Source organism: Vombatus ursinus, unplaced genomic scaffold (assembly GCF_900497805.2).
Source record: "Vombatus ursinus unplaced genomic scaffold, bare-nosed wombat genome assembly UNPS02014801.1, whole genome shotgun sequence".
Lineage (NCBI taxonomy): Eukaryota > Metazoa > Chordata > Mammalia > Diprotodontia > Vombatidae > Vombatus > Vombatus ursinus.
The window spans coordinates 27,519,032-27,591,120 of record NW_020954579.1 but is presented as its reverse complement, the minus strand read 5'-3'; the positions used below and the strand labels follow the sequence as shown (position 1 = coordinate 27,591,120).

The window sequence follows — 72,089 nt, the reverse complement described above, 5'->3', positions numbered from 1 at the left end:
GACTTGCCCAGGGTCGCATTGCTAGTAAGAGTCTGAGTCTGGATTTGAACTCAGGTCCTCCTGACTCCAGGGCCAGTGCTTTATCCACTGTGCCACCTAGCTGCCCCTAATGTTTCTTATTAGAACCTTGGGGGCCCATTTATCCTATAAATTTCTCTCTATTTGGTACCCCCTGCCATTTGTCTGGCAAATTCCTCTTTCCTGTTCCTCTCTAGGTCCTGTGATTCAGAACCACTGCCTGCCTCTATGAAAACGCTTTTCCTCTTCATGAAATTGATTAATGGCCCCACATATAAATATATATCTCATATTGTAGTATATGGAAGGGGATGAGAAACTATATATATATTATATATATATATATATATATATATACGGATTGTTTCTGTTTTGAGAGACAGTGAATTAAGTTATCCAGTTACAGAATATGTAACTTGACTTTTAAATAAAGTCAAATAGCATTTATAAGAACTCAGTAATATGATCAATAACACATAATAATCTACTACTACCTCACATTTCTATAGTGCCTTAAGGTTCACAAAACACTTTATAAATATTGTACCATTTGATCTTCACAACAATCCTGGGAGGGAGGTACTATTAATATTCCCCACTTTTACAGATGAGGAAACTGGAGGTCCAAGAAAGTAAGTGACTTATCCAGGGTCATATAAGGGAGAAGAGAACAGACACTTATTAAACATCTACTATGTGTGTTTCTGACTCCAGGAGCAGTGCTCTATCCACTATATCACGAGAGGAAGGAAGGAAGGAAGGTTAGAAAGGCAAGCAAAGGGGTTAAGTGACTTGTCCAGGAACACAAAGCAAGTAAGTGTCTGAGCTGGATTTGAACTCAGGTCTTCCTGACTCTAACCTCAGCACTCTATCCACTACACCATCTACTGAACATCTGAGGCAAGATTTGAACTCGAGTCTTCCTGACTCCAAGACCAACATCCAAGACCAATGTTTTATTCTATCCACTATTAAAAAAGACATGAAGATACCAGTACAAAAATTTAACATCTTTGACTTTTTAGTTTCTCAGAAAGTCTGTGAAATAACAGGGAGAATAAAATAAGTATTCACTACATTAAAATAGTAACTGACATTTATTTAGTACTTTAAAGTTTAAAAAACACTTTACTTTTATTTTGAGCCTCACAATAATCTTATAAGGTAGGAACTAAATAGGTAATATCATTCAAATTTTGCCAATGAGGAAACTGAGGCTCAAGGAGAAGTAATTTCATTTAATTAACAAGCATTTATTAAGTATTTCTTATATACCAGGCACTGTGCCAGGGAGGAGGATACAAAACCAAAAATGAAAGAAGACCTGCCTTCAATGAGCTTAAATTCTACTGGAGGAGACAACATATACAAATAAACATGTACAAAAAAAGAAAGGTAATTTTTGGGGGTGGGGGTGGAAATGGTTGTAGAGGCCCTAGCAACTTGGGGATCAGGAAAGACTTCACATAGAAGTTGTGCTTGAGCTGAATTTTGAAGGAATCAAGAAATTCTATGAGGTGGAGGAAAGGAAGGAATGCATTCCAGGCATGGGGAGATAGCCAGTGAAAAGAGACAGAAATGGGCTCAGATTCTTAATATCTGGCCTGCTTGCATTAGCAATACAAATGTTCAGATTCCTTCAGAGTCTGACCAATATGGAGGATTTCTGATAAACCTTGTCTTTGGCTGAAAGAAGGCTTGGGTTGAATTCATTTGGGCAGGACTCCTAAACCTCAACATAGGGTTTCCTGACCAAGAAAACTGCCTAACCTTGCTCTTCTTCAACCAAGACTGGAAGGTATGTAAGCTTCCTCTCTCTCCCTATCCTTTTCTTGACCAGCAGTTGGGTCAGTTTCCAAGCAGGAAGGAAGGCTTGGCTTGGAAGTGTTTTTTTGGGCCTGACTTCTCAGGTCCCATTAGGTCAGACAGCTACGAGGCTGATGCTCTCAGGTTCTCAGTTCAGTGGTTCTGTTTGAGGCCATGGACCTGGACACACCTTCCTCAGCATAGAGGATGAGGACAGATGCCCTATCTAGAAGCACAGGTCCAATTCTCTCAATTCTCTCAGTGCTAGGGAATTGGGAAAACTTCAGGTACTTTTTTGGGTTTTTGTTTGTTTGTTTCCCAAGGCTTACTCCCAGACCCTCCCTTATGGAAGGAAGGATTCCTAGCCCCCATGCCCATAATGGGTCAATCCTTTTCAATTCCCAAAAATGTGCCTTTGGGAAAAATTGGGAAAAAACTAATTTTTCTAAAGAACTTAAAAAGAAAAGACTTGCATTCTTTTGCAACACTGTTTGGCCTCAGTATCACCTGGAGGACCATGAAGCATGGCCCATTCTGGGACTTTACAACAGAATACTCTCTCACAGATTTATACTGTCACTGAGACAGAAAATGGACAGAAATTGCCTACATAATGGCCTTCGTTGAGCTCTCTTGGAACTCCATTCTCAGAAGAGATTGTAACCAAACAGTGATTCCAAGATGGATATGTCTAGTCCTGGAGATAGTCTTGTGAGTTTGGAAGGTCCAGAGATCCTAGGTTTTCATTAGTGTTGAAGAAAAAAATATACAAATACTGTACTCTGCATTTTTAGGTTCAAGTCTGCCAGAAACAATTTTGTTTAATTTATCATTAATCTAATATCTAAGCATTTCTAACTTGGAGAAATGTACGAATTGGCAGTCCTCCATTCCCTCTGACATGTCTCCATATTCTAAGATAATTCAGCACAACGTTTATATGCATCTTGAATAAGGAAAATATACTATGTCAAAATAAAACTTTGGATTAACATTTAAAAAAAAAAGAGACCAAGATGGAGGATGGAGAATTGTGGGTGAGGAACAACAAAAAGGCCAGTCTGGAAGAATCACAAAGTATGACAAGGAGAAAAGTACATTATCATAAGACTGGAAAAGTAGGTTGAGACCAGGTTGCAAAAGGCATTTAAAGCCAAAGGGGTGGGGATGGAGGGAATGTTGTATGTAATAGATATTAATAGTTTCACATACAAGCCTTTTTTTCCTGTTCTTTGTATATGGAAAGGTCATGTTTGCTGATGTATCTTTTGTTTTTCTAAATTTTGACAAACAGCAGCAATAATAATAACTAACATTTACATAGAATCCACTGTGTACCAGACACTTTACAGATATTATCTCATTTGATCTTCACAACAACTCTGGAGGTAGGTATTACTATTAACTCTGTTTCACAGTTGAAGAAACTAAGTCAAACAGAGGTTAACTGACTTGCCCAGGGTCACAAAGTTAGTGAGTATCTGAGGCTGGACTTGAACTCATGACTTCCTGATTCCTGTCTCAGTGCTCTATGCACTGTGCAATCTAGCTGCCACCTTCTGAATTTGTCTCCTAACATTTCTTACAATGCAACAAGAGTCTATTACAATGGCATGCCATGATTTGTTTAGCCTTTCCCCAGCTGATGGATATCACCTTAGTTTCCAGCCCTTTACAGTGACAAAAAAAAAAAAATGTTTCTATGAACATTTTTGTGGATATGTGTTTTGTTCCTACATGTTTTCTTTTTATTCTTTGGGGCAGAAGCCTGGTAGGATTATCACTGGATCAAGTGATTATTTGGAGGGTATAGTTCCAATGTCTTTTTCAGAGTAGCCACATCAGGTTCTACTTCTGGGAGCCAAGATGGCAGAGTAAGAAGTAAGTTGCCCTCACCTTCCCTTATTGACCTCTGAAAACCCAGAAAATATCACCCCTGGAAAAACCCTGGAACAGCAGAACCAGCAAAAAGACAGGGTGCAGCAAACCTGTAGCCCAGGAAACTTGAGGGATTAATGGGAAAGGCACCTCTTGCTCTGGGGGAGGGAGAGTAGTACAGAATAGGAGGCATCCCAGCAAGCTAGCAGAAAGCCCCATCTTAGTATACTAGGGGGAGATCCTGAACCCCAGGGTGGTGAGGTAGGCAAGCACCAACACCAGGACCCCCAAGTGCCTCAGTACAGACAGGGGAACTGGTGGAAACCACCATGTGCCACAGCTGCCAAGTTTCCTCGTGTCTCAGTAAAACTCTGGGAAGCACAACTCCAAGAGGGAAAATTCCAGGCAGGCAAACATCCTGCAGCAGCAAAACATCCCTTTGCAAGGCCTTGTTGAGCAGGAGCCAAAGAAAGAAGTGAAAGGCCTGGGTGAGCAGGCATCCTCTAGGGGCCAGACTCCCCATTCCTACTCCTAGAGCTCCAATATTACTGATTCTAGACTAGTACCAGGTAAGCTGCTAGAATCCTACAGCCTCCAACTGCTAGCATCTGAGGCCCCATCACACAAAGCCAGCGACCAGGCTCCAGGCTCCCAGCACAAGAAGCTTGGGTCAATGCCCCCTGCTCCCCAGCAGGAGAGCTCAATTTTTTTAAAGATCAAGAAATAAGCAAACACCATGAGCAAAAAGAAACATGCAATGACCATAGATTCTTATTGTGGGGATAAGGAAGATCAAGGGAGAAATTCAGAAGAGAACAACATTGTCCACAAACCCACGTCCAAAATCTCAAAAGGGAATATGAACTGGTTTGAAGCCCCAAAAGCCTTCTTGGAAGAGCTCAAGAAGCGTTTTAAAAGTCAAATAAGAGAGGTAGAAGAAAAATTGTGAAAAGAAATGAGAGGTATGCAAGAAAGAATCAATAGCTTGGAAAAGGAAGGACAAAAATTAACTGTAGAAAACAAGTCCTTAAAAAATACAATTAGCCAACTGGAAAAAAAAAGTACACTGAAGAAAACAAATCCCTAAAAAATACAATTGGGAGCAGTTAGGTGGCAAAGTGGATAGAGCACCAGCCCTGGAGTCAGGAGGACCTGAGTTCAAATCTGGCCTCAGACACATAACACTCACTAGCTGTGTGACTCTGGGCAAGTCACTTAACCCCAATTGCTTCACCACAAAAAAAAAAAAAAAAAATAAGAAAACAACTCCTTATAAAGTAGAATGAGCCAAATGGAAAAGGAGGTACAAAATCTAATAGAAGAAAAAAATTCATTAAAAATTACAATTGGGCAAGTGGAAGCTAATGACTCTATGAGAGAGTGAGAATCAGTCGAACAGAAACAAAAGAATGAAAAAATAGATGAAAACATAAAAGATCTCATTGATAAAACAACTGGCCTGGAAAATAGATCCAGGAGAGACTATTTAAAAATTATTGGTCTACCTGAAAACCACAATGAAAAGAAAGAGCCTGGACTCCATTTTTGAGGAAATCATCAAGGAAAACTGCCCTGAGGTCCTAGAACCAGAGGGTAAAATAGCCATAGAAAGAATCCACCAATCACCTCCTGAAAGAGATGCCAAATTGAAAATGCCACAGAATGTAATAGCCAAATTCCAAAATTACCAGGTCAAGAGAAAATACTACAAGCAGCCAGAAAGAAACAATTTAAATATCATGGATCCACAGTCAGGATTACGCAGGACCTTGCAGCTTCTACATTAAAAGATCAGAGGACATGGAATACAATATTCTGTAAGGCAAAGGAGCTTGGATTACAATGAAAGATCAACTACCCAGTGAAAATAAGCATAATTTTTCAGGGGAGGAGATGGACATTCAATGAAATAGTGGACTTCCAAACCTTCCTGATAAAGAGACTGGAGTTCAACAGAAAATTTGATCTTCAAATACAAGACACAAGAAAGACATTAAAAACGTAAACATGACAGAAAAAAAAACAACCCGTTATTAATAAGGGCAAACTATTTACATTCCTACAAGGGAAGATGACACTTGTAACTCTTGACAACTGTATTGTTATTACACCATTTCAAAGGGGTATACATAGACAGAGGGGGTGGGTATGAGTTCATTTGAGGTAATCATAAAAAAAATCTAATTCAGTGGGTTAAATGGATCTAAGTAAGTGGATTAAGAGGATCTAATTAAGGGATTGTACTGGGAGAAAAGGAAAGGAAAAGGCAGACAAGGGTAAATTATGTTACAGGAAAAGGCACAAAAAGCTATTACAGTAGGGAAGAGAGAGATGAGCGTTGTTTGAATCTTACTGTCATGGATTTGGCTCAAGGAGGGAATAACATAATCAGTTAGTCATAGAAATCTAACTTGCCCTGTAGGCAGTAGGAGAGAAAAGGGGAAAGAAAAGGGAGGGAGGATAGAAGAGAGGGAGGAAGCAGTAAGGGTAAAGGGGAAGAAAAGGGAGGGGGCTAATAGAAGGGAGGGCAGACTGAATGAGATGGAGGTCAAAAGCAAAACACTAGTGAAAGGGAGAAATGAGAAAGAAAAGTATAAATGGGTGAAATAGGATGGAGAGAAAGACACAAATAGTAATCATAACTGTGAATGTAAATGGGATGAACTCTCCCATAAAATGGAAGCAGATAACAGAATGGATTAAAAACCATAATCCTACAATGTGTTGTTTACAGGAAACACATTTGAAGCAGAGGGACACACACAGGGTAAAGGTAAAAGGCTGAGTAGATTATATTATGCTTCAGCTAAAGTATAAAAAGCAGGGATAGCAATCCTGATCTCAGATGAAGCAAAAGGAAATGAGATCTTATTAAAAGAGATAAGGAAGGAAACTACATCTTGCTAAAAGGTAACATAGACAATGAAGTAATGTCATTACTAAACATATATGCACCAAATGGTATAGCATCCATATTCTTAGAGGGGAAGTTCAGGGAGATACAGGAAGAAATAGACAGCAAACTATACTAGTGGGGGACCTAAATCTCCCCTTCTCTGAACTAGATAAATCTAACCACAAAATAAACAAGAAAGAAGTTAAGGAGATGAGTAGAATTTTACAAAAGTTAGATATGGTAGACTTCTAGAGAAAATTGAACAGGGATAGAAAGGAATATACTTTTTTCTCGGCAGTACATGACACTTACACAAAAATTGACTATGTACTAGGGCATAAAAACCTCACAATCCAATGCAGAAAGGCAGAAATATTAAATGCATCCTTTTCAGATCATGATGCAATAAAAATGATATGTAGCAAAGGGCCATGGGAAGATAGACTAAAAATTAATTGGAAACTAAATAATCCAATCCTAAAAAATGAATGGATTAAACAACAAATCTTAGAAACAACTAATAACTTCATTCTAGAGAATGACAATAATGAGACCAACATACCAAAACTTATGGGATTCAGTGAAAACAGTTCTTAGGGGAAGTTTTATATTTCTAAATGCTTACATGAATAAAATAGAGAAAGAGGAGATCAATGAATTGGGCATGCAACTAAAAAAACTAGAAAAAGAACAAATTAAAAATCCTTAATTAAATACCATATTAGAAATACTGAAAACCAAAGGAGGGATTAATAAAATTGAAATTAAGAAAACTATTGAGCAAATAAATAAAACTAAGAGCTGGTTTTATGAAAAAATGATAAAATAGATAAATCTTTGGTTAATTTAATTATGAAAAAGAAGAAAACCAAATTACCAGTATCAAAAAGGAAAAGGGTGAATCCATTACCAATGAAGAGGAAATTAAAACAATAATTAGGAACTATTTTGCCCAACTCTATGTTAATAAATTTGACAATCTTAGTGAAATGGATGAATGTTTACAAAAATATAAAATGCCCAGATTAACAGAAGAGGAAGTAAAATACTTCATCTCAGAAAAAGAAATTGAACAAGCCATCAATGAACTCCCTAAGAAAAAAATCTCCAGGGCCAAATGGATTCACAAGTGAATTCTATCAAACATTTAAAGAACAATTAATTCCAATACTATATAGACTATTTGGGAAAATAAGTGAAGAAGGAGTCTTAATAAATTCTTTTTACAATACAAATACAGTGCTGCTACCTAAACTGAGAAGGGCCAAAACAGGAAAGAAAATTATAGACCAATTTCCCTAATGCATATAGATGCAAACATTTTGAATAAAATATTACCAAATGGATGACAGCAACCTATCACAAGAATAATACACTACGACCAGGTAAGATTTATACCAGGAATGCAGGACTGGCTCAATATTAGGAAAACTATCAGCATAATTGATCATATCAACAACAAAACTAACAGAAACCACATGATCATCTCAATAGATGCAGAAAAAGTTTTTTGACAAAATACAACATCTATTCCTATTAAAAACACTATAGAGCATAGGAATAAATTGAGTCTTCCTTAAAATAATAAGTAGCATCTGCCTAAAATCTTCAGGAAGCATCACATGTAACAGGGACAAGATAGAAGCATTTCCAATAAGATTGGGGGTATAACAAGGGTATCCATTATCACCACTGTTATTCAATATGGTACTGGAAACATTAGCACTAGCAATAAGAGAAGAAAAAGAAATTGAAGTTATTAGAATAGGCAAAGAAAAAGCAAGACTATTTCTCTTTGCAGATGATATGATGATATACTTAGAGAATCCTAGAGAATCAAGTAAAAAACTACTCGAAATAATAAACTATTTAGCAAAGTTGCAGGTTATAAAATAAACTCCCATAAATCATTGGCATTTCTGTATATTACTAACAAAGCCCAACAGCAAGAGGCAGAAAGAGAGATTCCATTTAAAGTCATTGTCAACATTATAAAATATTTAGGAGTTTACCTACTGAAACAAACCCAGAAACTATAGGAACACAATTATAAAATACTTTTCACACAAATAAAGTGAAATCTAAATAATTGGAAAAACATCAGTTACTCATTGGTAGGCTAAGCTAATATAATAAAAATGACAATTTTACCTAAGCTAATTTACTTATTCAGTGCAATACCAATCAAACTACCAAAAATTACTTTATAGAGCTAGAAAAATAGTAAGAAGATTCATTTGGAAGAGCAAAAGGTCCAGAATATCAAGGGAACTAATGAAAAGAAATGCTAGGGAAGGTGGCCTATCTGTTCCAGATCTTAAATTGTATTATAAAGCAGCAATCATCAAAACTACTTGGTACTGCTAAGAAACAGAGTGGTGGATCAGTGGAATAGGTTAGGTATGCAAGACACAGTAGTCAATGATTATAGCAATCTACTGTTTGATAAACCCAAAGACTCAAGCTTCTGGGATAAGAACTCACTATTTGATAAAAATTACTGGGAAAACTGGAAAAGAGTATGGCAGAAACTAGGCATAGACCAAAATCTCACACCATATACCAAAATAAAGTCAAAATGGGCTCATGATTTAGATATAAAGGCTGATACTATAAGCAAACTGGGAGAGCAAGGAATAGTGTACCTGTCAGATTTATAGAGAACAGAAGAATTTATGACCAAACAAGAGATAGAGAACATCATGAAATGCAAAGTGGACAATTTTGATTACATTAAATTGAAAAGTTTGTGCACAAACAAAGCCAATGCAACCAAGATTAGGAGGGAAGCAGAAAATTGGGAAGGAATTTTTACAACCAGTATATCTGATAAGGGCTTAATTTCTAAAATATATAGAAAACTAAGTCAAATTTATAACAATACAAGTCATTCCCCAGTTGATAAATGGTCAAAGGATGTGAACAGGCAGTTTTCAGATGAAGAAATTAAAGCCATCTATAGACATATGAAAAAATGCTCTAAACCACTATTGATTAGACAAATACAAATCAAAACAACTCTGAGGTACCATATCACACCTATCAGATTGGCCAACATGACAAAACAGGAAAATGATAAATGTTGGAGATGTGGGAAAATTGGAACACTAATGCATTGTTGGTGGAGTTGTGAAATAATCCAACCATTCTGGAGAGCAATTTGGAACTATGCCCAAAGGGCTACAAAAATGTGCATACCCTTTGACCCAGCAATACCACTTCTAGGGCTGTACCTCAAAGAGATCATACAAATGGGAAAAGGACTCATATGTACAAAAATATTTATAGCAGCCCTTTTTTGTGGTGGCAAAGAATTGGAAATTGAGGGGATGCCCATCAATTGGGGGATGGCTAAACAAGTTGTGGTACATGAATGTAATGGAATATTTATTGTGCTACAAGAAATGATGAGCAGGTGAACTTCAGAAAAACCTGGAAAGACTTGTATGAACTGATGCTGAGTGAAGTGAACAGAACCAGGAGAATGTTGTACACAGTAACAGTCACATTTTGCAATGACTAACTTTGATAGACCTAGCCCTTCTCAGCAATGCAAGGATCTAAGACATCTCCAAAAGTCTCATGATATAAAATACTATCCATATCCAGAGAAAGAAATATGGAATCTGAATGCAGACCAAAGCATATCATTTGCTCTTTTTTTCCTTCTCTTTTGTTTCATTTCCTCTTTCTTGTGGTTCCTCCTATTGGTTCTAATTCTTTCTTACAACATGATTAATGTGGAAATATATTTAATAGAAATGTATATGTATAGCCTATATCAGATTGCACACCTTCTTGGGGTGGGGAGTGAAGAAATGGGAGGGGGAGAAAAATTTAAACTCAAAAGCATATGGAAGTGATTGTTGATAACTAAAAGTAAATTAATAAAAAAAAGCTCAGAGTAGTTGCACCAATTAACGGCTCTACCATCCATGCTTTGGTATTCCTCCCCTTTCATAGCCCCTCCCAACAATTGCTATTTTTCTTTTCTTGTCATCTGTGCTCATCTGAGTGGAACCTCCTAAATTACATTTTTTTTCCACTGTAAGTAATCTGGAGAACCTTTGTTTTTGTTTTTAGAACTGCCTATTCATATTCTTCTACCATTTACCTACTGGGGACTGACTCTTTATATATTGGAATCATTTCCCTATGTACCTGGGATCTCAGACTTTGGATATGCAGAGAAACTTTCCAAAAACTTTTTTTCCCATTTAACTATCAAATTCATAATTTTTAGTTCCTTGATTTGGTTTATCTAAAAGCTTTAACATTTTTATGTAAACAAAACTTTCCATTTTATCTCCTGTGAACCTCCTTTGTTTGGTCAAGAACTCTTCTCCTATCCATAGCTACATAAGGTAGCTTCCTTCCCTACTCCTGTAATTTGTTTGCATTGAGACCTTTTAAATCAAAATAATACGTCCTATTTGAGTTTACTGTGGTATATTATATGCAATGTTGGTTTAACAACTAATAAGTGACTTCTGCTAGATTACTTTCCAGTTCTCCCAGTAGATTTTGTCAAAGGGTCTTTCCTCAGTAGTTGGGGTCTTTGGGTTTGTCAAACACTATTCTACTATGTTTATTTGCTTCTGGGTCTTGTGTTCCTAATCCACCCCCCTGATCAACTTTTTTTTATTTTTTTCAATAACCATGTCATTTTGATGATTACTACTCTGTACTATGATTTGAGATCTGGTACTACTCTATCTTTTCCTTCCTACCTTTTATTATTTCCTTTTGAGAGAAATGATTATTAATAACCAAGGATTTGGGGAAGATCCAGAATTCCTCCATTCTTCTACAATTCTGATTTCAAAAGTTCAGTCTCTTGAAGGACATGACTAATAATGAAATTGGACTAACTTTCTTAACAGTTTTGTTCAGACCCCATCCGGGTGGGGAAGCCATTGTGCTTTACTCAGATTTAGGTGACGATAAATTCTTTGAATAGATTGCCCAAGGCTGGGGGTAACTTAGAAGTAAATGACATAATCAAAGTTCATTTGAATAGGTTCAGCACCTCATTATAATGCCCATTCTCTCATTGTTTTTTTTCAGCCAAAAACAAGGTTTATTAAAGATCTGCCATATTAGCCTGACTCTAAAGGAATCTGAGCACCTGTGAGCTATTGGCTAGATTGTAAAAATCTGAGCAGTGGCTAGATTATAAGAATCAGAGCTTTCTCATTAATTGTTAACCAATCAGAGTTGATTGCCACCCTAAGGAACACCCCTCTTCCAATGGGCATATAAGCCATGAACCCACCACAATGATTGTCTTTGGTCTAAGAGAGAGACAAAGAAATGACCATCCCTTTATTAATAAATATCCTGGCATTATTAATAAGATGATTAAATTACCCAGAAATTATGTCTCTCAAACCTTTTAAAGTGCCATGCTTTGAAATTCTTGACCTTTTGTTCCTCCAGATGAATTAATTTTTTTTCTTTTTCTATAATGTAAACTTTTGGTAGTTTTGTTTGGCACAGAATTAATTAAAATAGTATTGTCATTTTTATTATATTGGCACTGTCTAATCAAGATCAGTTAGGTGTAATCCAAAATATTTTGTGCATTCAATAGTGATTTTGAATGGAATTTTACAAATGTAAGCACTTCATAATCATATGTATCTTTCCATTTGCTCAAATGCTCAAAAAACCTTTCTAGGTCTCTTTTGACTCTTGTGTTTAAACTTCAAAGTTTATACTCAGCTATGGTCTTTGCAGTAGGAATACTAGAAAGTCCTTTATTCCATTAATGTCCATTTCCTCCACCATGTCAAATTATACTCAGTTTTGCCAAGTAAGTTATTCTTGGTTGTAAACCTTTATATTTTACTTTTTGGAATATTGTGATGTAAAAATTTTCTCTCCTTTGTGTCATTGCTGTCAAGTCTTATGTGATCTTTCTGTCTGCTTATTGCATTTTTTTCTTTGATCTCAAAGCTCTGAATTTTGGCTATAACAAACTTTGTTATTCAAGGATTTCTTCTGAGAAGTGATTGGTAGATTCTTTCAATTTTCTCTTTGCTCTCTGTTTCTGATGAAACCGGACAGTTTTCATAATTTTAAATAATTATTTAAAATAATTATAATATTTGCATAATTTTAAAAGTTTTATAATTACTAAAAATATAGCATACAGTTTTTAGGAGGGGGTCATGGTTTTCAGGTAGTACAATGATTCTTATTTGTCTTTCACCACCCTCTTTTTTGGATCAATTGTTTTCAGTAGTAGACACCTTCCATTTTCTTTCATCTTTCAGTCTCAATTTTTGTTTTGTAATATTTCTTATCTCATAAAGTAATTTAAGTTCTGCTTTGCCTATTCTAATTTTTCAGGAAGTCTGCTACTTGGATAAGATTTTCCACCATCTGTTCCAAAGTATTTGTTCTCCATCCAATTTTTCCCTCTGGGTACTTATTTCATTTTTTAATCTCTTTCTTCATGTCTTTCTGATACTCTCGTAGTCCTTATAGCTAAATCATTATTTCCTCTTACGCTCTGCTTATACTTTTTGTGTAGTTACTCTTTTTGTGTAGTTACTCTTCATCTGGGTTTTCCTCTTCAGTGATTTTTGACATGGTATTTTTTTTATAGTATTCAATGTTTTCTTTTGTTTCCTCATTATCTCAAGCCTGGGAGACTTTGTGACAGAATCAGGCTCTTTCCTTCTGGTATTTCTTGTTTTGGGGTCTGGATTTTTGTTTGTTTTTTTTAGTGAGGCAATTGGGGTTAAGTGACTTGCCCAGAGTCACACAGCTAGTAAGTATTATGTGTCTGAGGATTTGAACTCAGGTCCTCTTGACTCCAGGGCTGGTGTTCTATCCACTGCACCACCTAGCTGCCCCTCCTTCTGGTACTTCTTAAATGGGGTGGTCATATCCTATTTGGTGCTGATCTCATTTTCCTGGGTTCCTTCTGCTAGTTTTCACTTCCCTTGAAGTGCCTGCACTCAAAGCCCTTACATTCTTCAGTGTCCTGGTCAGAACTCTACATCCCTGATCAGGGTACTGCTGTAGCACAATGGATAAAGTTCTGGGGCTAGAGACAGAAAGACCTGAGTTCAAGTCTGGTCTCAAACAAACACTTATTAGTTTGTGTGACTCTGGCTCAGTCACTTAACCTCAGTTTCCTCAACTGTAAAATGGAGATAATAATCAAATCTGCTCCACTGGATTGTTGTAAAGATCAAATGACACATAAGTAGACTCTTAATAAATGCTTGTTTCCCTCCTTCCTTCCCTTCCCTTTGCATTTCCCTGATCAGAGAGCTAGGTAATTCTCTGTTGTCTCTAGTGTTTCTCCATTCAGGATGCTGCTGTGGAGTTCCAGTCTATTTACCTCTCTTTCAGCTGCAGCTTCTGATTTTGGGCAGTCCTGAGTTGGTTGAAGGAACTTAGTGATGTTCATCTCTAGTTTTCTTAGTCATTGTTCAATCCAATGCACTTTCTATATCATGGAATGGCCTGCCTTGAGTGGTGGTGGTGGTAGGTTCCTGCTCCTCATAGGTTTCCAAATAGAAACTGGATGATAATTCATTGGGCATTTTATGTGGTTTTGTGATTGGAATGGGGAAAGTATCATGGCATGAAGACCAGTTAGGACGAAATTGTAACAGGCCAGTTAAAAGGAGAAAGGATAGTTAAAAGGATAAAAGTTGAAATGAGATATTACAGCAAGTGCCCTGAATGAGGGCAGCAGACTCATAAATCAAAAGAAAGGGACAGATGCAAGAGACATTGTGGAAGGAGAAATGTTTTGACTACTGATCAGCTATTTGAAGCAACTGAGAGTAAAGAGCTGAGGATAACACCAAGGTTTTAGAATCTGGGTGGCTAAAATGACAGTGGTGCCCTCAATAGAAAAAAGGAAGTTTGGGAAAGGGGTGGATTTGGGAAGGAAAGATGAGTTCTGATTGAAGGTGTTAAATTTGAGACACCTTTATTGTTGTTCAATTGTTTCAATCAGTCATGTATGACTCTTTGTTGGAGTTTTCTTGGCAAAGATATCAGAGAGATTTGCTATTTCCTTCTCCAGCTCATTTTAGGGATGAGGAAACTGAGGCAAATAGGGTTAAGTGACTTGCCCAGGATCACACAGCTAGTAAGTGTCTGAGTCCGGATTTGAACTTAGGTCTTCCTGAGCCTCCCAGTACTCTATCCACTGCCCCACCTAAGCTGCCCTTGAGATGCCTAGGGGACATCTAGTTTAAAATGTCCAATAGTTGCGGAAGATGTGCAACTGAACCTTTAAAGAAGGTTGGATACTATTGAATTGATCTGGGAGTCATCTACATAGAGATGATAATTACACCCATGGGAGCCAACTTGCCCATAGTCACACTGCTATTTAATGGCAAAGGGAAGAATTGCCTCCTGAGCTTCCTTACTCCAAGCCTAGCTTGCTATCCACCCCACCCCTCACCTTTTATAAGCATGTTACGGTTATTCATGAAAATATATGGGCAGAGTCCTTGCGAATGGAATTTTACTTTCATAAATGTTTCTACTGCTCAAATCTACTACTTCCCCAGTAATGAGAATAATCACTCATACCTACATAGCATTTTATAGTTTGCGTCATTAACCCTATTTTATGGTACAGAATCTTCACAGGGGATTAACTGTGGAAAAAAAGAGAAAGAATAGATAGCCTGTTCTGCACAGATCTTACTATGAAAATGCATAGAGGTTAGTTGGTATTTATTGAGGAGTGGAAACCTAGAGGAAGAAAAATTCCTCGGATTTTTTTTTTTAATAAGTAAAATACCTTACTGTAATGACTATGTCTGTACATGGAAAGCAAAATGGAGAATTGAGGTAATTGTCTTGAGAAATCTGTCCAGAATAAATCACTTTTCTCTGAAGTGTAATGATGAATTGCCAAAATGTGTTTGGGTCTGACATTTTGATAATAATATTAGTTTTCCATTTTCCTTCAGAGAGGCAAGCAGAACTTCTATCTCCAACAAAAACAAAAACCCATCACAGAAGCATCTTAGGAGTGGGTTCAGTGGGACAAGTGATTAACTTGGAGCCAAACGACCTGAATTTGAATTCTGACTGTCACTTATTATCTCTAAGTTAGATGAACAAGTCACTTAAACCTCTCTGGGCCTCAGTTTCCTCATCTGTAAAGTGAGATGGCTGAAGTAGATGGTACCTGAGATTCCTTCCAGCTCTATAGCTGTGATTCTATGGCCTAAAGCCAGAAAATTTATATGACAAAGAGAGAAAGCTATCTATATTCTCTCTTATTTTTTCTCTTTGTTCTGAACTTCCTTCCCATCCCCCACCATTGCCTTTTTGATGTTGGATATTTTAATGTTGCATAGAAATGGAGTGTGATTGAACGGGGGAGAGGCTGGCTTAAGTGGGTGTGGAAAGGAGAATCACTCCATTCAAGACTAGTGCTGGGCACCAGTCCAGGACTGGGTGTCACTGGAGTTCTGGAATTCTATTTCCATCATTCACTGCACATTCCTTTCAATTGCCCTAGCTGGGAATTCCAACAAATGAGATAATAGGTGTCAAGGAATCTGTCATATGTGTGATTCACTATAAGCGTGTTAGCAAGTTATTAATACAATTATTTTGGCTGCTTAACTGAAGTATGAGTATGCAGAACATGTATATGGAGAGAAGTGCTTCTGTTTATCACTTTTCTGCTCTTTGGGACCAAGCTCAAGATAATTTTTTTTTTTTGGTAAAGCTTTTCCAGACCAATGCAGCCCACAATAACTTCATCATCTTAATTTACTGAATTATAGAACCTTGGAATTTGAAGGGATTTAAAAAAATTATTTAGTATAACTCTTCCATTTTGCAGAAGAGGAGATTGAGGCCCCTACACAAAAGGAAATGCCTCTCCCCTCTGAGTTGTGAGTGTTCCCCCACCTCATGGGATTATTTCATATTTACTTTGAATATACTTTTTATTTATTTATCAGTGGCATGTTGTATTCACTTAGTGAGGTAGTCACCTACTCATTAAATTGTAAGCTCTTTGAGAGCAGGGACTGTCTTTTGCCTCTTTCTGTATCCCCAGTGCTTAGCACAGTAGCTGGAACATAGGCTTAATTAATGTTGACTGATTGACCTAGTAGAAGGTAAGCTCCTTGAGAGCAGGTACTCGGTTCTCTTTTGTCTTTGTAGTCCCAGAGCATTACAAAATCCCTTGCTTATTACTTTCAAGTACTTATAAATGCTTATTGAATAACTATTTTGAATGAATGACCTCTTGTCCAAGGTCACAAAGCAAGTTAGTAGCTCAGTCAATCAATCAATCAACTAGCATTTCTTAAGTATTTACTGTGGGCCAGGCACTGTGCTAAGAGGTTAGGGATACAAAGAAAACAAAAGACCTGACCTAAGTGAGCTCCAATCTCACAGTGGAAGACAACACTTAAAAAGGTGAATAGCAGGAGAGGAATGAGGGAAGGGCACCTGGTTCTTTCTGGGCATGATGAGGCATCTGGAAAGAGCTCTCTGCTCCACACCCTCCACCCGCTCCTATCAGAGGGAGGAAGGGTCTCCAGGGCCAGGGAAAACAGAGGTATGAGTTCCAGGGTTGATGTGACCTTTCAGAATGATGAGGTTCTAAGAGGCAGGATGAATTCCAGAGAAGTGCGGATAGGTGGGAAATGGAGTGAGCCAGGATTAGAACTCAGGTCTCCTGATACCCAGTCCTATAGCAACTATCGTCTCTAGTTCTCATTTGGCAGAGTTATGTTATTTTTGGACATTTCTTATATTGTTGTCTTGTATCTTGTATTGTTTTATAGTCACTTACCTATATCCCACATTCACCCCAACTAGACTTCTTCGGGGCAGGGACCAAATCTAATCCATCTTTCTATCCAAAAAATTGTTGTTCAGTTGTGTCTGACCCTTCATGACACTGAGGACCATACTGTCCTTGGAGTTTTCTTGACAAAGATACTGGAGTGATTTGCATATCCTTCTCCAGCTGGATTAAGGCAAACAGAGGCCAAGTGACTTGCCCATGGTCACACAGCTAGTAAGTGTCTGAGACTGAATTTGAATTCAGGTCTTCCTGATTCCAGGCCCACTGCTCTATTTACTGAGCCACCTAGCTGCCTCCTATCCAAATAATACTTTGCATATAATAAATGTGCAATAAATGTTTGATTAACTTCATGCCCTGCCTTCCCTAATTTTATAAAAATTAATTCAATGTAGTTCTGGAATAGTTACTTTTGAAAGAATATTCAGAAAGGGATACTCAGGTTAAATGTAACTGAACTTGTAGTGTGATTTCTGAAATGTAAACTTTACTTTTTATTTTAGGAATTAAGGTAGTTTGAGACCTTTGGAACAGTTCAGTTTCCTAATGTAACATAGCTTTAGCTATGTTACTCCTATGGCTTCTGACTCACCATGCAACCTTAGAAGAGTGAATTATTTATTCTGGGTCTATATTTTCTAAAATGGAAATTATAATACAGCCTATGCTTGTAGGGAACTCAACGTTGTTATCATGAGGCTCAATTAAGTGGTATTCTCTGAAGTTATGGTGGTGTCGAAGGGGCCATAAGATGTGGAATACAACAGTGTTCACAAAGTTTGAAAATGCTAATAATACACTCCAACTACATCCTTATTACTTGTGAAATCAGGAGAAATTGAGGACGGCCTGCCTGCAGCCTACTGGGTGGATCCCTTGTGATGAACTTATGAGAAGATAGGGATATGGATGCTCTAATGAGATCAGATTCATTTGAATATTTGAGTTCTCTGAACTGTGTTCATTTCCTTAATGGAGTGGGCTGAAATTGGATGACCAAAGAAATATTTTGATCAAAATCATCTACATGGAACAAGACAATAATATTGGAGAGGTCAGTGACTATTTTTAGGGTTGACCTCTCTCCAGGCTGAAAATAAAATCGGTCTAAATTGCAGATGTCCCTGAGAAAGGAGCAGCTGGTTTAGTGACCACAAGAATTCTTTTTTTCTTTGTCCTCTGCCTCAACCTCTGCCAGTGACTGCACTCCAATTTGGAGATTATTCAGTATGGTGACATCTATTAAAAACAGGCAATTGTGGGCAACGGTGTTTTTTTTTAATCTATAATGAGATTCCAGTTATAGTACAGTTTATTTGTTGAATTCTCAAAAATATTTTGAGGTTTGTTTGGTTTTTTTTTTTTTGTAGTATTAGGATTTGGTCTGTAATTTTATGAAGGATAGCAAGTTTCTGGTTTGTAATTTTAGGCACCAGATCACTTTGCTTGGTATTCAGTAGGTGCTAAATGTTTGCAAGCTAGATGTTTTACAGTTTCTACTACATCCTTGAATAATCTGCATTGATCAATAAGTCCAGGATCCATATGAAAAACGCTTTTGTAATTTCTAATGGTGACGACCTCATCCTGAATCCCCTTTCCGTAAATGAATCCTCATGACGGCCATTGGTTCTGTGCTTCTTTGTTGACTTATTATTGGTTGAGTTCGTGTGGATGTTGTCCATGGAAGGGCTTCTGATTCCAATCTAGCATTTTAGTCATTTCACAAACTCCCTCTAGAGGTGAACCACTGTCTATTTCATTGAAGAATTACAGAGGCGTGCTACCCTATTGTCCACCTTTGTAATTACCTTTACAATGTGAAATGAAGCATTTTTTTCCTAAAATATTTATGCAAATTTTAACTTGTCTATCATACCCCTTGGGAATTTCTATTAATCTTCTTTTTCCTTCTTTAAAATTTTTTTTTGCACTTTATTATGGTGAACTTGAAAAACATCAACAAACATGAAGGACAGAAAAAGAGGGCTATACAGGAAATCATGAATCTCCATTACAGAGAGCTTGTTTTTGTTTGGCGGGGGGAGGGAATTGTATATTTCGAATTTAACATGGTCCATCCAAAATTTTTTGTGTCAAGAGCAGCTAGGTGGTACAGTGAGTAGAGCACTGGACCTGAAGTTGGGAGGACCTGAGTTCAAATTTGGTCTCCGACCAGATACTTGACACTTACTAGCTATGTGACCCTGGGCAAGTCACTTAACCTCAATTGCCTTGCAAAAAATTTTTTTCTGCCTTTTTGTTTTTTTTTTATAATAATTCATTGATACTTTTTTCCCTTTTTCTTTTAATATCACTGTCACTGAAGAAGCAAAATGGCATAGTAAATAGAGAGCCAAACTCAGAAACAAGAATATCTGCCTCTGACATTTACAGTTTGGAAATGTGATTCATCATTAGCCTTCTTAAGTCATAATTAATCATTGTATTGATCAAAGTTCATAAGACTTTCTCAACTGTTTTCTTTTAGACAAACTGTTGTCCTGGTTCTACTCACTTCATTCCGCATCAGTTTCTGCAAGTCATCCTAGGTTTCTCTGAATCCATAATTTTCATCATTTCTTACAACACAATGATATTGCACATCATTCACCCACTTTTCAATTGAGAAGACATCCATTTTGTTTCCAGTTTTTTGCCACACCAAAAAGAACAGCTATAATTTTTTTTAATATATGGGTCCTATTCTTCTTTCTAGGAGGCACAGTAGATAGACTGCTGAACCTGGAGCTAAGAAGACAAATTCAACTCTTGCCTCAGACTCTTATTAAAGGCAGCTAGGTGGTGCAATGGATACAGTGCCTGGGCTGTAATCAGGAAGACCTGAGTTCAAATCTGGTCTCAGACACTTCTTACTCTATGTTTGCCTCAGTTCCTCATCTGTAAAATGAGCTGGAGAAGGAAATGGCAAACCATTCCAGTATCTTTGCCAAGAAAATCCCAAAATGCGATAATGAAGAGTTGTATACGACTGAACAACAACAGAGCTTGGGACAGTCATTTATCTCTAAGTCTCATTTTCTTCATTTGTAAAATGAGGATGATAACAGCACCGACCTTCAAGATTATTGTTAGAATCAAATGATATAACATTGCAAACCTTAGAATGCTATGTAAATACTAGCTACTATTATCATTATTTTCCAACTCTGGAATATATGCCTAGTAATGGTATTGCTCGGCCAAAGAATGTACATAGTTCGATGCCTTTTTGGGTGTTGCTCCAAATAGATTTCCAGAATGTTTGGTTCACTTCACAGCTCCACCAACAATGTATTAGTGTGTCTATTCACCTACTGCCCCTCTAATAATTATCATTTTCTTTTTTGTCATCTTTGTTAATCTGATTAGAATGAAGTAGAACCTCAGAGTTTTAAAAATTTGCAGTCTAGTTGTGAAAACATATCTCCTTTTTTCCCCTCTGATTTATTTATGATGTGACCTAAACCTGATTTCTTTTGGATTACTTTTCCATTTCCCTAGCAATTTTTGTTGAATAGTGAGTCCTTACCCTAGCAATTTGTGTCCTTTGACTTATAGAACACTATGCTACTAAATTCTGTTGCTTCTAGGTCTTGTGATTTTAATCAGTTCCACTGATCAGCTTTTCTATTTTTTAACCAGTGCCAAATAGTTTTTTTTTTTTTAATAATTACTGCTTTGTAGTATAGTTTGAGATCTGGTACTTCTAGTTCCCCTCTCTTCCCACTTTTTTTCATTATTTCCCTTGAGATCATTTACCTTTTGATCTTTCAGATGAATTTTATTTTTTTTAAGGTCTATAAAGTAATTCTTTGGTAATTTGAAATGGCACTGAATTTGTAAATTAACTTAGTTAATAGCAATTAATATGATTGATTATTTAAATTTGTATGTTTCTTTAATGAGTATTTTGTGGTTGTATTCATATAATTCCTCTGTGTTTTGATAACTAGACTGCCAGATATTTTATAAATCTGCATTTATTTTGAATGGAATTTCTTTTTTGCCTTTTCCTTCTGGGCTTTGTTGGTAATATTCAGATGGGCTACTCAATTCTGTGTATTTGTTTGATATGCTGCTACTTTGCTAAAGTTATTTTTTCATTTAATTTTTTTTTGTTTTAGGCAATTGGGGTCAAGTGACTTGCCCAGGGTCACACAGCTAGTAAGTGTCAAGTGTTTGGTCTGAGGCCGGATTTGAACTCAGGTCCTCCTGACTTCAGGGCCAGTGCTCTATCCACTGTGCCACCTTGCTGCCCCCTTTCATTTAATTTTTTAGGTGAAGCTCTGGGGTTCTCTAATAAATTGTCATAGGGATAAGGCTAGAGGCTAGACCAGTGATTTCACTGGCATGGGGAACTCCCTTTACCAATGCAATTGGCACCTTCTCTGCATTTTACAATCCTGGACAGTTGCCTAGAACATTGAGAGGTAGTGACTTGTCCAAAATCAGAAAAACAGTCTATATCACAGGCAAGACTTGAACTTGTGTCTTCATGGTTCTCACACTAGCTCTCTACTCATTGCCCTATATTCCCTTTTTATTTGTCATTGTTATCATCAGCAAAAATCGATCATTTTATTCCCCTTTGTGAATAATCATTCCCATATTTCTTTTTTTCTTGTCTTCTTGGTGTAGTTAGCATTCATAGAACTTTATCAAATAATATTACTGACAATAGACATCCTTACTTAACTCTAACTCTTACTGGAAAATCCCCTAGATAATCAGTTCCAAAGATTTAGTAACTGTGAGCAATACAAGGATCTGCTATAATTCTAAAGGACTCATGATGTAAAGTATTATCCACCTCCAGATAGAGAACTGATGGGTTTTAGCTATTATAACAAATGCTACTATAAATATTTTGGAGTTGTGGGGATGTTTTCCTCATCAGTGGCTTCCTTGGGATATAAATCAAATAATGTCCTTTATTCAAAGGTTATAAACATCTTAGTCATTTTATTTGCATAATTCCAAATTGCTTTCCAAAATGGTTGTACCATTTCACAACTCCACCAATAATGTATTAGTGTGGTTCTCCTTCCACAACTCCCCCAACATTAAGTGTTGTCATTTTTTTTGTCATCTTTGCCAATTTGCGGGATGTTTAGATAAAGACCCTGGGTTGTTTGATTTACATTTCTCTTATTATTAGTGATGAAAACTGTCTTTATTTTTTGTAGTTGTATGCCTGGAACCTAGCACAATATGTCATATGTAGCAGGTCCTTTATGTTTATTGACTGTCCCAAAACTGAACCTGGAGAATGCTGGCATTAGAGCTGAGCCTCCAAGAAATAGGGATGAAGTCTTAAACTTGGATTCCAAAAATCAACTTCACAAGTAGAGGATGGGAGAGGCATAATTAGGTAGCAGTTTGTATAAAAAAAAAGAGGGGGAGATGTGTTAATGAATTATAATTTCAACATGCATCAACTAAATCTATATCATTGCATCTTCTCCCCTTTGCTTCTAGATCTGCCCTCTGAAGCCAAATAAGAGATGTTTAATCCCTCTTCCACTTACCAACCCTTCAAACAGTTGAAGACAGCTAGGGGTGTGCTGGAGCCGGCTCTACCAGTTCCAGCAGATTGTTAAACTTTCTGTCTTAGCATTTACGCCTCAGAAATTGGCAAACTACAAATCAGGGTTTGATTTACTGTTTTGCTGGTTGTTTAGACTTAAGAAAATGACAGAGAAAATGTTAATAATGCAGAATAAAATTAAAATGTGTTATACTTTTTGGAGAGCCTGATAGTTAAATATTCACAAGCACATCCCTGATTAGATAGCTGTCTTGTCTCTCCCTGACTCTACTTACTGTAAGCTAAACGTTCCTAGGTACTTATATGGATTTAATCTTGAGGCCCTTTATTATTCTCATTATCTTCCTCTGGATGCTCTCCAGTTTATCAAATGCATCACCCAGAACTAAACACAATACTGTAGGTACAGTGTGACTGGGCAGGGTACCAGAGGACTATCACCTTTCTAGTCTTGGACGTTATGCTTCTTAATGTAACCACATATCACATTCAATTATTTGGCTGGTATAATATACCATTGACTCACATAGATATTGTGATCCATATTTTTAAAATCCTTCCATTTAACAGATGAAAAAACTGAAGCCCAAAGAGATTATGTGACAACAACAACAACAGCAGCAGCTAACATTTATATAGCATTTACCATGTGCCCAGACACTGTTGTAAATACTTCACATTTATTATCTCATTTGATTGTCACAATAATCCTGGGAGATAGGTGCTATTATTATCCCTATCTTATAGATCAGGAAAAAATGAGGCAAACAGAAGTTAAGTGACTTGCCCAGAGTCACACAGCTAATAAGCATTTGATGTTGGGTTTGAACTCAGGTCTTCCTGACTCCAGGCCTGGTCCTTTATCCACTGTGCCACCCTGTTGACTTGTCCTAAGTTAGTTCAGGGAATGAGTATTAATAGATTCAGAATGTGAATCCAGTTCTTCTAATTTCATAATTGTAGCCTTCTTTCTGGAATCCTCACTTTAGGAGATATTAAGGACTCTTTGACTAGGACTGTTCAAGCATTAGCTGAATGAACACTTACCAGGAATGCTATGGATAGGGTTTACCTTTCAGATAAGTTATACTAGTTTATCTCTAAGATTCTTTCCAACTTCCAACCATTGATATTATATGCCTCTGGGAACTTGCAAAAAAGTAAGAGAGCTGTACATTAAACCTATGAGTCTGTGCCTGATGTTTACAGTGATATGGTACAGGTATGTGCTGGTAAATGTTTAACAATCAGCTCTCTGAGAAAAAAAAGTATAGAGGACACACAAATTTAATCTGCATTATTAACACTTGTTCTATCATTTCTTCAAGTCAATACAATCAACAAAATAATAAATCAAGCCCTGATTTGTAACATTTGCTGATCTCCAAGGCATAAATGCTCACACTGAAAATTTAACAACCAGCTTTAAGAAGCTGGTTCAAGCTAGCTTCATCTCACCACTGCATGTGGACAACAGCCTAACTCTTCTATCTAGGCTTTTTTGTCAATAACCTAACCTAAGTGGAGTCCTCTCTACTGCAATCTCCTTTATTCACAAGCAAACTTTCTATGTGAGGTATCTGCCAAAATTCAAATTCTGATTTCCATGTTTTCTTCTACCTGGTACCCTCACACTAAAGCTAGGTTGTTGCCTTTTGTTAATTTTCTCTCAGCAGCCGCAACTTTTCATTGCACCCTAATTAAAATCAGAATACGACTAGCAATTACACCTGGAGTGAGCAGCACAAAATGCTTACTAGAGGCAGCTAGGTGGTACTTTGGAGAGTCCTGAACTTCCAGTCAGGAGAACCAGAATTCAAGTCCTGCCTTCAACATTAACTAGCTGTGTGATCTTGGACAAATCACTTAATCTTTGCTACATTTGCCTTATCTGTAAAATGGGAATAATAACAGCACCTACCTCTCCGGGAGAGTAGTGAGGGCAAAATGAGATACATTTGTAAAACGCTTTGCAAATCTTAAAGAGCTGATTCCACCTCTAATCCCCAGCTATACTCTCCAAAGCCTCAACAGCAGCTTTGCCACCTAGAACAGAAACCATGACTTAGAAGTTTTATCCCTGGCACTTCTGCCCTAGGTCCCTACTGTCCTAATTGGTGACTTGCTCACCTGGCCCACTATCTTAGATACATCCCAGTCATGCTTCCCTTCACTCTGGGCCCACCCTCTGGACCACCTCCCCAGGAATCTTGCCACAGGGAATTTATAGCCTGTCCCAAGCCCCTCCAGTTCTGCAACCAAGATCAGATTAACTCTGCCATTGTTCCTGGAAGAAGGATGTCATCTTACTCTGCCAAGAACCCTCTCTTTCCCTTTAACCCCTATAAAAAGTCCCTTTTTACATGGCCACTCCCTCCCCACCCCCAAATATGTGTGTAGTCTCTCCCTATTGGAATGTAAACTCCTTGAAGGCAAAGACTGAGTTTCCTTTTGCATTTTTTCTCCTCAGCTTTGCACATGGTAAGCACTTCAATGTTTTTTTCATTCATTCATTCATTCATTCATTCATTCATTCTTATGGGCTCAATAGGAAGGAACCTCTTCACTATTACTTTTGATTTTTTAAAAAAAAATTTGATACTTCCAAAGATTATTTCATCATTGTGGGCATTCTCTCCACTGAGGCAGATATCAATCCCCCTATGCCTTACTATGCTGTGGGATTTTTATTTGTTCTTTTTGGTATATCCTTCTTAAAGGAACTATCAGGAGTGAGGAACCTGCAGCCTTGAGGCCACATGTGGTCCTCTAGGTCCTCTAGTGTGGCCCTTTGACTGAATCCAAACTTCACAGGACAAATCCCCTTAATAAAAGGATTTGTTCTGTAAAGCTTGGACTCAGTCAAAAGGTCACACCCGAGGACCTAAAAAGGCTGCTGGGTTCCCCACCCCTTCTAGAACCACCTTTCCTATTCTTATAGCATTTTGAAAGTAGCATTTGTCTACTCAGGTAGTCTAGGTATTGTCTCTCATTCTTCCTAGCAACTAGCCACCCTTCTTTTCTGGTCATACACATTTTCTTACATGGAATGAATGAATAAAAAAGCATTTGTTAAGCACTTACTAAGAGACAAGAGCTGTTGCTAACTGCTAGGGTACAAAGACAAAAGCAAGACATTCTTTGCCCTCAAGGTATTTTTTTACACACAAGTAATAATAATAATAAATTCTATAATAAATATGCTATTATAACTATAATGTAAATTATAATATAACAAATAAAATTATTATATATAGTAATTAATAGGTCAGCTAAGTGGCAAAGTGGATATAGTGCCTAGCTCGAAGTCAGGAAGACTCAGCTTCATGATTTCAAATCTGACCTCAGACACTTACTAGCTGTGTGACCCTGGGCAAGTCCCTTAACCCTGTTTGCCTCAGTTTTCTCAACTGTAAAATAAACTGGAGAAGGAAATGGCATACTACTCTAGTATTTTTGCCAAGAAAACCCCAAATAGTGTCATGAACAGTTGGACGCAACTGAAACGACTGAACAACAACAAAGGAATTAACAATGGCTATTAATGACAGCTAGCATTTATAAAGTGTTTTAAGGTCTGCAAAGCACTTTTCACATTATCCCATTTGATCTCCACAACAATCCCGGGAGGTTGAGTGCTACTATTATCCTTATTGTACAGAAGGGGAAACTGAGGCTAAGAGCGATTGACTTGCCCAGAGTCACAGAACAAGTAAATGTCTGAGGTAGGATTCAAACTTCAGTCTTTATTAGTCCAAGTCCAACATCCTCCCCCCTGTGCCATCTGACATGCTGTAGTCTGCTCACATCTGCCATATTGTCTTCCTATCACCCTTCAGGTTGTTTGCATTTGTAGTTCTGAGAGCATAACGTTCCATGATTTGAGTCAGCAGGCTAATACTGCTGTTAATGGGATGTTCTCTTGCAAGGTAGTCAGGGACTGCCGAACATCATGCACAGTCTTCCAAAGTCAGTGCAGCCCTGTCTTTTCCTTCTGATCAATTCTGGGCCCAGCTCATTGTTCATCCAGAATGAACTAATCAGGCTGTTTGTCCAACTGCATGTCACATCTAGTTGCATGTGTTTCCCACTTTGTTTTTTCCATCAGTCTTACATTGGATTTCACTAAGGAGGCTTTGTAATGTTCCAAGGTTCTATGCCATTAATAATCTCATCTACAAATAGGAGCATTTGGAGAACACAGGAAAGTCTTCATTTTATGTGCAATAGAAACTTGTTCATCTATGAATTAAATATAGCAGTAGTTGCTTTAAAAATACAAAGTTCAATGTACAGATGCGGTGGGGAGAGAAATCTCGAGACACACACACACACAGAGACAGACAGAGAGACAGAGAGAATAGAGAATTCAGTTCAATGAAAGCATTTATCCAGGACCTGATACCAGCAATTGCACAAGGGATACAAGGAGAAAAACAAAAAGTCCTTGATGTTGAAATAAAGGAACCTCTGCATTGTATTTAGGTCTACTAGAATTCAAGTGTGTGTGTGTGTGTGTGTGTGTGTGTGTGTGTGTGTGTGTGTGTGTTTCAAACAGGTAATTAGGTAGCGTTTATAGAGCACTATAGGGCTTACAAAGTACTTTAAAAATGTTATCTCATATTGTCCTTACCACAGCTCTGGGAGGTAGGTGCCTCTATTATCCGTTTTATAGACGTGAAAGCAGAGGCAAAGAGGGGCTAGGTTACTTGCCAAGGATCACACAGCTAGTAAGTGTCTGAAGCAGGGTTTAAACTTGCTTCTTCCTGACTCCAGCACTCGGTCCACGGTACACCTAGTTGCCTTATTGTTTTATAACCTAAATCATGAATTTCACAGAGTAGTTTCCCAGGCCCACTTAGTAATGATATGACATAAGACAGAGAGCTCTCGGTAACAAATGTGTCCTGATAGCTTTTACACATTTTAAAGAATAACCTCAGCAGTTACTTCTGGTTGAGTATCAACAGGTAAAATGTTGCAGATTGGGATCAAATTGTTTAACATCTCAAGGATGTAAGCTCACAAACCTCGTTATAGTGTAAACAAGCCAGGTTATAACATTCAGTCTCAGGGATACAAGAGTCAATCAAGTGGTTAAGCTCCTATTATGTGCTAGGCACTGTGTTCAGTGCTAGGAATGCAAAAAAAGCAAAAACCACAGTCTCTGCCCTCTGGGAGATCCCATTCCATTGAGGGACCAGCATGCAAAAATAAATAAGTAAATAAGTGAATGAATGAATGAATCAATCAATCAATAGTACATACTAACTATATTTGGTATAAATGTAAGGTAATCTCAGAGACAAAGTGGGGGGTGACGGGAGGGACCAGAGCAGGCAGAAAAATTTTTAAACACCCTAAGTTGTTAACATTCTCAGAACCAATAACATTTAGTTTTTGTTTACCGCTTTCTTTATCTTCTTTTTTTACCTTAATCTACAATCTGGGACCCTGTTTTTTTAGCTTCTAGCTTGACTTCAGTTTTAAAGATTTGATTTCTAGTTTACAATTTGTCCTCAAGAACGTTAAGATTATCTTTTTAAAATAAAATTTTATTTGCTATGTTTTTTTTCACTTTGCCTAAATTTCTCCCAGTAGCCTTCTCCTTTTCCACTTCCAGAAAGCCATCATATATAACAAAGAATATTTTTTTAAAGAAAAAGATGAAAAGTTATCCAACCCTATTAATATATGGGGGAAAATGTGAAAATATATGCAATGTTCCACATCATTGGCCCATCCACCTCTGCAAAGGAGTAGAGGAAGGTACTCTGTGATCTCTTCTTAGGGGCCTAGCTTGTTCTTTATGATTCTTCTATTTTCATTTTCAATTGTTTTGCTCTTTCCATTTTCACTGTAGTCATTGTATATATTGTTTTCTTGACTCTGCTTAGTTCACTCAATATCAGTTCACATAAATCTTTCCATTTTTTCTGTATTTGTCATATGCATAATTTCGTATGCCACTGTAGTATCCCATTACATTCATGTATTACAATTTGTTTAGCCAGCCATTCTCCAATTGATGAGTATCTACTTTGTTTCCAGTTCTTTGCTACTACAAAGGTGCTACAATAAACATTTTGGTATATATGGATTCTTTCTTCTTATCAATGATCTCCTTTGAGTATATGCTTAGTTCTGGAATCTCTAGATCAAAAACTATGGGACATGTTAGTCACTTTATTTGCATGATTCCAAATTGCTTTCCAAAATGGTTATACTGATTTACAGCTCTACCAAAAATGCACAAGTGCAAAAATGTCTATCTGCCTACAACCCTTCTGACTGTGAATATTCCCATCTTTAATCATCTTTGCCAATTTGCTGGGTGGGCAGTAAAGTTTTGGGTTGTTCTGATTTTGCATTTCTCTTATTAATAGTGATTTAGAGCATTCTTTCATATGAAGAACCTTACATTCTAAATCATTGGGTCAAATAGTTCAATGGATTCCTGAGAATGTCAGAAGTAATGCCTATCATGTGATGTTCATGGATGTATGTAGTAATTGCTGTGTGCTCCTGTTTTATTATTTTTCTCTTGAACATTTGTTTTGTATTAGCATCATCCATGTGTTGTATAGTTTAACTAAATTTAATTGAATAGCAGATTATATAATGTGAATTTGTAATGGACTCAATCAGCATAGTTCAGTGACTGAAAAGCAACACAGGAATGGTAGCAGAGAACACAGATAGTGGTAGTGATACAAGATTGAAGATGAACATGGTGTGAATGGAAGAACAAAGAGGCAGAAGATTCAAAAGTGGAGGACAGCACAGTATCAAACAGTCTGGCTATAAAGTCAAGACTGTGAAGAGAAGGCCAGACCAAAGTTAATGGACTAGGAGAACAGAGAAGGATGGAGGAAATGGAGATCATAATGAATGTGAATAGTTTTGAGAGTAAATTGGGTGCCTATCAATTGGGAAATGGAGGGAAAAATATGGCATGTGACTGTAATGAATAGTATTACATAGCATCTGTACAAAATGTCAAAGTTTGTAGTGGACCTAAACAGTGCAGTTGCAAGACCTCCTCCAGCACTGTTCCACAGCATCTGAGTAGGAGTGGAGGAGGTGAGTGGTATTAGTATTATCCAGGTATTATCTAGAGCTGGAGTTTAGCTAGAGTTGAGCAGTGATAGAAGAGGATATCCCAGAGCAGGAATGATGGCCTGTTGGAAGTTTTGGAGTTCACAGTGTGGATGAAGAATAGGGAAAAATGGAATAATAGGTTATGGTTGCATAAAAGAATTTCACAATTCTTGATCATTGAAGTGTATTGCAAAGGAAGGAAGGTGTAGGTCATGAGAGTTGAGGTCATGGGAGTAAGGTAAAAGCGTTTGAAAGAACATCAACATGGATGCTGAAGTTTCCAAGGAAAAAGGCACTGCTGACTTTCTACAGGACCGCCGTGTCATGGAGCATGACAACAGGTGCAACTAGTTACAGAAAGGATGGCCAGGGACAGTGTTTTCTGGGGAGCCAAGTCTCCATGAGTGGTAGGAGAAAAAAAAAAGAAGCATGAAAGAAAGATGTCTAAGATGAAGGAAATCTTGTTGACAATAGAATGGGGATTTCAGGAGGTACAATAGAAAAGATAGGCTTAATGGTATTGCAACATGGGAGTAGGACTGAGATGGATGATGAAAAAATAATCATTCAACAATCTCAGGGAAAAGGGGTAGTTTTCACTTAGGCAGCCTGGATGCCTTGGCTTTCATGACCCTGCTCTCTCTTGATTCTCCTGTTTCTCCTCTATCTCACCTGCTTGAGCTCCTTCAAGTACCTCTTATCCCCCAAAACTGCCACTGCCCTAGTTCAGGTCTCCTAGAGTGGCCTCCCTTTCTAACGTACCCTTTATGTAGCAGCCAAACTTATCTTCCTAAAGCACAAGTCTAAAACATCGCTCCCCGCTAACAATAAGTGCCTTTCAGAGAGACGCAGGGTTTTTTTTGTTTTTCTTCTTTTTTTACGCCAGGAGAGGAAGAGATTTAGAATAAAAGTGGAGGATTCCAGGAGACAGAATTGGTGGCGGAGGACAGAGAATAGGAACTAGGGATGGGTAAGATTGAGTTGAATAAGGATAAGAGTGAGGGGAGTCTTAACTGGGGAAATGGATTGTCTAATTGGCAGACATCTACTCTGATCACGGAGATTAGCAGCAGGTGGGAGCTTGCTTAGGATAGGACTTAGGAAGCAGGAACAGCAGGTGGGAGCTTGCTTAGCATAGATCAGCAAAGTACCAGTTACTATGGGCCCTCATCCTCCCAATTCCTATGTGGAAGGACAGTGTCAATGGGGTTGAGCATCTGAAGCATGGTTTTTCTCAAACCAACAGAGAACTAGGAGGAGGGCAATAGGGAGTTCAGGCCTGCATCTGATTAAATTCCTGGGGTCTGGGTATTCAGTGGTTGGAATTCATAGCTGTTCAAGCTTTATCTTCTTTATGGTCCCATGCACTTCCTTGACAACTTCCCACTGATCACCATGTATTTTTCTGTTGTGTTTATTCTATTTTTTTTTTACTTCATTATAACTCCCAAGTGCAGGCTGAACCAAACTAAAATGTAATTCAGAAATATTTAACAGAAGATACAAGTACTTAATCATGTTAATTTGTGGTTTCCTAAGCCAATATGCAGCTCTACCCTTTTTTATTTGAGAATGACACTCCTGCTGTAGACAGCACTGCACATTAATCAAACACAGATGTAGAGCTAGTTCTGGGGATGGTCTTGCAGATCTAAGAAATTAGTTGTCACATCATGTAGAACAGAAGTTCCCAAACTTATTTGACCTATCACCCCTTAAAAAAAATTACTAATGCCCTCCTGGAAATTTTTCTTTAATAGTTTTTTGACATTTGCGTCATTTCAAAATATATGTGTGTGTTTGTATGTGTATACACACTTTAAATGACACATGTTAAATTTAATAGTTTATGGTAAATTTGTGGGGTTTTCCCCTGCATTGAAATTTTGATGATGCAATATTGCATCATGTAACCATATAGTATTTTATTGTAAACAAGTCATTACACGCACATATTCCTAGCAATGCATGTTGGAATTCCTGACATGCTCATGGGCCAACACTTGCTTGTTAATACCTGTCAGTGGACTTGATCCACTGATTGGTTGTAACTTGCATTTTGTGTGTTTATTTGGAAAATAATGTAATCACTATGACTTTGTCACACAACAGATGAAACATGTATGAATGGTTTTTCAAAATTTTCTTATCTTCTTTCCTTATGTTTCCCCTACCCCCTTATTTTTATTCAACAACCCCGCAATTGCACCTGAGGCTACTACCCCCCCATCGGTCCAGTGGCCCCTAGGGGGCAGTATTGGGAACCTATGAATTGTAGAAGGAACTAAGTCCTAAGGAAATTTCTTTAGAATAATCAAACTTACAAGTCACTTAATTTAAAACAAGAACACAACTTTAAATACAAAAAAGAAAATATAGGTTAGCAAATGACAATCCTTATCCCTTAACTTAGAACCTCCCCTGCTTAACAAGCCAGAGCTGGCCAAGTAGATCTGGTGGCTTAAATCCAAGACGGGAGCGAAATGAGTTACTTTAGGTAATTCAACAGTTAATAAAAGGTTTATTTAGCCCTAGCAGGGGAATAACAGAGCAGTCAAAAGGATATTCATAAACCATAGCTTTGATTCAGCTGAAGCAGCTGTCCTGTGCCTGTACTGGTAATTTTGCTGGCCTACAGTCAAGTCTAAGGGAGAAGCTCCAACACATAATAATAATAATAATGATAATAATAATAATAATAATAATAATAGCTATCATTTGTATAGTGCTTACTGTGTGCCAGGCACTATACTAAGCACTTCATAATTATTCTTACTTGATCTTCATAACAGCCCCTAGGAGGTAGGTGTTATTTTTATCCCCATTTTTCAGATGAAGTAAGCTAAGGCAAAAAGAGATTAAGTAACTTTCCCAGGGTCACACAGCTGGTAAGCATTTGAAGTCACATTCCTGACAACAGGCTCCATCCACTGTACCATTTAGCTGCCCACTTTAGCAAACAGTTCCCACCCCACCCTACCCCTTGGTCCTAAAGGTCCTCTGGAAGAGATGTGTAAGTGCAGGGGAACCAGATTAAAATGTAATTGGGAAATATTTAATACGCAATAGAACATGTTAATATTTGGTTTTCTATGTCAATAATTTGCTCCCAGGGATCTCTATCCATGGTTTAGCCCGTTTCAATTTGATGTTGACACTTACTGCTTGCTTCCCATGGAGCTGTCCAATGATAGAGGGTCCCATCAGTTTCAGAATGTAATCTAAGCAAAGGGCCTACCTTTCCCACTATCTATGCTGGTACCCACTCTGCTGCCACTAGGGCCTCTGCTTTACTTCCTGTGCAGGGGGTGAGGGATAGCAATGGGTCCCTAATGTCATGGCCATGGCTGTGGGTGACATCACTGACCTTGTGCTAGTCACCATTACTGTTTGGGCCTGAGTAATGGTGTAATGAGTACACCATACTCCTATTTCAGAGGAACAAGAGAGATGCCATGGACACTGCCAATGTTGGGGGCCTGAGCTCTGCCTCCCCCACATCACTACCCCTTAGCGGTTTGCCATTTTGAAGTCAGCAATAGCCCCATGAGATGGCGCAAGAAACTCCAAATGGTTCTGACTAGCCAGGTTAGAGCAGGGGATCCTCTCCTCATGCCAATGGTCATTCACTGATAGAGGAACTTCCTCCTACTGTAAGTCAGTTCTAGAATACCCAGAAGTCTTGAATGCATAATGTGGCTGCCAAGGATACAACTGTCTAACTGAGGATCCCTCACCCAGGCTCAAGAAAAGAGATCCAAAGCAAATTAGTCAGAGACTCCTCTAAGTACATGTACTATGTTTGCCAGGAATAATTACTTCTCTCAGGGTAAGGGAGGTCACCAGCAACCTGAACTCCATAAAGGCTCCCCAACAGACGAGAGTGGGAGAGGCAGGAAGACGCAGGCCTGGCGATCACTATCTACCCTAAACACGAAAATTGGGTAAATTTAACAAACAACCATTTATCACACTTGAGACAACATATTCACATTTGTCTTTAGTTGCTGAATATTTAGTTTAGTCTCTAGTCTGCCCACAGCGAATGGGGATGGTGGTGGGAGAGGGGAAGGCCCTTCATCCACGCATGGGTGTGCTGGAGCCGATTGTCACATTGTCACTGTGAGCACTTATGGCTTTCAAGTTGGCAAATGGTATAAACCAGATCTTGATTTATTGCTTTGTTGAATGCCTAGATTTTAAAAAGTGATGGAGAAAATGTTAATAATGTAGTTAAAACTTAAAAGCTGTGTCAGCATCCACTTTATTTTTTGATTTGAACTTAAACACCAATAATGGATATTTATATACACACAAACACAAAGGGAAGACTTTATATAAAACTGAACATCCATTTCATACCACTTGCCTTTAAAAGAACCCAAAGTTTAAATTCTATACCTTACTTTCAAAACTGTCTTGCCTGACTGTGCTTCCCTTTTGCAAAGCCTTCTATTCTCTCTTGTGCATATAAAAAAACATTTTAATTGTCCTTCTTTTGTGGGGAGAAAAGTGAGAAATCATTTGCTAACTTCCCTCCCCTGGCTCTGCCCCACGAATTGAAAAGTTAAATAAATTGTTCTGGTTCTGCTTACTTTACCCTGTATCAGTTCATACTAACCAGGATTTTCTGAAATCACTTTTTCCTATTTCTTATTTATGGTGCAGTAATATTCCATTATATTCATATACCATTATTTGTTAAACCATCCCTTAACTGCTAAGTTACCTCTTAAATAATGTTTTTTTTTTCTTTCTCCTTTTAATCCCTATTTCAGGATCAGGAAGTTTTGCTTGTAGCTCTTCCCTCCCCAATATTGTTCGTCACTTTTCCCCTTTTTCCCTCAATAGAATGTTAGCACGTCATCATACAGCCTCTCACAACTGCTCAAAGAAATGTACCCATCAAAGTTCTCCTGACTTTTATTTTTGTATTTCAAAGTTCCTGCTTAACTTTGGTTTTTTCATCAGAAATATCTGAAAATTCTCTATTTATTAAAGATCCATTCCCCTCCCCTGTAGCTTTGCAGGCTGTTATTCTTGGTCTTAAGACTCTATCCTTGGCCTTTTGGAATACTGCATTGCAAGGCTTCCTTCGTTTACAGCAGAACTTGCCAGCTCTTGTGTGATCTTGACTGCTTCCTCAGCACCTGAACTGCCTCTTTCAGGAGATTCGTAGTACTTTTTCTTTGATATGGGAGTTATGGATTTTGGCTATCACACATTCCTGGGACTTTTCCTTTTGGCATTCCTTTCAGGAGGTGGTTGGGTTCTACCTTCAGTTTATCCTTTGGTTCTTCTAATAAATTTGGATGGTTTTCATGAAACATAGTGTCTAGGTTTTTAAAAAAAATTATGGTTTGCAGGGATTCCAATGATTCCTAATCTCATTTTGAGAGGTTTTCCAGGTCAGTTGTTTTTTGAGAACAGACATAAATCTTTTTCTATTTTCTTTTTTAAATCTTTTGATTCCGGTCTAATAATGTAGTCAATGATTTATAATGATTTCAATAATTACACAACTAATGGATGATGTTTATCAGTTTCTTTTCTAAGCTAAATATTCTTCCCATTCTTTTCTCCAGAGACATCACTTTTTCAAAAATCTCATTTAACTTCTTTTAGGTACATAGTTTTTTGTAGAAAAATCAAACCCCTTCCCCCAACTTTCTACTTGCGGTTTTGGAATTCTCTCCTTCTAGGATTTGGGTACCTCTAGATCTATAATAACTTTTTTTTAGCGTTACGGTGTTTTGGTTTACTCATCTCCAGCATCAGTTCCTGAATTAGGGCTTTGTGACAGAGCCAAGCTTTGTATCTTGCTGCTTTTTTTAGCGGGGAAATTGCACCTGCTTGGTCTTATCTTGGACAATCTGGATTCTTTTGCCCATCCCTATCTCTGAGGTTGGCCACCACCTCTGAATTTTCGTGAGATGTTAAATCTTCAAGGCCCTAAATGGACTGGATATAGATCCAAGTACTAGGGACGTGGGCTGTGTTGGTCTGAATACTGCCATAAAACACCATTTGCTACTTCTCATAGTTTCCAAGATGCAATGCTCTGGTTAACCTCATTAAACTAGTGTTGGCTTTGTGTCTCCTTTCCTAATGACCACAGGCTTCTGAATAACTCCTTCTGCAGTTCTGGGAATGGAAGAAGTCACTGTGGCTTCTCATTGGATTTCTTGATTATTATTTGATCTCACGTTAATTTCATTTTGCTGTGTTATATATAGAGGAACTGGGCTGTCTACCTTTATTCAGGAAGTCATTTTTGATGGAAGTCCTCCTGTATTCATTTTTTTGGACTGCTACAACACACTGCTGATTCAGATTGAGTTTGCAGTCAGTAAAAGTCCTAAGACTTTTTCAGAAAAACTGCTCTCTAACCATATTTCTCCCATTCTGTTTGTGAAAATGATTTTTTGAAACCAAACTCATTAAAAGCAGGATCTGTTTTATTTTGTCTGTCTCCCAGTGCCTGTCAATGCTTGTACCTGGAGCACAGGAGGTGCTCAATGAATGACTTGAACTGAACCTCCCAGTGTGTCTCTAAATTTCTTTTTTTCTTCACTCAGGGGTCATTAGGACTTTGGCCTAATTTGCTTTTTGAAGATACTGTCTGCTTTCCACAGATGGAAAAGCTCTATTTAAACATCAAAATATGAGCCAAAACAGAGTTGAACATAGAAATGGTTGGCAAAAATTGACACAGAAAGAACAAGGGGCAAGAGAAAAAAGGTGCTAAGATTAAGCTGCAATAGTATCTTGCTGGGTCAGGCTTCCTTCAGAGGAGATAAGGTTCACTGCAGGAAACCCACTTCCTACATAGAGAACTGCAATTTAAAGAGCTGCCCTTCTGGCACATGGCATCAAAAATAAATTCATGATAATTTAGCTCTGTGGAAAAAGTCTAGCCTTAGTCTTATTTAGTGGTTAAAATCCAAGTGATATACTCTTGAGGAAAACAAACACTGTAGAATCTTAGAAATACAATACCATAGGTGGGCTGACAGCAATCATTAGAGTCCTTTCACAAAGATTTAAAAGTTAATAACATGGGCTGGAGATATAAGAAACAATTTATAACTGTTTTTTAAGAAACAAACTGAATTTTCCTACCTTAGCCCGTATTAATTTTGCTAGCTATAACACAGTTAACCAAAGCTTTAACTATGGTGGGAAAACTGGCCTTTTACTCTAAGTCACTGAAATTGAGGAAGCTAACAGCACTTATTTCTTCAGCATCATAAAAACAGGAAAACTTAACATTGGTCTTGTAATTTGATAGGATTATAACAACAGACATAGGGAATGGACCTGAGGATTTCATCAACTTAGGGAACTCCCAAATGAGGAAACTTCCTCAACCAATACGGGTATAAATCTATTATCTAAAGTACTAGGAAGGCAGGTGGCTCGCTCAGGGTCAGAGAGCCAGGATGTGTCAGAGACAGGTCTTGAACTTGGGTTTCTCTGCCTTCAAGGCCAGCTTTTTATCCGAAAAACACACTATCTGGTTACCAAGAACAATGAGTTTAAAATATGAAGTTACTAGATCGCCTGCTCCCCAAGCTAAATGTCATGTAAACACCTCCTTCAGTCTGCCTGACTCCTGCACACCCCAAGAGTGGGCTGACAGTGTGCCAGGGTCTCTGCACACAGGGGCTGGTGTCCCAGACCCTCCTCTCCAGACTCCATCATACATTGCTTATTCACCTTTTTAAAAGGAGGATGCACTTTGTGAAGAGATCCCTATGACCCACTTTCCTATGCTTGTCCACTCTAGGACAGCTTTGCTATAACAAAAAGTTTGTTGTCATTTTAAAAAAATCTGATTTTGAAAGGGCAAGGTTTTCCCAACTATTTTTTTTTTAAGAAGCTATCACCTTAGGTATTTCTTTTCATGTCTAAACAAAACTTTCAGAACAGATGAGAGCCTATTTACTGGCTGCCTACAACAGGTTCAAATTAGTACTAAAGAAAATTTGAATTGCTTAAGAAATCTCTTACTATAAAGTAGTTGTACATTTATAATATGAAATTTACACAAAAAAGTGACTTTCTGATTACACTAAAAGCATTTATATTAAAATAGGACCAAAATTTTTTTATTCTATTCCTTGGGCCACTTCATGTCTCTAGCCCCATTCTTCTGAAGCAGTCCTGTACTTCTGGTTGAGAGTTCTCCAAACCAGACTTGCCCAGACTCTCCACACTGCTGCTCTCTGGCCAGTTCCATGCCACGTCCTCTCCTTTAGGATGAGGTTCTGCTGCAACCTCTCTGGGACCCTATCCTCATGATTGGAGGGTGTTCTCCATAACTAACCTAACCAAGCTCCCCATGAAGCTGCTCTCTGGCCAGGCTGTGCTGTAGCGATCTTTCTACCATCTCTCATCCCTTCTACTTCTAGCCCTGTGAAAAGCAATCCAATCAGTAATACAATTCTGAGGAAGGAGATTGTCCTCATGGCACCACTCACCATCCTATGACCTTCCCAATCCAAAATGTACCTCCCTAACTTCTACTTTCCTACATGTACTGTTTTCCTCTATAAAACTCTAAGATCATTGAGGGAATGACTGTCTTTTTTATTATATTTTTATCTCCAACACTTATCATAGTACCCGGCATACATTAATATTTAATAAACCCTCTCCACTGGGGAATCAGTTCATGTACTGTTTCAAGTTATTTTACATACTCATATCTTATAATTTGGCTTCCCACACCCCCACAAATGAAAATGAATTCATCCTCTAGAAGAGCAATCTCAAAATTTATGGGCTGAGGCCTGACCACAAAGGGACCATGTGATCAACACATCAAAGGGTAGAAAGATGGGCAAAATCAACCCTCCCCAGAAAATCTAATTGTGGGATTTGCCCCTCACGCAACCATACCTACCCTTTTCTCCCAACACTACACCAACTGTGTCCTCCTCCAACACACAAGTTCTGAGCCTTTCCCTTTCTGTAAGTTGGCCCTGCAGCTATTTATAACCTGCTGTACTAGGTGTTATAGGGAAAATTCTGCCTTTTTTACTTTACTTGGCCTATTGTTTCTTCCTACCCCTCCCCAATAACCTTGAGGCTGAGGCAGGAATCCTCAACAAGTTCTGCATTCTGTGGAAATGACCCATGAATAATAGCCTCCTCCCCTATTTAATTTTAGGTGGGATAAAGTGAGTTGCACAAAATGAGCAAGCAAGAATAAATTGGAACAGATGACAGACCTCATCATGTTGTCTTTTTCCCAGAACCCATCCCTTTTCCAAAATTCCCTATTACCACTGAAGGCAATATCAACTTCCCAGTCAACCAGGTGTGTCATAACCTCAGTGTCGCCTTCAGCACCTCACTCTGTCTCACCTTCACCCCACATATCCAATCAGTTAACAAATCTTGTAATTTCTATTTCCAAATCTCTCCCCTTCTCTCTAACCACAGAGCTACCATCCTAGTTCTAGCCCTCACTTCCTCTCACTTGGATTAATGTTATAGCCTCTGAATTAGTCTCCTTGACTCAAGTGTCTCTCCAATCCTGCACAAAGAGCTGCTAAAGTAATTTTCCTAAAGTACAGGTTTGATCATGTCACTCCCTTATTCAAAAAAATTCCACTGCTCCCTACTGACTCTTGGATCGAACATTATTTTGTCTCTATTTCATTTAAGTTTTCTAATGTATAAAACTATCAGTACAGTAGGATCATATATACAAATTCATAAAAAAATACATATATATGATGAAGCATGTGCAAAATTTTTTTTTTTACTAATAAACGTAAGGTCAAAAAGCTTGGAGACCATTGATCTAAAGAAATGTAGGTTCTCATTATTCTAAAGTTAATAAATAATTCAAAGTGTATTCTCAAGAAACAAAAATATCCATAATTTCTCTCCACACAAAACTTTTCATTTACCCAGACAGTATAATAGTGCAATCAATCATGAAGACAGTATTTTACAAGTGCTACACTTGATATTTATATTATACCCTTTATGCTGTAATAACAAAATACACAACAAATACAAATTGGTCATTATTTTAACTAGAAATAAAAAAATATTTCTTGTTACTGAATACAAGATGTAAAGTTACCTTAGAGAAGCTATGGAGGAATAGGAATATTTAAAAACTTATAGACATAAAGCAGTGGAGGAAAGAACAGGTTTAAATTAAAGGTGTTGCGTATTTATTGGGATACATTTGCCATCTCTGTACCATGTAAGGAGGAGCAGAGGTAAAATATTTTTCATGTCTTGTTGGAATTTGTCTACATACTTTTCAAATAATCAACAAGTATTTAAAAAGATAAGAGTTAGAAGATGACTAGCAAATAGTTAAATCCTTTCATTCAATTTTGATTCCAAATGTTTGGTCATGAGAACTGATGAGGTGGGGTAGCTTTCTTATTCAAATAAAATAAATTCTTCTATTACTTCAATGGTAATTGTTTTTTAAGAAGTACCACTCAAAAAAATTGTGTAAGAAATTAGATTTTTATCCACACACAAATAAGTCTACTTAAAATCAACTAAGTTTTACTTTTAAGTTAGTTCCAGAACATGACTCTCCACTTTCCAACAATCATCTATAAAATTAGAATAGTTCAGTATGAAACCCAGATCTCTCATTAAGTGAGAAGCTCTGATCCCTTTGGTCTTTGAAACTTGTCTTGACATCAAAACAAAGTCACAAATCAAATTCTTCTGCTTAACTGGATAAGTAGGAATAGAGTGTCCATTCAAGAAAAAGTCTTCATAAAAAGTCTCTGCATAATGGATGCTAATCTCAGATGAGTTCAAGCACTTCAATGGAATACAATCCCATATTTCTTTGCTGGTGCAGTTTTTGTAGCTGCTGTAAACTTCCTTCAATTTTGTTGAGTTCTGAATAAACCCATACCTAAAGAGAATTTTAAAAGCAATGTTTTAATAATGCTTATGTATAAACAAATCCCATCTGGTTAATAACTATTCAGCACCATAATTTTAATTATCAGTTGAATTTTAGGTGATAATTGGCACTTTACCGAAAGGAAAATGAAAATGAATCTTGTGGTGTATCCAATATTCACATACCTGGGCTTTCACAAACTTATAAAGACTTGCCAATATTCCTTTTGCTTCTGGAATCATCACAACAACCGTAAAATGAGCATCTAGCAGGAGACAGATCCAATCCATAATCTGTAGATAAATAGAAAAATAAAGGTTGTTGGATTGTGCAAAACCTGCCATGTCTGACAATTTCCAGAATAAGAAGTTGTTTTTAATGTATAGCTGGACTTTTTTAGTTTACAGATGGGCAATCCTAAGAAATAGAGGGCTCTTCTTTCTAAAACTTGGTGTACATTATAAGAACCACTTTAAGATTATTGGATTATTTGATATGATTAATACCAATGAAGTCAAAGAAAGTATTCAAGACTTTGATCTATGACCCTACTATGACCCTCTTCTTTGAAATGATCTAACTGTTCTGCTTTGTGACCCAATTCTGCCCTACTCTGAAAGGTGTATAAGGATCATAACCATGGAATCATGTGGGACTAAAGTTGCCATAATCCCCAACAGTGCTGATTCCTAGGTACTTATAAAACAATAACATGTAATTTTATATCCTCCTGACTCTGTATAGTTCACTTAATAATTTTCATCAAAAAATACTGTTTCCAAAGGCCTGATGGCAAAGCAACAGCATGGGGCTTAAACACATGCCAGAATATGAAGAAGCTTACTAGACTATTACCTAAAACCCTAATATCTAATCTATTACAAACACTGGATCACAACACATGATTTTATATAATATGCTTTTATCTTCTCAAAACATTATTTGCCCATTTAAAATAACTGCAAACAACATAAAATAATTGAGCACTTACCTGCCAAGACAAACCCAGGCACTATATAAACACAATTACAAAACACTTTTCACACAAATAAAGATAGATCTAAACAAGTGGAGAAACATTAATCACTCATGGGTAAGCTGAGATTAAAAAAGAAAATTCTACCTAAGTTAAATTACTTATTCGCTGCCATACCAATCAAACTACAAAAGAATTATTTTGTAGAGATAGAAAAAAACAAAATACATCTGGAAAACCAAAAGGTCAAGAACATTAAGGGAATCAATGAAAAAAACGTGAAGGTGGCATAGCAGTATCAGATTTCAAACTATATTACAAAGCAGTAATCATCAAAACAATCTGGTACTGGCTAAGAAATAGAGTGGTCAATCAGTGGAATAGATTACATCCATGATACACAGTAGTATGTGATCACAGCAATCTAGTGTTTGATAAACCCCAAAATCTAAGCTTTTGGAGGAAGAATTCACCATTTGACAAAAATTGCTGGGAAAACTGGAAAGCAGTTTGGAAGAAACAAGGCATAAACCCAACATCTCATACCATAAACCAAGATAAGGAAAAAAATGGATAAATAATTAAAATATAAAGGGTGATATCATAAGTAAATTAGATGAGCAAGGAAAAATGTACCTGTCAGATCTATGGAGAAGAGTATATGACCAAATAAGATACAGAAAGGATCACAAGAGGTAAAATGGATAATTTTGATTACATGAAATTAAAATGTTTTTACACAAACAAAATTAATATAGCCAAAAATTAGAAGGAAAACACAAAACTGGAAAAAATTTTTACAGTAAGTTTCTCTTATAAAGGCCTCATTTCTCAAATACATAGACAACTGAGCCAAATTTATAAAAATAAGAGCAATTCACCAATTACTAAATGATCAAAGGATATGAACAGGCAGTTTTCAGAAGAAATCAAAACTATCAAAATAGTCAGATTAAAAAAAACCTCTAGATCACTACTGATTACATAAATGCAAATTAAAACAACTGAGATATCACCTCACTCATGACAGAAAAGAAAAAATGAAAGTTAAAAATTTTTTTATGTGTAATTTGAAAAAAAATGTAAAAAAAAACAAAGAAATGACAGGGGGGATGGTTAAAAAACATAAGAAGACTTACATGAACTGATATAAAGGAAAGACAGCAGAACCAGAAGAATATTGTATACAGTAAAAATAATACTGTAACAATATCAACTGTGAAAGACATAGCTACTCTGATCAAGGCAATGATGCAAGACAATTCCAAAGGAGCTGTGATGAAAATGCCATTCCATCCACCTCCAGAGAACCTATGTACTCTGAATACAGACTGAGTCATACTTTTTTTCCCCCCTACTTTCTTTATTTTCTTTGTTATTTTTATCTGTGTTTTCTTTTGCAACATGGCTTATATGGAAATGTTTTATGTGACTTCACATGTATAACTGATATCAAATTGCTTGCCTTCTCAAATGGAAAAGCCAAAGAAGGGAGATAATTTGGAACTTAAAATTAAAAAAAAAAAAGTTAAAAATTTTTTCATGTAATTAGGAAATATTTAATAAAATAAACAAAAATATACTAAAAAAAATTTGCCAATGACATTGCCATTCCAATAAATTTGACACTTATTACAGGTCATTTATAAACTATAAAGTTTTCTAATAGATCTCTACTATATCATCTGTCTAAAATTTCTGAAAAGTAGTTGGGGGGGAGGGAATATATAAGTCCTCAAAATTAATGATCACAATATTTATAACAACAATAATAGGAAGGATCCAAACCATAACACTTATAATATCAAGGAAAACTATCATCCCCAAGGCAGCTATAGAAAGATTAACAATGTCTTGTCAACAAAGAAAGATCAACAGATGTTCCTGGAGCACATACTAAACAAGTTAAAATTTCACAGAAATATTTCTGAGGTCTACAGGTATCACTTCACAGAGCAATAGTAAAGGCTGATAATAGGTGCATGTTACTGCATTTGCTGAATATAGTCTTTGATGGCTAAAATTCAAGCAGGGAATCAATGGGGTCATATCCACACCAACTCAACCAACAATATGTGGACAAAGAACTCTAAAACAAATGGCTGAATCATGTGGATTTATTTACAGAAATGGAAAGGTTTATATAAGCTCTTTAAGACAGGGACTATCCTTTTTTTGTATTTGTATCCCCAGCACATGGAGTGTTTAATAACTCTTTGTGTATTGATTACTGTTTTTTACTTTTAGTAAGTTTATATTTCAACACTTTTTGTTCAATTAAAAAATCATTTTGCTCCTCTGCACCATTGTCTATATAGTATTAAATATCAAGCAGAACTAGGTACCTATATTTGTCCCCACATAGTTTATCTCTAAACTCCACTGATCAAGAAATAATAATAACTAACATTTATAAAGCACTTTAATATTTACAAAGTGCTATCAAACCCAATTTCATCTGAGCTTCACTATCACCTTCTGAGATTAAGTACAATTATTATTCCCATTTTGAAAATGATAAAACTATATAGAGCACCAGCCCTGGAGTCAGGAGGATCTGAGTTCAAATCTGGCTTCAGACATTCACTAGCTGTATGACCCTGGGCAAGTCACTTAACTCCAAATGCCTAAAAAAAAAAACAACAAACGATAAAACTGAGGCTTAGAGAGGTTAAACAATTTGTGACATAAAACTAATAGCAGCTTCAGGAACTGAATCCATGTCTCTTTTGACACAAAGTCCAGCACTCTTTTCATGAGTTCAATGAATTGGTCAGGAGTACAAGACGCAACAGAGATAGGAAGTTTACAAAAAAAAAAAATTGGGGGGGGGGTAACAAGAAAAGAAAGATATGTTGTAATGGTTATAAGGACCAGGAGTCCTATGAAATTCCTCAATGAAACCCAACTTTCGTCACCGGTCATGTTTTTCCCCCAAACCCTGCCTATAACCAAAGTTAACTGTTTAGCTACTCAGAACAAAGTAAATGTACCACCTTCTCACCTGGTTCAGGGTTGGAGGACAGGGTCCAGGAAGAGTCATACTAGCATTTTCACTACATTTCTCATAAAGGAAATGCAAATACTGGAGAAAGAGCTAGGATAAAGAAAAAAGACAACATTTTTATCCAAAGCAAATACTTAGTTCATCAAGAGAAATCTTTCAACCTTTCCTCTGCTTTATTTATTTCTCCTGTATTTCTTTCTAGTGTCTGTTTACTTTCAGCTATGCTCTGAGACTTAACTTGGGAGTAATGCCACATGTCCATTAATCCTCCTCAAGTTCCCCAATTTCTCACACCCAATTTTAACTCAACATTATGGCTGTGCCGTGCTGTTATTTTCACAAGCAGACTAGGTGATAGCAAAAATCTAAAAGAGAAATCTAATTTCGGGGCAGCAAGGTGGCACAGTGGATAGAGCACCGGCCTCACACCAAACACGTGACATTTACTAGCTGTGTGACCCTGTGCAAGTCACTTAACCCCAATTGCCTAAAAAAAAAAAAGAGAAATCTAATTTCAACAAAGTTCTTTATGAAAGAGTACTTACAATGACGTGTTGCACAGTGAGGTCTTTCAAATTGGGCAAAAGAAATGTTTCACTATATGCTGAATGGAGAATTGCATTTCTATTTATGACTAAAGGAAAATAAACATCACCTTAAGGATGTATAAAAAAGATTACACTATAAAAATACTTTCTTAAATTTGTATGAAATTTTTAAGGAAAAAGATTAACTCTATTATCAAGTATTTTTTGCTAAACCCTTAGTGAAAATGCTTAACTACTGCATGAATGAGTCTTTTATTCAAAACAGTAACAAGATATTTTTAAAAGTGCTAATTAGCAAACTGACACTAAGAAAGCAGTTACTTTTGGCTGTCTGGTGGCAGTTCTTTCTATGAACTGCTACTTAAAATATTAAAATTTAAGACTTCTTATTAGGAACACTGATTATGACATTTAGAAATTAGAACTCTTACTTTAGAAGAACTCAATTTAACTGGCTAAAAGAACTGGACTTAAGTAAACAGCCTTGAATATGCCCATTATTACAATTCATTTCACTTAAAAAGAAAACCTAACCATTTCAGTTGGTACAGAGCTGTGATTTCATCATTGTGGGGAGTTCCTAATTGTGTAAACTCCTTCCACTATGCAGAGCATCAACTTATCTGTAACTTAAAACCTTTGAAAATCATCTGAGACACTGAGAAGTTATGTGGCTTGTTCATGATGCTACAGTGAGAATGTGGCGTCAGAGGCAGAACTTGAACCCACACTATTTCTGACTCTTGAGTCTGGCTTCTCTATCCATTATACAATGATGCCTCTCGGTCACTTTAATACTAAGTTAACATTCTAAAACATGAAATAATATCCCTGGTTTACTCTAATATTTTTTTTGTAAAGTAAGGTTACCACTTGGTAAAAGACACACAAAAAAATTTATGTTTCAAAGGATACAGTAAAGCTGCTTTTTGGGGAGTTACAGGACATGTTAGAGTAGTATTCATTGTGTCATCCGGTTTATTTAACTTGTCTTCAAAGTTATTCTCTTCTAAAAGTACTGGACTGAAACCATTTTGAACAACTTCTGTTTTTCCCATTTTCTCATCTTGGGCAAAGTTAATGTAACCAATAACTGACTCCACGTTCACATTTGTCTCCTCAAGGCTGTCATCGCCAATGCTACAAGAAAAAAAGATATGTCATCAATAAGCATGAAATTCATTCTGATGATTCCACATTGCTTCCTCTCCCTAACAACAGGTTACTATAACCAAAAATAAGTCTCTTTCCAAATCAGAGAAATGCCAAGGACTTAATTTTCTAAGCATTCTTAAAATTTCTGTAAAGAGTAACAATGAAAACATATACTAAGAACTGAAACAAAGGGAAAAAAAACCAGTTTGTTTCCCACATACCTTAGGAAAACCTTCAAGCAAGCACAGGTAATTGATTCAGGAATGTCAGGGAACTGCTGTAGACAGAGCTGTAACAAATGTACATCTCTCTTTTCCAAGGCAACTGCCATCAAGTCAGGACACAAACTGAGAGAAAAATAAAAGATGCAATATTTTAAAATCCCACACAAATTCCACTTGTAAAAATATTCTGTAATTTCCCCCCCAAATATAGAAGTTGGAATTTTATAAAACATATTACAAGAATGTAGTACATACAAAATTATCTTTAAGCAAGAAAAGCTTTTACCTGTAAGAAAGTACTTGAGTTTGGATGAGTTGTACCAGACTACTCTGAGGATAAAATGCTGGTTCTGCCTTACACCTTTCCACCAGTTCTGTTACTATGTGCCCAACAGTAATTTGAAATTCAGGTGTCCGTTTATCAGTCAAAAACTTACTCAGCTGCTGTTCAAGGTGTTTTTCAGAAGCATCCTGAAAGACAAGTGGAATCCCACTCTGTCATAGTAACATGCTATTAAATCAAAATTCTAAAGTAATATGAATAGAATATTTTCTCATTTTCACTCAGTTACTAGCAGTGGCATCATTAATGAATGCTTATAAAATGAAAATTGATATACTATAAGTAAAGACTGCACTCTAACAAAGCTGCAGTTCCAAAGTGAATTCTACGTTAAACTCCTGGGAGGACAACTGAACTGCTGCTTTAGTCAATGTATGATTTAATGATTCATCTATAAGTAACTTGTAATCATAAACTAACAACCTGGAGAAGACCTTGGAAGATCATGTAGTCCAACCATCTCTTTTTATAGATAAGGAAACTGAGGCATGGGCGTGGGATGGTGGGGGAGAATGGGACCAGAGAGGACTGGATAGGGCAGCAGGCAGAATACCTTGCATGAGGCTATAGTGCTAGCCAGAATTTGTTTATTCATAAGCTAGGCAAGATCACAAAGAAATGTTTGTGCAAGTTTAAATACTCTATGCAGAGAAAGAGACAGAGAGAACTTAATTAAGAGCACTTAGTTCCCAGTTTCATATTCAGATTCTGTTTATCAACATTCCATATCTCTTTAGAGCTTATGGACAATTTAGTCCTCTCCTTACTGAAATCTAACTTTATCTGAAATGGAGGTTCTGGGGCCACTCTAGCAGGCTGGTGAAAGAAACAGAGGGACCTCTCCTCAGAATGTTTTTAAATGCAAAGAATTAAATACATAGGATACAAAGGAAATCAACTGTACTAGAATACAACTTTCAGAATATTAAAACACAAGTTCACATACCCCAGGTTAAAAATCCTGACCTAAAACAAGAAAAGGATCATCCTGCAAAAAACCAGAGTGTTCAAAAAAGAAGTGCTAAGAGGTTCCAATTCTCATTCTGTTAAGATGATGCTATAAAATGTACTTTCTTTAGCATCAAGTACTGGATTCAGATTGAGAGCCACAGCCAGGATCAAAATTAGAATTTCAAGTAATGCCTTGTTTTCAAATATTGAAAAACTTCATTTAACAAGAGTTAGTATTACCTAGCACTTCACTGTTAAGAGAAAGAAACAAATTTCCAAGAAAACTAGTTATTATTTGAAGTTTATGTCAAAAAGCAGCTTCCAGGATGTGGCCTGGTGTCAGTACAATCTCAGTTCAGCATCTTATGCTTCTAAATCTACACAATGGAAATGGATATTGGGAATGATCAGCAAACAAAGATTCAATTATTATACCATACTAAGCAAGCAACAGGCATTATTAAGCACCAACTGTGTGCCGGGCATTACGCCAGGTAGAACCATGCACTTAAAATTTTTAAGCAGAATTTTCTGTTTCTTAAAAAGTTTCAATTAATTGAGGTTTTGTCGCATTTCCTCTGCACAAGGCTTAAATTTTTTAGTGCCCTAAAAGAAAAGTTACCCTAATATCCATACTTAAAAGTTGTCCTGAATTAATAGAACCTTGTGCTTGTCAAAACACAAGGTAGAAAAATAGGAAAAAAAAATTCAAAAGGGAGTCAGAGAAACAGATTTGGATGTTAAAGTAAATACATACTTAAAAAATTAATCTGTAAAGAACAAAAGTTTATGGACACAGTTTAGCACAGTGCCTAGCATATAATAGGGGCTTAATAAATGCTTACTGAATGACCAAAATGGACAATTATAATCTTTTCTTGGTCATTGTTTTTGTTTCTATATTTGAATACTTGTACAAATAAATGGAAATTAAAGTGAAATTTTAATTGATTTAGGAATAAAAATAATTTATATGTGCCAAGAAACTATTTTATTTACCTACCTTTATACCTGATAAAAACTCTCTGTTTGTTAAATCCTCCAGCTGAGACCTGGTCTCATTTCTTCTTGTCCTTAACTAGAATTAAATAAATCGATTAGGACCTTGAAGCAGTTAAAAAAAAACAAACCATCTAGTAGAAACAAACTTCCTCAAAAGATTAATGTATATTTATATCACAGGCAAAATAAATCCAGGGATATCTAAACTATTCTGTTATTGTGAAATTTGGTCATGATGATTATAGTGCTAGCATTAATACCTAAAGTTGTGGTAAATCAGCAAGGGAAAAGAAGTATCCCTAATTCAGTAGAGAGGTGCTGCTAGGCACCTATCCTTCTCATCCTTTTTCCTCCTTTTAAGTTTCTTCTTCCTAACCTTTTCCTTTATTTTCTTCTGGGTGGGTTATCTAAAAGTTTAGGCTGTTGGAGAACAATTTAATAAGCATTTTATTAAATGCACACTTATATGCCAGGTACAGTGCTAAGTGATGGGGATACAAAGACAAAAATGAAAGTGGTTCTAACCCTCAAAGAGCTTACATTCTAATGTGAGGAAGGCATGTTCACACAGAAGTCGATACAAAATTTAATGTAAATACAAAGTGTATGAGGGAGGAGTGGGAGGTGTGAGAGGTGTGAGAACAGAGATTATTAACAGAAGGAATCAGTATAGACCTCTTTTAAGGGGTAGCACTAGAACTGAGCCTTGAATGGAGCTTAGGATTTCATAACAGGAAAGGGAGGAGTAGCATTTCAGGCAAAGGAGATAGCCTTGGCAAAGGCACCAAGGCAGGAGATGTAATGTTGCCTAAGGGCCAGAGAAAATATGCCAGTGTGGCTGGAATTCATGAGATGAGGTGATGTCAAATAAGTCTGTAAAAATAGGCTAAAGACACACTATGAAGGGCTTTAAATGCCAGAAGTATGTATTTTATTCTAAAGTCACTAAAGCTTTTTGAGTAGAGGAGGGACATGGTCAGACTTGTGCTATGCTTTGGGAAGATTACTGTGGCAGTTATGTGGGAAGATGGATTGGAGGTGAAAGAAAGGACACAGGAAGACCACTCAGGAACATACTTATTATAGAAATCCACCAGAAGAGAGGGGAAGTAGGCCTGAAAAAGGGTAGAAAATGTTGAATGGAGAAGAACAAACACGATTTGGTAATTAGGATGTGAATATGTAACTTCAACCCAATTATTAAGTGTCTACTGTGTGCAAATCTAGTCCCTAAAGAGGTGACACTATTTGAGAAGGATGGATATGTATGGATTAAGGGGCGGCTTGTATAAATACATAATGCATTCCACAAATGGAATGATAGAGATTTCAAGGACCTGACTGCAGTCCAGTCTGGCTGGAACATAGACTGTAAGAAAGGGAATCAGTCTGGAAAATAAAGTTAGAGTCAGGCTGCTGAGCTCTTTAAATGCTGAGGAATTTTCTTTTTATTCTAGAGAAAACAGGGAGTCACTGAAGATATTTGAGCATTATCAGACTTGTGCCTTAGGAGATTATTTCACCTCCATACACTCCTGATCCAGGGACACTGGCCTCCTTGTTCTTCCTCAAAGATGACGCTCCCAACCCCCAGCATTTTCACTGGTTGTCCCCCATGCCCAGGACTCTCTCCCTTCTCATTTCTGCCTCCAGGATTCCCTGGTTTCCTTCAAGTGTCAGCTAAAACACCACCTTCTACAAGAAGCCTTTTCCAGTCCTTCTTAATCTCAGTGACTTCGAAGACCCTCACTGTACTTGGTAAATATCGTTTGTACACAGTTGTTTGCACATTGTCTCCCTCCAGCCCCCATTAGACTGTGACTTCCTTGAGTGAAGGGCCTGGGTTTTTTGGTTTGTTTTGTTTTTTGCCTTCTTTGTATCCCCAGCACTTAGGACAGTGAAGGGTACTTAGTAGGTGCTTAATAAATGCTAGTCCACTGGTGGAGAGGGGAACGACTGGGAGAATTATTAGGTAACTTAACACAATCCAGGCAAGAGGTGATAAGGGCCAGACTGGCAACTTATTGTCCCCATCTTCCTTCCTTTTGTGATCTTGATGCTCTAGTTTAACAGTTCAATTTTACATTGTCTTCCACTCTTGCATCCTTGGATCCCTCATTTCTTGCCAAACTGCAACCCTGGATTACTTAAAACATCTACTTTAAGCAGCTGAACGTTACTAGAAATCGTGCCACAGTGTTGCTTTGGTTCAAAACAGATTTGTTATCTAATCTCAACTGTGCCTTCACATCCACACACCAATCTTTTTTTTCTCCCCAATTAACTCCCTACCATACCAGCTAGAAGGCCTACACTATGCTTCACATACTAGCTAACTGTTGCTCACCATGGCCATCTCTTTGCTAATCACCCTTTGTAACTCTTCTCTCCACCCTACCCTCCATATAACACTTTCAGTCTCTTGTTCTGAAAATGGCAAATACCAAGTAATACTACCATTTCTTCTCAAAAAGTGTGCCTCAACTGATTTACACATGGCTCTACTTACCATTCCAGGACTTCTTAAATCAAAATATTCTCTCCTGGCAATGACTTCTTTATACATGTAGTTTACATCTACTAGAATGTAAGTTCCTTGAGGGATGTCTTGATTTTGTGTTTGTAACACCAGCAATTAGCACAGTGTTTATAGCACATACCACATCCATAATAAATTATTTTCATTACTTCATTTATTCATTCCACCCAGGCTCTATTCTAAACCTTCTCCCCTTTCCCCAAGCCATGTGAACCACATTTTCCTAATTCCTCCTTGGCAAAGGGTTTCATCTCATACTTTACCAAAAAACTGGGGCCACTTGCACACAAGAGCTCCCTCTTCTCTCCCTTTCTGTATCTCAAATACCTCGGGAAAATGACCAGCTTTCTTCTGCTTTACTGAGGACTTTGCACAGCTCTGCCTCACTTAAATCCAATTCACACACATGTTAAGACCTCATCCTTGTGATGCCTTTGGTCCTTTTCAAGAACAACGAACCAACAACTTGATATTCCAATCTTAGAGAAAGATGCAGTCCTTTTTGTCAAGTTCGGCCTCTCTATCTAGGCCCTTGGTCCCTTCTCCTGAGAACTTGATAATTCCCTCTCATTATAATTTTCGATTGCTACCTACTGTCTCTTTTTCTACCACTTACAAACATGCTCAGATATATCTCCAACCTTAAAAACTTCAAAAAAACTGACTCATCCAATTTCAAGCTAATGTTCTATCACTTCTCTCTGAAACCAAAATAGGAAAATGGCATTTGCACACGTTGTTTCCACCTTCTCACCTGCCATTGACTTCTCAACACTTTGTTATCTGACTTCCAAACCCACCATTCCAATAAAGTTGCTCTTTTCAAGGTTACCAATAATTTTTAATTGAAAATTCTTATAACCTTTTCTCAATTCTCACGCTCCTTGACCTCTCTGAAGCTTCTGATATGGCTATGATACTCTTTCCTCTCTTGGTTTCCCTGACACTGCTCTCTGGATTCTCTTCCTACCTGTCTCCCCAACTCTCTCAGTTTCCTTTGATAAACAGCATTCCCTAAGAAGAGGTCTATGCCTAGGACCTCTTTCTAGTCACCCATCTGATAAATCTCGACTGTTCTTATGGGTCCAACTATATCTATACAAATGAGAAGGCAGAGCTGTTCAACTCTTACTTTCTTTCTGTTTATGGCTAATAGAGAGCTCAGACCTACTATAAGTCTGTCTGCAGAAATAAGAAACAATCTGACTGCCCGGGATGGATACAAGTCACTTAGTCCAGGACTGAAAGAACTTTAGACAAGACTGCTAAGCCACTGTAGGTACTACTTAAAAGATTGTAGAAAACAGGTCACACCACAAGGCTAGAGAGGGACAAACGACATAATTTTCATAAAAGGGAAGAAAGAGAATCTGCCAACTGTAGACCAGTGAGCTTGACTTTGATTCCGGGGGAAATTTTAGAATGGAACACTAAAGGAATATTAGTGAACATCTAGAAAGGAAAACAGTGATTATAAGAGCCAGTGTGGTTTCATCAAAAACCAGAGTAATTTCATTTGTTTGTGAGAAAACCAGAAAACTGATTGATAAGGGGAATTTTAGCAAAGCTTTTGTTAATGTTTATCTCATATTGTTCTTGTGGAAGAGATATAAAGATACAAACAAGAGATATAAAGATACAAAGATACAAACCCCAAGGGTTCGGTGGCTGAAATCAGAACATTTGTTAATGGTTCAACATCAGTGACAGTCCAGTTTCCAGTAGCCCAGGTACAATGTTTGGCCCCATACTACTTAACATTCTGATCAATAACTTGGATAAAAATATAAATGGCATGCCTATCAAATTTGAAGATGACGCAAAGATGGAAAGGATAGCTAACACTAGATGACAGATACAAACAGAGACTGATGGCTGGAGATTTGGCTGAATCTAGTAAGATGAAATTCAATAAGGTAGGTCGTATGCTTTGGTACAAAAAAATCAAACAACCTTCACAAGTATAAGATAAGGGAGGTATATGGTTAGATAGCAATTTGTCTGTAAAAGGTCTGGGGAATGTGGTGGATTGCAAGCTCAATATCTAAGTTATCCATGCAATGTGGCAGCTAAAAAAGATAATGTGATCTTGGGTTGCATTAAGAGGAGGAAAAGTTTCCCAGAATAGGGAGGTGAGAATTCCACTGAGCTCTACACCCCTCAGCCCTTATCTAGAGAACTGTTGGGGCAGCTAGGTGGCCAAGTGGATAGAGCACCAGCCTTGGACTCAGGAGGACCTGAGTTCAAATCTCAGCTCAGATAAAAAACACTCACTAGCTGTGTGACCCTGGGCAAGTCACTTAGCCCCACTGTCTAGCCAAAATAAAAGAATTAAGAGAACTGTGTCTACTTCTGGGTACCCTGGCTTAAAAAAGACACTGAGAAGCTGAAGAGTATCCAGGAGAGGGCAAAATAGGATGGTAAAGAGTCTTCAGTCCATGTCACAAAGAACCAAGAGATGTTTAGCCTGGAAAAGACTCAGGGAAGGACAGCTGTTTCAAGGGCCATTACGAGGTTAAAAAAAAAAAAAAAAGGATTAAGATTAGTTCTGTTTGGCCCAGAAGGCAGAAGTATAAGCAATGGTGAAAGAGGAAAATTTAGGGTTGATGTCAAAAAAACTTCCTAACAATTAAATTGGTCAAAAGGTGGAAGGGGCTACCTTGAGAAGCAGTGGGCCCCCTAATCCTTCAAGTAGACACTGGATGACACAAGGACAGCCAGTTAGGAATTCATTTCAGGTTTGGTTTGGACCAGATGGCTTAAGGTGCCTTTTGATTATTAAATTCTGTGATTTCTATGATTAAAACCAGATTTTAAAGGGTTTTAAATGCCAGAGAGAAGGATTTGTATTTTTAATCTAGAGGCAACGGGGAACTACAGAAGTTTCTTGTGCAGGGAAGTGACTCAGTCAGGTCTATATTTTAGGAATATAAATATAAAATGGATTGGAGAGAAGAGACTGAAAGCAGTGAGACCAATTAGGAAGCTACCGTTAACAGTTAAGGTGACAGATGAAGGTGATAAAGGTCCACAGTAATTCATAGATTCAGAACAAGGAGGGACTTTGGTCACCTGCACCACTCTAAATCACCTTAAGATTATACAAGCATAGATTTAGAACTGGAAAGGACCTTAGAAAACATCTGACTCCTCACTTTACAGATGAGGAAACTGATGCACATACAGGATAACTGACTTGCCCAAGATCATACAGCTAATAAAGTATCTGGAATAGGATTTTAACACCTAGGCCATCTTCCAAGTCTAGCACCTTATCCATTAGACAATACTGCCTCATATAGATGAGGAAAATGAGGCACGGAAAAGTTAAGCAATTTGTTCAATGTCACTCAGATAGCAAGGTCCTCTGATACGGCACCACACATATTTTTCTTTCTACTATGCCACACTGCCTTCCAAGTTTGTGCTTTAGTCCAAACTTCCCAGCACTGATGGGAAACAACATTATAGCTTTGCTCTATCCTTGGTAGAATGAGAAGTTCTTGTTGGAAGGGACCATTTCAGTTTTGTCTTTGTATCTATCCCCAGTGCCTAGCACGATGCCTACACATGTAGGTACTGGATAAATGTTTGATAAATTGATGCATAAATGGATTACTGAACTTTAAAAGGAATGCTTGGATCTGAAATGATGATTTTCTGGTATATTTCTTATTGGACATTTACGCTGGACAATGATACCTTCATAAAAACTCTCTAACTTACACTGCTCTTTGACTGTCCTTTAAGGGGTGCTAAATTATTTGAATCTTGTGATTCAAGTCCATCTCCTTGAAATGTTCCCCAGTTTACAAAGTGGGACACAGTTTGGGTACCTGTGAAGACACAAAATACATAATTTCTGTAATCATGCTGTCTGATACTATGTTTTTATATTAATTCATATTCACAATCCCTTGACAAAAAAAACCCCAACAATTCATAGACACCTTAAAATTTCTTTTGATGACTTTTCCTCATAGGATGGTAAATCAAATTATGTACAATGAAAGTCCATAAACTCAGGAAAAGGATTCTGTAACTAGATGAGGTCCATGAGACACAGAGTCAGTATCTACCCTGCCTTAGGGATTTTCCTATTGTCCTTGGACACTGGCTTTTCTAGAAGGATAGCTGTCCCTCAAAGTTTCTACTATTAATAGCAAACATCAAAGGCATGACCTATAGGAAAGCTATGGGAGTCAGTGTCAGAGTAGGAGCAAGAAAAGACGTGTGTTTACACTGATATAACAATTCATACCTGGAGCCTGAATATGCTTGAGTTTTCCCAGAGCAGCTGCTAATGATGATATTTCACATTTAAATGGAATCACAGTCAAAAACTTTCCATGTAGCATAAACAATTTCCCTCCATAACACCAGAGCTACAAAATAAAAAAACACATTAAAAACAAAATATTTTTTGCAATTTCATTATTCCACTTGTAAAGTTTCATTCAATAAAGCCTGACAACTCAATTTAGTTTGACAAACATTTATAGAGTATCACATATGTGTAAGGCTCTGTGCTGGGCACAAAAGATGCTCCAGGAGGACAAGGCAAAGCTCAGCCATGTTTCACATGAAAGAGGAAGTCAGGTGCATGGAAGCTATCAAACTGTCCAGAAAAGTGAGGAAGACCTAAGACTGAATCCTGCTGCAAACATTCACTAGCTGGGTAAACCTCAGTTTACATATCTGTAAAATGGGGATAATAAGGGTGCTTTCTTCACAAAGTTTTTGTGAGGATCTAGTATATGTAAAGCACTATGTAAACTTTAAAGGGCTATATAAATGTTAGCTATTTACTACGACATATCTAGATGATACCATACAGGATGGGTCTCCTGACTCTTCATTTCTATTATATTTCAGAATACAGGGAAATCCACTGTACTGTTTAATAAGCAGTGCCTGAGAATACAGTACAATGCAGATACACGGAATGCACAATAACTTTGGCTTGTACAAATTTTGACTAATGTGTTACACAGTTCAATTATTTTTAAGGGTAGTTTCAAAATTATATTCACAAAGTTCTGGCCTCATTCTTCAATTACAGTGGTTATTCCTATGTTATTCTTACCATTCAAATGTTATAATTCTAATATTTCTGACTAGCCCTTTACTTGCTACCATGAGAACTTTTAAGTTATCAGGGAGAAAAAGAAAAATGTTTAAATTTACTAAAGAGCAAAATAAGTCTTAGATTGTACTTTACAATACAAAAGATCCAAAGATCAAATCACAGGTTAGCTTAATTTAAAAGATAAAGCTCTCTGCATAATGTCTAGACTTAAACCTATAACAGGAGTCCAATAAGCAAATCTGTGCCTTATATTTCTGTTTGGCTTTCTATTTCCAAAGCCAAATCCCTACTCTAAGGCTGACCTTTTATCTACTATACCATGCTGTTTGTTATAGGTAAACTATCAAACTTTTTTTTTCAATAAACCAGAAAAGATTATAAAACAACTTACTTGACCACTGGTCTCCTGTGATAATTCCTTTGAGGTCTGTAATGTTTGGAATTTTATATTCCAAATAGAGATGCTTTCTATGAAACAGAAATATGCTATCAGAATAAAAGTATCATAAATACAAATTTTCAGTGCCCCTAGACATTATAGTGAAAACAAAGAATAATTTTTAATTTTCCTTTTAAAGTCTTCCAAACTCATATCAAAGTGCTAGGGACAGAAAGAAAAAGTAAAAATAGTCTCTAGCCTCAAAGAATTTACATTCTAATGCAGGTGACGTGACAAAACAGACAAGGTAGTTATGGAATAGCCAGGAGATAACTTTAGAGGGGAAGACATTAATACCCAGGGGGATTTGAGCTGATTCTTGAAGGAAGCCAAAGATTCTAAGAGCAAGAGCATTCTAGACATGGGAGATGGAGTGTGTGAGGAACAGCAAGTAGGCCTGGATGACTGGACTATACACTGTGTGAGGGAAGTCAAGTATGAAAATGCAAAGGTAGTAAGGGGAGAGATTATGTAAAGTTTTAGGGGCAGCTAGGTGGCGCAGTGGATAGAGCACCGGCCCTGGAGTCAGGAGGACCTGAGTTCAAATCCGGCCTCAGACACATAATACTCACTAGCTGTGTGACTCTGAGCAAGTCACTTAACCCCAATTACCTCACCAAAAAAAAAAAAAAAAAAAGAAAGTTTTAAATACCAAACAGAGCAGTTGTTATTTGACACTAGAGGCCCTCTTTGGAGCCAGTGGAGTTTACTGAGCAGAGGTTGGAGGGTGGGGAGGCAGGAAGTGGGACAGGAGAAAAAGAGTGCTGACATGGTCAGACCTGCATTTTAGAAAAATCATTTTGGAGGAGTCAAGCCATAAATAGATCATGAGGGCCTCAGCCAGTGTAGTCACTGTGTGAGCAGAGAGAAGGGGAAGTATACAAAAGTTGTTATGCAGACAGAAACAACAAGATTTGGCAGCGGGTTGGATAAGTGGGTAAAGCAAGGATCTGGGCATGACACCAAGGTCATGAACCTGACTGACTGGGTACTCTTGACAACAATGTGGAAGTTTAGAAGGGTGGAATTGAGGAGAATGGTAAATCCTGTTTTGGATATGCTGAGTTACAGGCAGCTAAACGACATTACAAATCAGGACCTGCATTTCAAACCCAGCTTTGCCACTAACTACTATGTGACCTTGGGCAATTCACTTAATCTCTGAGCCTCAGTTTCCTTATTTGAAAAATGAGGGGCTTGGATTAAATGACCTCTAATGTCCCCTGCAGCTCTAAACTTATGATTCTATTAAAGTGACAAAATAAGTATTAAAAACATAAATAATATATCATAGAGAGTATGTAGGCAACTGAAAGACATAATTGTTTGCTCCTGAAGAAAAGGCAGTACTTGGAGGGGTGGAAGGGTGTGAACAAAGGTATTGAAATAAAAAAGAGCAAAGAATTATTGTGGGAGGGAAGAAAGAGGAGTAGGTAATAGTGAGACTAACCTGACTGCTGAAGCAGAAAGTCCCTATTGGCAAGTACAAGTAAAATTCAGGTTGGGACCAAAATCGTAAGGTTCCTTAATTGTTACACAGAGGACCTACAGAATAAAATTTCACCCAAACCACTGAGGACATCCTCAGCTCTGAAACAATCCAATTACTGGGTGTTTCTGAGAGTGAGGGTTGCTAACAAAGGAGCCCTCCCCTCGTGCTAAACTCCAGGAACTTTATATTCCAAATTGCTAAGCTAAGGAACAATCACTCAAATTTCAAGTTTAAGCTAAATGGTTCCTACCTGTGCAAGCCTTCCTAATGAAAAGCCTGCTGGGTCCAGAAGCAATGGACCTCACCTCCTTCATGACATATCAAATGCCAGAGAGGCTAAAAGAAGGTATGGGGTCAGAAGCAGCAGTCTCTCAAGATATGCGAAGGGAAACTTTAACATAGATAATGAGGAATTACTTAAGGTTTTTGAGCAAGATAGAGATTTGTTTTTTAAAAAGTGTTTTAGGGAGCCATATGGAGAAAGATGAGTTAGGAGACTAATGAAAAAATCCAAGTGTGACCTAATCCAGGTAGTAGTGGGCGTGTGGTAGTATCCTTCTCAGTCCTTTCATTTACAGAAGACATTCTGAAGGAAGCTTGCTGACAGACTGAAGACAGTTACCTTTAGGAGCCTTGAGTGAAGTTCCCATGACTGCAACATGATCCTTATCAAGGATAGCAAGTGAAACTCCCTTTAGAACATTGCCAGATACATAAGTTTTTAGTAAGAGGGATGTGACCAGTACTTGCTTCTCCTCAGGTTTACTCTGATTTAATGGTATCAGGGTTTCATATATAGACCCATTACAGCCTATTAGAAACAAAAATGGTTTTTTTATGTTAATTACTGAGGGGGGTGAGTACCTTCCCTTCTCACAATTTGAGGTAAGAATATATTAATACAATTTAACCAAAAAACGTAATTCATAAAACTTCAGGTCCAGTAACAGGATAGTAGTTTTTTTTTAATCAAACTTTCAGTTGATAGACTAGCAAAAATTTTTAACATAAAGACAAGAAAATCCTACCAGTCCTTGCTTTCCACCTGTATAGCAAAGTGAACTGAGTTTCACCAATTCACTAGCGGCTGAGTTCTTGACCAAGGACTCAGTATCAAAGAAATCACAGATAAGACCAATAATGCCATGTATGCAGATAGATATATAATAAAAACAAGCATTTATAATAACCATTTAAAAATATCTAAATTGTGCACCTAAGTTACATAAAATGGACTCTTATGAAGATACCCTTATAATAAAAGGTGTAATATATATTGGGCAGTTAGGTGGCACAGTGGATAGAGTGCTAGGCCTTAAGTCAGAAAGACTCATATTCCTGAGTTCAAGTGACCTCAGATACTTACTTAGCTGTGTAACTCCGAGTGGTCACTTGACCCTGTTTGTCTCAGTTTCCTTATCTGTAAAATGAGCTGAAGAAGGAAATGGCAAACCACTACAATATCTTTGCCAAGAAAATCTCAAATGGGGTCACAAAGAGTTGGATATGACTGAACAACAAACAACATACACAAATTCCATTAGGTCATAAATTTATCCTATACTGACACTCTAACTGTACTTCTTACAACACTTTGAAATACCGATAATTTCATTAGTAGGTACCCTTTCCACCAACACTGATGACAACTGCTCTATGTCTTACAAAATTTCACTGAGTTGCTGGGGCCAGCGTTCTAGTAACAAGCTTACTTAGACTGATAGTTGGTCCCTCAGATGACAGAAATACAGTGTACTCACTTTTCAGCCCAATTGTTCCACACCTAAAACCTTTCCATTGTAGCATGATCTAATACTGTTACTTGTACCCTACCGGCATAGCTTCTGAAAACCTAAGGAAGATAGAAGGTATAGAATGTTGTGTATACTGTTAGATATGGTTATTAAGTTTTGCTGAACTGCAGTTTTTCTCCATGTTGCTTCTCCTATAGCATGTAAGCTCCCTGAAGGGGCAAAGGGCAAAGGGAGAAGAGGAGTAAGACAGTTTTTGTTTTTCTATACCTAGCTCCTAATATATAATGGTAAATTTGTTGATTACTTTCTCTTTCTTTTTGAATCTTTGTTATTAAGAAAGAAAGGATATTTTAAGAAGAGAATGTAAAGTAACAACAAAAGGTATACATTTTTTAAAAAGAAAAAAGTTCTTAGCTTAAAAGTTTAGAAAATAACTTACTCAAACATAGCAAAGTGACTAATCTTTCATTCACAGATGCAGCAAAACTCAGTGTAACTGGTTCTTCTTCTCCACGTAAAAGGGTATATTTGCATAAATTATGTGGGTTAAACATCTGCACATATACAAAGTAATTTCCATGCTACAAGAGAAAGATAATATTGTTTCATTTATAGAAATATCAAAAGTTTAACAAACTGCATTTAAAACTGTATTTTAAACTATAAGTAGTTCATACAAACTATATGTTAATTCAAAGAATCAAATACAACTATCTTCTGATTCCATCTTCAAAATACTTTCTTCTATTATCAAGCTAACTCTCTCTATAAGTTCCTCTGCATTTGACAAAACAGGACACACTTACCTTCTCTGTAACAAATATTAAAACAGGCTGATTAGAATCCAAGAAAAGTTTTGTCCATCTGAAAATAAAATGACAATTTTAAAGAAATAAATGCATTCATTAAAGCACAGTAAATTAAAAGATAAATGTTTAAGAAAAACTAGATACTGGTATAAAGCTAAAAATGTTAAAATGCATATTAATACACATGTAAACTTTTATTTCAACGTTGTATCACAGAATTTAAAGAACTGGAAATGAAAAAGACCTCTATTTAGCTTAATCCTTTTATGAGTGTCACAGAAAAATAAGACAAGAGAGTCTAAATACCTTTCTAGTGGAACAAGTACTGGCTTTGGAGTTAAAGGAGCTAGGCTCAAATTCTGCCTTTGTCACAACATCTGTGTGATGATGAGCAGTTTAAGCTGAAGTTTGAGTTAAGTGAATTCACTTAATCTTTCTAGTTCAGTTTCCTCACTTGTAAAATGGGGAGGCTAGGCTAGGCTAGATTGCCTCAAAGATCCCTTCAAACTCTAAATCTACTATCTTATGACTTGCCCAGTGACATTAGTTAGCACAATATCATAGATTAGAATCCAGGATGTCTGATTTCTAAGCTATTTCTCTTTTTTAATGGTAAAAACCCTGAAATCAGCACCAACAAAATTAGCTTAAGGAGTCATTACTGCCTATATTACCCATGTAACAAGAATATTTTGTATTTACTTTAAACTACAACTTTCAATTTACAACAATTATATACAATGAAGGCTCCTCTCAGTCCTCTGACTGGGGCCTCTTTTCTGTCTTATTCCATCCACAACCTAGATAACACTACCTATTTATATCTTGAAAGCGATAGCAATCTGTTCCCTTATAGTATCTGGGGTTCATACATGCAGAATGAAGAATATAGGCAGTCATCTGTTTATGCCTTGGCAATTATGCTGGAAGGAACCTTAAAGGCCATATAGTCCAATTTCCTCATTTTACTGATGAAGAAACAGAGGACAGAAGTTAAATAGCTTGCTCCAGGTCATACAGGTAGTGACAGAGGTGAGATTTACACTCAAGTCCTCCGATTCACAATCTAATCCTTTCTCCATTATACTACCTTCTGTATAAGATGTGAGTAAAATCTGAGGTATGACTGAAATAGAGACAGTTATATTTATATACATGCATATATTCTGAAGTATTTATATATACATATATATGTTTAGTATATATCATAGACTATTTTTATAAGTATTATTTATGTATAATATATATTTATGTACATATATGCATTTCTATACATACATACACTTTGAAGGACAATAGTAGCTTGGATGAAGTTCTGGGGTATATGTATCTCTAATATACCAGAACCCATCCGTCTGTGTCTCTAAATATCTATTTGCCACTTCTCAAAATAGTTTGTAATCCTATGGAATTACCTCCAGAACCTGTTTATAAGCCTAAAATAAAAATATGCTACCATTAAGAATATGCATGAGAATCTGTTACAAGCTCTGAAGTCAAACCATTTTGTAGTAATACTTTGTAACACTGGCATTGATTGAAAATCTGAGTGAGGAAACAGAAAAAGGTGGTCAATGACTGAACTGCGTTGTTAAATCTCAAGTCATAAAAGGAAGCTGCACTCATTCCACAAATTTGTACAAGACAGACTTGCCTTTCCCACCTGTTCTCCACTGCTTCATAGCAGAGGCCTTAGAATCACACTACAAGGAATCAAGACCACTTTGAAGCTACTCCCCCAGATGCCGACCCCTGGTAACTTTCCTAGCTCAGGTCAAGACTTACAAAATGCTCTAGTGTCACCAAGTTTCATTTATGAGCAGTCACCAGATGATGTGGGTGAGAATTCCTCTGAAGAACTCTGCAAATACGTAAGAGTTCTGCATTTGAGGTAAACAGTCCTAGGAAACTTATGTTTGGATAAGGTGTATAATGCTAGGTTATCAAACCTCTACCAAAGAACCTATTCTGTATGGCTGCAGGTGTGAGGAAATGGAGGTGTTAAAGGCAACAAAACTAAAGATTCAAAATGATGGCCAATATACTGAGAGAAATGAGACTTTAATATGGGAAAAAAGATGCCTTTCAGAACGGTTATTGAATTGTATCTGATTTGGTTAAAAGCAGTTTGGATGTGCAGCAACTTACTTAATAACTTCTTCATCTGAAATTACAGCTTCAATCTTTTGTTGGGGTTCTGCAAGCAAAGCATCTAGCCTTCGAACAGCACCTTTTCTGAACAACACAAGTGGTTCAGTATTTTGTATTGAATGTATCTTGTATACATCAGCAGACAGCTGCAGGAGAAACAATGTATTTTAATTTCATTCTAAATGAGTTTACAGTGGAGAATACAAAACTATTTCAAAACTAACCAATATGGCTTCCTGAAATTTAAGTATGATCACTAATTAGTTTTGTCAGCTTATGACTACACTTCAACTATCATGGAGTCACAAATTTGTGGCGTTATAGTTACAACCCCATAACCAGCAGGAATTAAACAAGTCAAATTTCTTTATAAGGAATTGCTTTAAAAAAACAAAAAGACACCCACAATTGCAAAAAAGAACACAAAGAATCCCATATTTGGTTACAGTTCTGTTTCATTCATCTTAAACCATCTTCTAACCATATTCCTTCATTTTATGGCTAAACAATCAAAGTCAAATGAAGTTTTATAACTTGCCTAAGGTTATATTGCTAATTACTAGCAAAAAGTTGGGTCTAGAACTTTACTCTGGTGAGGAAAAAGTCAACCCAACAGTAGTAACAGAATCAGAGTTTATAGCAAATGTGAAATAGTAACTATGTTCACTTACTCAAAAATAAATGTTTATTTCAGCAGAAAATCTATGCAAAGAAAGTTAATTCACATAATTTATTTAAGTATCGAAATTCAACCATTAATATTTCAAACCATGCACATTTTTAAAGGAAAAAAGAGCCTCAGAGCTCATGTAACCCAACCCTTTCATTTTATAGCTGAATAAAGAGAAGAGAAGTTCAGTGATTTGCCCGAGTGACTCAATGGCAAGGCTCCTGACTTCTCATCCCCTAATCTTTCCATTATATCACATAGTCCCTCTTAATCTAAAAGTTAAAGAAATGTCTAGATGAACCAAACCAATGGCCTACCCAGTACAGTATTATGAGACTTTTCTACCTTTACCTAAATAACACATCCTGGATCCACATATTTGAGAGGCAGAGTGGCATAGCGGCCAGAGAGCTGGCCTTCGAATCAGAAGACCAGGACTCAAGTCTTGCCTCTGAAACACAGTGAGTAACTCATTCAACTTCTCAAGTGCCCCAGGCAACTTTAAGTTACAGAGAAGTTGCTGAGATGTATCAGTGCAGAACTTCTATTCCACAAGTTGCTCACATAGGAAATCAATATGTCTAAGTTCCTCTTTGCTTCATCCCAAAATCTACATTTTAAAAAAAACTTTTCTTGAATCTATTTGTATTTTTGGTTTCTCTTGAAGTAGGACAGTCCTGTTGTTAACTCATATACAACTGTCCCAAAAATCTTAGAGGAGTTTAAAGTTTTAACAGGTTAAAGTATAAACAAACAATAGAGCTATTTTCCAAATAGCCCAATTATATCTATGCTATTAATCCTTCAACTTACTGTTGCTTTGAACACTTTATCTAAATTCACATCTTCATTTTTCCATATTCTCAAAACCTAAAATAGAAAAAAGAACTATAACTTAATACCATTCACTAGAAAACTACAGCATAAATATATGAATTAGCACATATCTGAACAGTTAAAATGTTATTTTATTTAGGTAACATGTTGTCAGCAATAAGTACATTAAAATTTAAGAATCTGAGGCAATGTTAAAAGAATCTTCTTAAAATTTCTTTGAGGCACTTTAGCTATAACCGAAGTTGTTGAATTAAAGTAGTAAGCTACTTATGAAAGATCCACTAACACAAATCAACGGAAAAAATCCCACCTTATCATCATGGACAACAACATACTCGCCAGTTTGAAAGTTGGACACGGCTGGACATGTTATAGTCTGACCTTGCTTCACTGACCAGCAACCCAATGGTTTCTGATCTGAAACCTAATTAAATAAAAACAAACACACAATGCTTAATACCATTAGATTAAAAAATTCCAAAGCAAGGATATTTATAATCAACAAAATAAAGCAGTAACTAGCCACAGTAATGAAAGAATAAGTTTTCAGTCTGATCCATGCTAGACAAGGTTTAAAGAATACTGTGATACAACTTATTTTTCTATCCAAAATAGTACTTACATAGAGGCAACTGGTAGCACAGTATACAGAGTCAGGAAGACCTGAGTTCAAAAGTGGCCTCAGATACTTACTTACTAACTGTGTGACCCTGGTCAAGTCACTTCACCTTTGTCTGCCTCAGTTTTCTCAACTGTAAAATGGAAATAATAACAGCACCTACCTCACACAGATGTAGTTAGGATCAAATGAGCTCAAAATTGTGAAGTGCTTAGCCCAGCGCCTGGCACACTGTAGGTGCTATATAAATGCTTATTCCCTTCAACAGCAGAATTCATTCTGCCTTCCAAATCCCCCAAAAGTTTCTAAACCTCTGGACAAAACCACTACTAACCATACTATGATAGAGGTCAAACACAGAGGAAACGGTCTCATATAGATAAAAATATTTATCGAAGAAATTTTTGAGGTAGTGAAGAAATGAAACGAAAGTGAGTTTCCATCAACTAAGAGAATGTCTAAACAACTGTGGCATAGGAATGTAATAGGGAGAAATTTGGGAAGATTTGTATGAAATGATTCAGCAAAGCAAGCAAAATACCCAAATAACTACAATAACATCAAAGAAAAAAACATAAACAAGACTTCTGAATGTTTGTCTGATCTCAGAGGACTGCCTATGAAGCATGTCTCCCACCTCCAGAATGAGGCATACATTTTCAGAGATGGCCAAATGATAGGGAGAAGAATCAGTGGGAAGTGAAGCAATGTTTTAAAACACACACACACACACACGAACAAAAACACCTAGGGTAAATAGAGGTTGCAATGGTAAATACTTCAGGGATAGACCTATCCTTTTCTTTTTTAATTAGGATGCCAGATTTTGTGGCCATAGAAGGTAAGGATGAGAATCTGCACTAACTTTTTCAGGTGGCATAACAAGTAAACATAAAGGAAACAAATAAAAATTACACTTTTCAAGAAGTCAGATACTGGAAAACATATGTTCAATTTTCTCGGCAAAAGTTATTTTTTCCTACAGGTCTTCTAAATCTGTATAAAATCATGTAAGATGGAATCATTTAAAGTTGGATATGTTCAACATGCTTAACAGAATCCTTTTAGGTCTCCAGATTCCAGCTCAGGCTCTCCATTTCCCTTTATAAACAGGCTATAAAAGGGGGATTATATATAAAACCATGAGTCTATTATATAAAAACATGCTTTAATATATATTTGATGTGAACCCATGATGACTTTCTGTCTATGGACTTTTCTGAACTCTTTTCTTGCTTTTGTATTTAAAAAATGTTTTATTGATGTTTTTCCTCCTTTCTTTTTTTTTAAATCACTCTAACTTTTCTCCCCTTCCATAAAAACCCAATCTTATAACAAGTAAATAGTGACAAACAAAAAAAAGGTATGTAGCATCCGTTGCATCTGAAAATGTCTCTTTCTGTACTGACAATTTGATTACCTCTCTACCAAGATGGGAAGCATGCTTTGTCATCGGTCTCTGGAGTTGTGATTGGTTGCTGCATCAATCAGAGTTCTCAATTCTCTCTAAGTTGTTTTCCTTTACGGTGTTGTGGTCATAAAACAGTCCTGATTTGGCTCACTTCACTCTGTAGCTGTTCACCCAAGTCTTCCCAGTTTTCTTTGAATTAATAATTTCTCATTGCGTAATAATAATCTATTACATTAATATACTATAATTTGTTCAGTCATCCCCCCCAACTGATGGACATCAACTTTGTTTATAATCCCTATTACGTTTTTGTACACGTGTCATTTTTCCCATCCCATCCCATCTTCTCCCAGTAAACTGCTCTTCCTGTCATCCCTACTCCTCATAATTCTTCAACTTTTCCCTATCTACTGGATGCTTCCCTGCTGCCTACAAACATCTCTATGCCTCTCCCATTCTTAAAATAACTCACTTGGTAATAGCTACTGTCCTATGCCTCCTTTCTGGGCTAAACTCCTTAAGAAAGTCATCTACAATCAGTGCCTCCAGCTCCCCTCTTCTCAGTGGCTTCCAACTTCACTGTTCACCTGAAATTGCTCTCTCCAAAGTTACCAATGATCTCTTAATCGCCAAGCCCTTTTCTCAGTCCTCATCCTTCTTGACTTCTCTGCAGTTTTGGAAAACTGTTGATCCCCTTCTTCCCTTGTATATTCTCTGTTCTCTAGGTTTTCATGACATTACTGTTTCCTGTTTCTCCTCCAACTTGGCTGACTGCTCCTTCTTAGCCTCCTTTGTTGGATCTTCCTTGAGGTCATGCATGCGCACTAACTGTGGGTATTCTCCCAAACAAAGCTCTATCCTGGGACCTCTTCTCTTTTTTCTCCTATACTACCTCATTTAATAATCTCATCAGTTCCTATGGGTTAAATTATTATTTCTATGTAAATGATTCTCAAATCTATTTATCCAGCCCTAGCATCACCAACTGCCTATTAGACATCTTAAACTAGATCTCCCATAGATATACCATACTCAACATGTCTAAAACAGAACTCACTGCCTTTGCCCCCCAAGTCTCCCTTCTTCCCAGTTTCTCTATTACAGATGGTGGAGGGCACCACCATCCTCCCATTCAGCCCGGATCTCAACCTTGGTGTTATCCTCATCTTCTCATCTGAACTCACCTCACATATCCAATCTGTTGTCAAGTTTCCACCCCCATAACAACTCTCATGTATGCCTCCTTATTTCCATTCACATAGCTTTAGCACAGGCCTCCCCACCTCCTGACTGCACTACTGAAATGTTGGTTTCCTTGCCTCAAGTCTCTCCACATACAGTTCATCCTCCACTCAGCTGTCAAAGCAATTTTCCTAATGCACTGGTCTGACCATGTCACCCAGGCAAAAAACACAGTGGCTCCCTATCATCTGCAGGATCACACATAAAATCTTCTGTTTGGCTTTTAAAGCCTTTCACCACCTGGCCACCTCCCACCTTACTTGTCTTCCTACTCCCCTTCACATACTGTATAATTCAGGGACATTGGACTATTTGATATTCCCTCAAATAAAGACACTCCATCTCCTGACTCCATTTCTTTTCACTGACTTTCTCCCATACCTCTATCACTTTCCTGCCTCACCTCAACCTCCTGGCTTCCTTCAAAACTCAGCTCAAATCCTACCTTCTGGAAGGGGTTTTTCCTAGTCTTCCTCCCTAACCCCCTCCTGCAAGTGCTAATGCCTCTTCTCTGAAATCATCTTCCATTTCGTCTTCCTGTGAGAATGTGAGTTCTTTGAGGGCAGAGGCTGTTTTTGCCAATCTTTGTAGCCCTATACATACTTAGCACTTAGAATTTAATAAATGCTTGTTGACTGCCTGATTTTTCTTCCATTTTTCTGTTCTAAGGGCTTGGGGCTGGACTGAAAATTCTAATCCAAGCACTAATAATACAAAAAGCATCATTTGACTTTGAATCCTTTCATCCTACAAGAAGAGCAGTTTGCTCAGCATAGTTAAAGCAAAACCCACTTTCTGGTCACATCTGAAAACATATATCAAATTCCACACTCTGAATGAGGTCACTTATTAAAGTACGTACTAGGTACCAAGCACTATACTAATGGGGGAAGGGGGGGAAGGAGAATTACAATGAAAAGCAAACAGTCCCTGCCACAGGGGAACTCACAATCTAATGGGAAGGCAACATGCAAACAACTATGTACAAACAAGATATACACACAATAAACTGGAGAGAATTTCAAAGAGAAAGGACTAGCATTAAAGGGGACAGAGGGGGAGGGGACTAGGAAGCAGGGTGGCTCATTCACTGGGAGGGAAGGAAGGAAAGGAATAAGCATTTATTAAATACTTTCTATAGGCCAGGCACTGTGATAATCAATTTACAAATATTATCTCATTTAATTAAGGGGAATGATCAGGATCAAAGGAGTTTAACAGTAAATGGAGGAGAATTTTGGTCCAACCTGGCTGTTGGCAGAGAGCACTGACTCTTTCTTGGAGACAGTTTCTTCCTGGACAGAGGTTATGAGGAAAGAGCAATACAGCCAAACCTTTAGTATCCTCAGTGCTTTGAAAAGTTCTCAGCCCATAATAAGTGTTTTAATAGTTTCTTGTAGACTTAGCACAGTACCTGGCACACAGCAAACACTTTAATAGAGCCTTGTGGACATAGCACAGTGACTGGCACACAGTAAGCACTTTAATACATTCTTGTGGACATGACATACTGCCTGGCACACAGTAAGCACTTTAATACATTCTTGTGGACATAGCACAGTGCCTGGCACACACTAAGTGCTTTAATAGATTCTTGTGGACATAGCACAGTGCCTGGCACACAGTAAGCGCTTTAATAGATTCTTGTGGGCATAACACGGTGCCTGGCACGCAGTAAGCACATTAATAGATTCTTGTGGACATAACACAGTGCCTGGCACACAGTAAGCACTTTAATAGATTCTTGTGGACATAGCAGAGTGCCTGGCACACACTAAGTGCTTTAATAGATTCTTGTGGCCATAACACGGTGCCTGGCACAGTTAAGTGCTTTGATAGATTCTTGTTGACCTAGCACAGTGCCTGGCACATTGTAATCGCTTAATCGGCTCTTGTTTATTGATTATGGGGTGCTCTGGCCGGACCACGGTCTCAGCCACTGCAAACCCGGGGTGGGGGGAGGCCGCAGAGAAGGGGAGCCACAGGGAGGGTGACGGGAGCGTGGAGCCCGCGTGGAGCCCCCGCCGCCACCTAGGGGCGCCCGGCGCGGCCAGGGGGACGGGCAGGGCTCGCAGCCGGGCCGCCGGGCCCACGAGCCTCCTCTCCACTGCCTCCCCGGAGGCCCCCCTCGAGGCGCGGGAAGCCCGAGGGTCCGGCCGGCCTCGCTGCCGCTCCGCTCCGCTCTGCCCCGTCCCGTCCCCCGCGACGTGCTTCGCTCACCTTGTAGAGGATGACGGTCCTGCCGCGGTCAGTGACCAGGAACAGGTCGGCCTTGTGTCCATGCTCGACACCCAGCAGGCCATCGAGGCCGGCGCCCGGCACGAGACCACCCAGCGTAAAATCCTCCTCCAGAACCGCCATTTTAGGCGAACCTGGCTTCGCTCCCGCTTCCCTCTCGCGAGAATAGAGGGAGCGGCCAATGGGGAGGGGCGAGTGGCGAGTGGCGAGTGACACGACCCCTAGCGGATGGGGAAGGAGACTGTCTTTACTCCAGGCTCGTTGTTTCCCTCCCTTACCCTCACCCAAGTCAGTCCCCTTTGGTGCCTTTTGCCCAGGGGGAGGCTTAGGAGTTGTGCATGGATTGCTGATTCAGCCCTCTTCCTCTGTAGGAAAGCACAATCTAGCAGAGCCTCAGGAGGCCTGGGTTCAAATGCAAATTGCGCTTTGGAGTCAGGAAGACCTGAGTTCAAATTTAGCCTCAGACACTTACTAGCTGTGTGACCCATGGCAAGTCACTTAACCTCCATTTGCCTTAGTTTCATATATAAAACAGGGATGATAATAATATCTACCTCCCAGGGTTGTTGTGAAGATCAACTGAGATAATATTTGTAAAGTGCCTGGTACATATGAGGCATCTTATAAATGTTGACTCTTAATATTATTTCATCAATGTCTCACTTTCCTCATCTGTAAATTGGGCATAGTGACCCCTTACTTATCCTCATCAAAGAGGGTTGTTGGGATACTCCTATAGGAAACAATGCATATAAAACTGAAGAGGCATGGGGTAGAGGTAAGGGGTGCTTAGGAGTTCTGGGACCCTAAGAATGCCAAGACAGAGTCACCTGGAATGAATTCACACACTCACACCATCTCTCAGTCAAGAGACAGTTTATTATAATGCCAATAGAAGGGGACAAAGTCCCTTTAGGGAACTTTCAAGAGACTGAGGATGGTGCTAGAGTTTATATGGAAAAGGGGAACAGGAAAGGAATGCCTGGGATACTAATTAGGTAATCTAAGGGTCCAAGTGACTATGGGAGCTACGGATGGGAAAGTGTAGGGAGTATACCAGACATTGAGGGAGTTGTCAGAGGCATGGACCTTGGGGATCTGGTGGGAGGAAGAGTCCTTGGGCCAACCAGGCACAAAAATCCTGCCAGGCACCCCTCTGTTCTGATAAGAGAATGTTCTGTAACAAGAGAAAATTTTCTCACAGGCAGGGTCTCACTGAGAAATTGAGAGGCTTCTAGAGATCTTAGGGCTGGGGTCCAAGCACCCCATCAAAACAATTTGCAGATTTTAAAGTCAGTCCATTGATCAATAAGAATTTATTAAGCAGTTATAACATATCAAGCACTATTCTAAGTGCTGCCCTCAGGAAGCTCACATTCTAATGGAGGAGACAACATGTAAATGCCTATGTACATACAAGATATGTACTATGTAAATTGGAGATAATCTCAGAGGGAAGACACTAGAAGTAGATGGAGGAGGGAAAAGAAGGAAGGGCTCCTGCAAAAGGTGGGATTGAGCTGAGACTTGAAAAAGACCAGGGTAAGTAAAAGGAACATTTCAGGCATGGGAGACCACCAGTGCAAAGTCAAAGAGCAGGAGATGGAGTGATGTTTCTCAT

The 72,089-nt window shown here is 37.6% G+C and overlaps 1 protein-coding gene across 1 annotated transcript; it reads right to left on the bottom strand.

The window, feature by feature from the left end:
• Positions 1-40,245: 40,245 nt before the first annotated feature.
• NOL11 (nucleolar protein 11) lies at positions 40,246-70,601 on the bottom strand. Its single transcript, XM_027873042.1, has 18 exons — positions 70,451-70,601; positions 65,269-65,382; positions 64,935-64,991; positions 63,449-63,597; positions 61,298-61,355; positions 60,931-61,072; positions 59,360-59,548; positions 57,198-57,274; positions 55,979-56,102; positions 55,444-55,553; positions 49,180-49,254; positions 47,169-47,353; positions 46,880-47,005; positions 46,419-46,643; positions 45,501-45,579; positions 44,953-45,045; positions 41,158-41,265; positions 40,246-40,981 (listed from the first exon to the last, which is right to left on the bottom strand). Exons 1-18 carry the CDS (start codon positions 70,589-70,591, stop codon positions 40,868-40,870), a joined length of 2,166 nt encoding a protein of 721 aa, XP_027728843.1. The 5' UTR covers positions 70,592-70,601; the 3' UTR covers positions 40,246-40,867.
• Between the last annotated feature and the right edge of the window lie 1,488 nt (positions 70,602-72,089).

Bases quoted from the DNA above. Each gene is read 5' to 3' on its own strand.
- NOL11 (XM_027873042.1), bottom strand. From the start codon at position 70,591: ATGGCGGTTCTGGAGGAGGATTTTACGCTGGGTGGTCTCGTGCCGGGC. The intron at 64,992-65,268 runs GTGGGATTTTTT...TTTCTATTTTAG, and splicing joins TTGTTGTCCATGATGATAAG to GTTTTGAGAATATGGAAAAA. The intron at 45,046-45,500 runs GTAAGTACTCTT...TCTTTATCCTAG, and splicing joins TCACTGTGCAACACGTCATT to CTCTTTCTCCAGTATTTGCA.